We start from the raw sequence: 72,089 nt of genomic DNA on the forward strand, positions 1-72,089 counted from the left end.
AAGGGACACCTTTCACAGGTCTTGAGCATCCCCCTACTCCCTTGGTCATTGCTAAGGATCTCCATCTCAAGACCTTTGATGTCTCCAAGAATCTTGTCACCAAGGCTCACATCCGAGGGTTCACTTCGAAGTATCTACTTGAGAAAGCCAATCTCAAAACCACTTGTCAGGATACTCTTGAAGCTATTCTTGCACTACTCATCTATGGGCTCATCCTCTTTCCAAATCTTGATAACTTCATGGATATGAATGCTATTATGATCTACCGCTCCAAGAATCCGGTTCCTACTTTGCTGGCTGACACATACCATGCTATTCACGATCGATCTGACAAGGGTCGTAGGTACATTCTTTGCTGTGTACCTCTCCTATATAGGTGGTTTATTTCGCACCTTCCGAAGTCTTTTCATGATAATCCAGAGAATTGGACTATTTCACAGCGGATTATGGCTCTCACCCCTAACGAAGTGGTTTGTCTCACTCCCGCCGCTAGGGTCAAAGAAATTATCTTCGGTGGTGGGAAGTTTCTTAATGTACCGTTTCTTGGTACTCGGGGTGGAATCAACTATAACCCGGAGCTCGCCTTGCGACAATTTGGTTTCCCAATGAAAGAGAAGCCCATCTATCTTGCTACATCTCCTTATTTCTTCCATTACTTTAATGCTCCTACAGGGATAAGAGAAGATTTCATAGAGGCTTGGTCCAAGATTCGGAAGAAAGACGTGAAGCATATGGGTGTGAGATCTGGTATTGCTCATGAGGCATATACTCAATGGGTAATAAACCAGGCTGAGAAGATTGGCATGCCTTACCCCGCCATGAGATATGTGTTCGCATCTATTCCAACCATGCCTTTGCCTCTACCTCTACCTACTCAGGAGATGTATCAGGAGCATCTAGCTATGGAGAGCCGAGAGAAGCATCAGTGGAAGACTAGATACTATGAGGCTGAGAATCTGATCATGACTTTGGATGGAAAAGATGAGCAGAAGACTCATGAGGTTTTGACGTTGAAGAGGGAGTTGGCTAAGGCTAGAAGAGAAATTGAAGAAAAAGATAAGTTGCTTATGAGGGATTCCAAGAGGGCTAGGGGTGCCCGTGACTTCTATGCCCAATATTGCAACTACGAGTCTGAGTCTGAGTCTGAGGATGATCCTTCCACTTCCTATGCTTGAGGATTTCTGTTTCCTGTTGTTGTTTCCACTTGTTGTTCATGTTGTTTTACATTTCAAAGTCTATCCCTTGGCTTAGCATTTCAAAGGGAATTATCTTGTAAGACCTTGTGATGGTTGAATGCTTCGTCTGGTTATGATGATTTAGTTGTTTAGTAATGTTTACAAATTTCTAATTTGTCTAAAACCCTTCGATAACACAAAAAGAGTCTTTTTTGCATATGCATTTACACATCTCATGCATCATATGCATTCATTGGTCACAAAAAACTTCCCTTGTGCTCATTACCTCCTGGTTCTTCTGCCGCAGTCTGAAAGGTGGCTCGTGCTCGTAAGGTTTACCAACCAGCTAGAATTCATCAGACAAGATTGTACAAGAGAAGAAACATGGCTAACTTTGAAGAAGAAATGCTCAGCTCCGTGCCAAATTGGCTGCTATGAAGAAAGACTTGGCCAAGGCTCATGACGCTATGTCTACTCTGATGGCTGCACAAGAACAACCGACCATGTCTGTCCCGGCTACTACTGAAATGATTCCATCCAACCCGTTGTCCACAGTGGCTTCTGACGCTCGGTTTGTTATGCCCAATGGATGCCCTTATGGACTCTCAGCTTTCTATGATCCTAACATTGCGGCTGGTATTTCTGGTATTGCTAATCAAGGACAGATCATGCAACAACTTTTACTCCTACAAATACCTCTATGCCTCAAGTGACTACTGTTGTTACCAATCCTGTTGTACACATTGTGCAACAGGTAATCGATGTTGACACTCCGCGTGGACAGGAGGCTATGAGAGAACAGTTAAGAGAGCTAGCTGGAGAGCTCCAAGAGGTCAAAGCTAGTCGTGGGAACGGTGTTTCTGCTTAGGCTCGTGATCTATGCTTGGTATCCCGATTTGAGGTTCCTAAGAAGTTCAAAGTGCCAGATTTTGACAAGTACAATGGATCTTCTTGTCCACATAGCCATGTCATTCGGTACGTCCGGAAGATGGCCAACTACGCAGATAATGATGCACTAATGATCCACTGCTTCCAGGACAGCCTGACAGAAGATGCGGCAGACTGGTACACTAGCTTGAGTAAAGACAATATCCATACTTTTGAGGAACTCGCTGCTGCTTTTGAAAATCATTATGAGTTTAACACCCGCTTGAAGCCGAACAGGGATTCTCTTAAGTCTTTGTCTCAGAAGTCAGACGAAACTTTCCGTGAATATGCTCAGAGATGGAGAGGGGCAGCTGCCCGTATTTCTCCTCGGCTTGATGAGGAAGAACTGACACAGACATTCCTGAAAACTTTGAAGAAGGAATATGTTGAAAGAATGATAGTCTCTGTACCAAATAACTTCTCTGACATGGTTACCATGGGAACTCGTCTAGAGGATGCTGTCAGAGAAGGCATCATTATTCTTGAAAAAAGTGAGTCCTCAGCTAGTGCGCCAAAGAAGTATGGTAACAGCCACCATAAGAAGAAGGAATCTGAAGTAGGGATGGTGTCCGGTAACCAGTCTACAGCTGCTGTCGCTCCTATTAATGCTGCTCAGTTACCTCTGCCCTACCAATATATGCAGTACTCCCAACATCCTTTCTTCCCACCGTTCTACCAGCAATATCCTCTGCCCCCGGGTCAACCACCAGCGCCCGTTAATGCCATTGCTCAGCAGGTACAACAACAGCCTCCTGCTCAACAGCAACAGCCGCAACAACAGGGCCCCCGGCCCAGGCCTTATTTTCCACCAATACCAATGCGGTATGCTGACCTGCTCCCAACCCTACTTGCTAAAGGGCATTGCGTCACCAGACCAGGCAAGCCTCCGCCTACGCCATTGCCTCACAGGTTCCGACAGGATCTCAGATGTGAATTCGATCAGGGCGCTCAAGGCCACGATGTTGAAGGTTGCTATGCTCTGAAGTACGTTGTAAAAGATCTAATAGACAGGGGACAGTTGACTTTCAAAAATAGTGTTCCGCATGTTCTTGACAATCCACTTCCAAACCATGCGGCTGTTAACATGATTGAGGCTTTCGAAGGAGTCTGTGCTCTTGATAAGATTGAAGCATCTCGAATTCCTCGAGAGGCTCCCACTTTAGATGTCCGTAATGTTGCTACTCCTTTGGTGCCGCTACATGTCAAGCTTTGCCAAGCTTCCTTGTTTAATCACGATCATGCTTCCTGTTCAGAGTGTCTTCAGAATCCTATGGGATGTTGTGCCGTGCAGGGTGATATACAGAGTCTAATGGACAACAAGCACTTGGTTGCCAGTGACGTTTATGTGATTGTGCCAGTGTTTCATGATTTCCCTGCCAAAAGTATACCTCAGACAAGGGAAGTAGAACCTTTGGTGATCAGGCTACCTGGCCCAGTATCTTATGCCTTTACTAAGGCAATCCCTTACAAGTATGATGCGACTATGATTGAAAATGGGGTAGAAGTGCCTCTGGTATCCCCAACTGCGGTTAGTAACATTGCTGGAGAAACTACAACTCTGAGAAGTGGAAGGGTCCGTCCACCCTTGTCCCAAAAAAGGGTTGTTACACCTGCTGCCACAGTAACTCCACCAGTTACTCCTCCTGTTGATAAGAACGCCAGCCCATCGGGCCAGTCTATTGAAGAGTCCAATCTGGACGAAATTTTGAGGCTCATCAAAAAGAGCGATTATAAGATTGTAGACCAGCTGCTGCAAACTCCGTCAAAAATATCCATCTTGTCTTTGCTCCTGAGCTCAGAAGCCCACAGGAAAGTGTTGATGAAATTGCTGGAACAGGCCTATGTTGATCATGAAGTCTCCGTGGATCAGTTCGACGGAATAGTGGGTAACATTACTGCTTGTAATAATTTGTGGTTTGGTGACGATGAACTCCCCGAGGCAGGGAAATACCACAACTTAGCTTTGCACATCTCAATGCACTGTAAGTCTGACATGATATCCAATGTGTTGGTGGACACTGGATCGTCCTTGAATGTAATGCCTGAGTCTACACTGAGACAGTTGAGTCATCACAGAATTTCTCTGAGGGGGAGCAGTTATTTGGTTAAGGCTTTTGACGGATCTCGTAAGGATGTTCTTGGGGAGGTAGATCTGCCAATTACCATTGGTCCGGAGATGTTCCAAGTCACTTTCCAAATCATGGACATCAACGCCTCTTACAATTGCCTCCTCGGAAGACCGTGGATTCACGATGCTGGGGCAGTAACTTCCACTCTGCATCAAAAGCTCAAGTTTGTGAGGAATGGTAAGCTTGTCACTGTACATGGTGAAGAAGCGTATCTGGTTAGCCAAGTGTCATCTTTCTCTTGTGTTGAAGCAGGGTCCGCTGAAGGGACGTCATTTCAAGGCTTGACTGTTGAAGGTGCGGAACCCCGGAGAGCTAGTGCTACTATGGCTTCATTGAAAGACGCCCAGAAAGCTATTCAAGATGGGCAAGTTGCAGGCTGGGGCAAAGTGATACAGATTTTGGAGAATAAGCGCAGAGAGGGCTTGGCTTCTCCCCGACCTCGGGCGTTTCAACAGACTTTCTATAGTGCTGGGTTTATCAACGCTATTGCCGAAGATGCTGCTGAGAGTAGTTACGTGCCTGTGTTTGTTGTACTAGGAGGCACCGTGAGAAATTGGGAGGCCGTTGATATTCCTTTAGTCATGCATACCTCCATGTAATGTGTCTTGTTGCTTATGTTTTTCTTTGTTTTCAAAATAACAATCCTTTCGCTCTGCCCAAGGCGAAAGTGGTGTCTTTGTAAGGGTATGTTTGTTTTGGCATTGCCGTTATCAATAAAAGTTGTCGTCTTTTCCGCGACTCTTTGTTTTTCTACGTTTAGTACTTTTTTCTTGGAAATAATGGTAATGCCAGGAAAAACCAAAACGTCTTTATTTTCTTATTAATTTCAAAAATCTGCATGAAAAAACCTTTTTCTAAAACCATCCCAATCATATTATGCAGATTGAACTATAATAAACCCGTTGAACACAGTGACCCTACGGTTCCTCCAAATTTTAAATTCACGGTATATGAAGCCGAAGATGAGGAAGGTGACGAAGAGATACCATATGAGATTACTCGACTGCTTGAGCAAGAAAGAAGAATCATTCAACCTCACCAGGAAGAGATTGAGCTTGTCAACCTGGGTACTGAAGAGAACAAGCAAGATATCAAAATTGGTGCTGCACTTGAGCCAGAAGTGAAAAAGAAGATCATCCAGCTTCTCCATTATTATCCAGATGTCTTTGCATGGTCCTATGAAGATATGCTGGGTCTGGATCCCAAGATTGTGGAGCATCGGATACCGACAAGACCTGAATGCCCTCCTGTTAAACAGAAATTGAGAAGGTCTCGTCCAGACATGGCTCTTAAGATTAAGGCTGAGGTGCAAAAGCAAATTGATGCGGGTTTCCTCATGACAGCTGAATATCCTGAGTGGATCGCCAACATTGTACCACTGCCAAAGAAAGATGGGAAAGTTCGGATGTGTGTTGATTACAGAGATTTGAATAAAGCCAGTCCAAAAGATAACTTCTCATTGCCTCATATTGATGTCCTCGTTGACAGTACTGCTCAATCCAAAGTGTTCTCCTTTATGGATGGTTTTTCGGGCAATAATCAGATACGGATGTCGCCTGAAGATAGGGAAAAGACGTCCTTCATCACTCCATGGGGAACATTCTATTATAAAGTGATGCCTTTCGGCTTGATAAATGCTGGTGCTAGCTATCAAAGGGGTATGACTACTCTGTTTCATGATATGATTCACAAAGAGATTGAAGTATATGTAGATGACATGATTGTGAAATCAAGTGATGAAGAGCAGCATGTTGCATACTTGAAAAAGATGTTTGAAAGATTGAGGAAGTACAAGTTGCGGCTGAATCCCAACAAATGTACATTCGGTGTAAGATCTGGAAAGTTGCTAGGCTTCATTATCAGCCAAAGAGGCATTGAAGTTGATCCTGACAAGGTCCGAGCTATCAGAGAGATGCCGGTCCCTCAAACTGAAAAGCAAGTCAGAGGTTTCCTCGGACGCCTGAATTACATATCTAGATTCATATCTCACATGACTGCTACTTGTGGACCAATTTTCAAATTGCTCAGAAAGAATCAGCCTGTTGTATGGAATGATGAATGCAAGGAAGCTTTTGATAGAATTAAAGAATACATGTTGGAACCATCTATCCTTGTCCCGCCAGTGGAAGGAAGGCCTTTAATTATGTATCTGACAGTGTTAGATGGATCCATGGGTTGTGTTCTCGGTCAACAAGACGAGACTGGAAAGAAAGAACATGCTATCTACTATCTGAGCAAGAAATTCACCGACTGTGAGACTCGGTATACAATGCTTGAAAAGACTTGTTGTGCTTTAGCTTGGGCTGTCAAACGCCTGCGTCATTATATGGTAAATCATACAACTTGGTTGATATCCCGAATGGATCCAATCAAGTACATCTTTGAAAAGCCTGCTGTTACTGGAAAGATTGCACATTGGCAAATGTTGTTGTCTGAATATGACATTGTGTATAAAGCTCAAAAGGCAATCAAAGGAAGTATCTTTGCTGAGCATCTTGCTTGTCAACCTCTTGACGATTACCAACCGATTAAGTTTGAATTCCCTGATGAAGAGATTATGTATCTAAAAGCAAAAGACTGTGAAGAACCACTGATCAATGAAGGGCCAGATCCCAATAGCAAGTGGGGGTTAATCTTTGATGGTGCTGTCAATGCTTATGGTAAAGGAATTGGGGCAGTCATCGTAGCTCTGCAGGGGCACCACATTCCTTTCACTGCCCGAATAACTTTTGAATGTACAAACAACGTGGTTGAATATGAAGCATGCATCTTGGGTATTGAAGAAGCAATTGACATGAGAATCAAGCACCTTGACATTTATGGTGATTCTGCGCTTGTTATTAACCAGATAAAAGGTGAATGGGAGACTCATCATGAGAAGTTGATTCCCTACCGTGACCATGCAAGACGCCTGTTGACATACTTTACAAAGGTTGAGCTACACCATATCCCTCGGGATGAAAACCAGATGGCTGATGCTCTTGCTACCTTATCTTCCATGTTTTGTGTGAACCACTGGAATGACGTGCCCATAATTAAAGTGCAGCGTCTTGATAGACCCGCTCATGTGTTTACTATTGAAAAAGTACCTAGTCAGACTGATGAAGACGTGAATGATGGAAAGCCTTGGTATTATGACATCAAACAGTTCTTGCAGAATCATGAATATCCACCTGGTGCTTCCAACAGGGATAAAAAGACCCTGAGGAGATTGGCTAGCAAATTCCTTCTGGACGGAGAAATCCTATACAAGAGGAACTATAACATGGTCTTGTTGAGATGTGTAGATGAACAAGAAGCTGAGAAATTGATGCATGACGTACATGATGGTACCTTCGGAACCCATGCTACGGGTCACGCTTTGTCAAGAAAACTGTTAAGAGCCAGCTATTACTGGATAACAATGGAGCACGACTGCTACAAACATGCTAAGAGATGCCATAAGTGTCAAATCTATGCCAACAAGATTCATGTGCCTCCACATGCCCTCAATGTTATCTCTTCCCCATGGCCTTTCTCTATGTGGGGCATTGACATGATCGGAAGAATCGAGCCAAAGGCTTCTAATGGACATCGGTTCGTTCTAGTGGCAATTGACTACTTCACCAAATGGGTTGAGGCTGCTTCCTATGCTAATGTGACCAAGCAAGTGGTAGTGAAGTTTATCAAGAATAACATCATCTGCCGATACGGTGTTTCCAGCAAGATCATCACTGACAATGGTTCCAATCTGAACAATACCTTGATGCAAGCTTTATGTGAAGAATTCAAGATTGAACATCACAACTCTTCTCCTTATAGACCTCAGACGAATGGTGCAGTTGAGGCCGCTAACAAGAACATCAAGAAGATTGTTCAAAAGATGGTCACTACTTACAAAGACTGGCATGAGATGCTACCTTTTGCCTTGCATGGTTACCGTACTACGGTGCGCAGTTCAACCGGGGCAACTCCTTTCTCTCTTGTATATGGCATGGAAGCAGTTCTCCCTCTGGAAGTGGAGATTCCATCTCTTCGAGTGGTCATGGAAGCAAAATTAACTAAGGTTGAATGGTGTCAAAGTCGGTATAATCAGTTGAATTTGATTGAAGAGAAACGCATGGATGCTATGGCTCATGGACAGTTGTATCAAGTACGAATGAAGAATGCTTTTGACAAGAAAGTCCGACCTCGGGAATTCAAGGAAGGAAAACTTGTATTGAAAAGAAGGATAAGCAAGCAACCCGACCCAAGGGGCAAATGGACACCTAACTATGAAGGTCCTTATGTTGTCAAGAAGGATTTCTCTGGTGGTGCTTTGATTCTTACACACATGGATGGTATTGAACTTCTGAATCCTGTAAATGCCGATATAGTCAAGAAATACTTTGTCTAAAAATGAAAAGAACATCATGGTAGGTCGAAAACCCGAAAGGGCGGCCTAGGCAAAAATGCACTTCCCGGTGGATCGAAAACCCGAAAGGGCGATCCAGGCAAAAGTTGGGGACAAAAAAAAATGGATATGAAAAAGCTCGCTGAGATTGTACGCAACTCAGGCAAGAATGAGCGTCTCGATGAGCCGAAAACCCGAAAGGGCGGTTCATGCAAAAATGAGATTGATAATGAAAGACAAGTAATTATATCTGGCAAATCACCATCACCCCTTGGGGCATCTGCAGCTGTCAGTGATCGTCTTCATCAAAAGTTTCTGTACTTGTGAATTCAAAATTTCTATGAAATGTAGTGGTCATCGTGTTCAATGTACCACCAACCAATAAAATTACCATTTTCCAAGCTTTGTAAATCCTTGGAGTTATGCCTTTGGCTAACTTTCACTCCTCTACATCAATTTGAGCCTGTGCTTTTGTTTGAAACTCTATTTTCTTTCTATTTTCAATATTATATACAAAATACTTTCTTTCTATTTGATAATGTCAATGTTTGAAACAAACATCTTTGAAAATTAAAAAACCTTTTTCTGTCTATTTTGAAAGCAAACTTGAGCAATAGGGTACATTCCAGTGAAACATGCATGAATAAATGTGTGTCAATGTCCATTTCAATACATGTTATAAGCAGGTTGTTCCCCAGGATGATCTGTGGTCAATGGCAAAATTGAAAAAATAGAATGAAAAATGAAAAATGAAAATGAAAAAGCTCGCTAAGTCGAAAACCCGAAAGGACGGCTTAGGCAAAAATGAGCACCGCACTGATTGACAACCTGTGAAGGCAATTCAGGCAAAAATGGGGCAATGAAAAGAATGTATTCCCGGTGGATCGAAAACCCGAAAGGGCGGTTCAGGCAAAAATGGGATTGAAAAATATGAAAAGCATTGACCACAGATGCGAACATCCAATGTTTACCCAGCACTGACACGCCTAGCAATGACAACCTGTATCAAAGAACCTTCCAAGGTTCCCTCTTCTGCAAGTTTTGTCTATGTGATGTGATATATTGCCCTCAGCCATGGTTTCGATACGTCTCAACGACGGTCTCTCCAGGGAGGATCTCCATGTGTATATGTTATAGCACGAGCCACTATGTGCCCAATCTTCCAATGTTTTGTCTGTCTCTGTGAAACTTCTCTGCCAAATTGTAAACCAATCATGCATTTCCAAGCATTCATACATGCATAATCATGCATTCTATGTGCTCATGCATTTGTAAAATTGTTATACCATACATACATGTTGCATTTTCTATCTCAATTTTCAATTCAATTCAATGCCTATGTTTCTTTCAATCTCAATTTTCAATTCAATGTCTCTGTTAATGCCTCTGTTAATGTCTCTGTTAAAGTCTCTGTTTATGTCTATGTGGAAACTCCTATGAAATTTCTGTGAGCCAACGTAACTTGGCCATGTTTCTACCTGTAAATTTGGTGTCTATGTTAAAATCTCTGTGAAAGTTCCTTCTGGGCCAACGATAATGGTCATGTCTATCATCAAGTCAAGTCAATGTCGATCTACTCTCAAATTTGTATCTTGCTAAATCAAGTTTCCCATGTATCTTGCTATATGTTTTATTATTGGTCAAGTGGCTAGTTCGATCCAAAGAACAGCTTGTTGTTATACCCTAATTTTGGGCCTAAAAATACTGACTCAATTCTTTTTCTTGCATGTTAAAACCATCCAAAGGGTTTTTCTTGCATTTTAAGTCATTTGATTTGTCTCTGATCAATTGCATCTTTCTCTGCATCTTATTTCAATATTATTTACAAAATTCATGAAAAAGGGTATTTTAGTCATTTTCCCATTCAAACTCATTTTTGTCTTTAAGAATTGATTGTGTCTTTCCAATTGGTTTGTATGAGTCCTTGTTTCAATCCCATGTAAAAGTCCATTTCAAAAATTACATTTGAGTCATGTTGAGTCAGTTTAGTCCTCAAGGGCATTTTAGTCATTTCCAGTGTTAAAACTCTGTTTAATCTCTAAAAAATTGTCTCTGAGTCTTTTAGTTTGCTTGTATAAACTCTTGCTTTAATTCCCTGTTAAAAAACCATTTTAAAAATTGCAGTTGAGTCATTTCGAGTCATTTTAGTCCCTAGGGGCATTTTGGTCATTTCACACAAAATTTTGACAGAGAGAGGTTACTTTGAAGTACCTCATTTATGGAGTTGGTTCATTTTAGTCCTTTTTGTGTTTTTTATTGGTTTCACTTTACGTTTATTTCAAATTACCAAATTTTAATCAAATTTTATTTTTATTTTCATTTAAGTCCCTATTTTTCTAGTATTTTCATTTTAGTCCCCCAAGTGGTTAAAATTACATTTCAGTCCTTTTTTAATTTTACAGTCCAGTCCAATATTTTTTGGTAATTGCAGGGAAGTCCCCAAGTCCAATTTCAGTCTTTTTGTCCAAGTCATCAGCCCAAGCCCACGTGTCAGCATCTCATTGGGTCAAAAGGCCACATGGCAGCCTATAAAAGGCGCATTCACTGCACAAGTGCCAACAATCACCATTCACACAGTGCCAACTCATAAACACTTTCACATTTCTCTCTCCCGAATCAAAGAATCAAAACCCAGAAAGATCTCAAGAACACAATGAAGGTTTGAAGAATCTTCAAACCCTAACCGTTTCCAGAACCTTAAATTCACATCGAATCTTCACCAATTCAACACTAAAACTACCAATTCACAACTATTTCCATCTCAATTCATCGCAAAACAACGAAAACAACAACAAATTCACAGAATTTCACGAAAGTCGCGAAGAAGAAGAAGAAGAGTGAAAAGATCGAATTATTTTCGGTCTTTGAAGCTACGAATTCACCAGAAGCAAGGAACGAAGCTCTATTCCAAGCTTCTCTGTTCGAATCTGCAAATTTACGACGAGGTAATACCCCAATCTCCTCCTCTTTTTGTAATCTTTCCTGCATGTGTGTTCGTCTTTACAAACCGACGTAGATCCAGGCTTTTTAAAAAAGTTTCAATTCAAGTTTTGATCGAAAAAGTTTTGAAAGATTGAAAACCGAGAAGATCAAAGCTAGATCTACGCCGTTTTGCAGGGTTCTTGTGGATTTTGTTTGTGAATTCGTGTTTAGAGTTAAAAAACGAGCAATATAGGCTTTAGATCGGAGCGTTTTGAGGATTCCAGTGCTAGCATCTTCACCGGCAGCGGTGAAACCCGCCGGAGAAGACGACGGAGAAGGAGAGAGAGTGGAGAGCTTCTCTCTCTAAAGGTAACCCTAGAGAGAGAGACGAGTGAGGGAAATGAATGTTAGACCGGTCCTCATGCTTTTATAGGAGGGTGAACCGAACCGGTTCGTCTGAACCAATCTGGTTCACCTCCAAACCCTTTCCTTATCCCTTTTCCACCGTCAGATCAATTCTGTGATGATATGTACGCTTGAGATTGCTTGTTTAGGTGTACCTGAACCTAGTTACCATGCGCCATGCACTCTCAGCCTTTAGATCTAGGGTTTTGATGGACTTGGATCAATCCAACGCCTCTGAGGCATTTGGATAGTCCAAGATCCATCTGTAACTTTGGGCTTGGGCCTAGTTTCCTTGCCGTGTTCGTTTTTTGTATTTTTTTACTATTTCCACACCGTTTCTTATTAATTACACCTCTGTTACATTCAAAATTCATAATAAAATCCTTACAAATATTTCTATATATTCTTGCCAATTTTCTTGATATTTTTGTGATGTTGTTACATATTAAAACCTGAAAAAATATATGTGTGATATTTCTTGTTATTGTTAAGACTTTTGTGAAATCTTGTTATATTTTGGTCATGATACTTTGCTATGTGACATGGATACTTGACATATGATTGCTTGATGTTCTTGCCTCTGAATGTGTGCTTGTTTCCATTGTGTTGTGGGTCTAAATGTTAGTTTCTTGTTTTGCAAGTTATGTGAATATTCTAGTGTGAAAATAAGTGTAAAAATATGCCTATGAATATGTCATAACTCTTGGCTTGATATTTCTTTGTGATTCTCATGTTATGGCTGAAATAACACCTTTGAAAATTGTCATGATATGGGGGGCTATAAGTCATATACTTGTTTGGATATTATGATAAATTTTAGGTATATTTTGCTACTTTTACGTTAAGAGTTTTGTTACTTTCTTGTCACTTTTTTTTAGTGTTTCTTTTGCTCATAATCTCTATTCTATTATGCCTCATGCTACTAACCCTTTCATTTCATGTTTCACACATTCCATAAGCATCTCATCCTCCATCTTATATTCTTAGTCTTCATTTTCTTACACTTTAAAATTCATGCAAAAGTTAGAATGTAAAGCCTAGGGATTTTGTACTTTACCTTATGCTTTTAATTTCTTACAAGACCATAGAATGTAAACTAGGGCATATGTAAAGGACAATGGACTCTAATGATGTACACCGACACAAGCACCGACACATGCACACACATCACATGGATACTTTAGATGAATGTTTAGGGAATGTATGCTTTAGATGTATGCTTAGGAATCGCGATACTTAGAAAAATTCTCTTTTCAAAAAAAAATATATATGAACAACATAACTCAAATCATTTTCTAAATAAACTTTGGGATCAAAATCCCATTGATCTTCCCTTTATTTTCTTGAACAAAAAATTTAATGAATTTTAATCATACTTAGATTTCATTTTGCAAAATAACTAATTCAACCCCATATTTTCACAATCTTATGCCCTTGAGGCCTCTCTATCTTATTCTTCAAAATTCCATTTTTCAAACTTAAAATCAATCAACAAAAACAAAAACCTTTTTTGGAAGAGAACTACGGTGGATTTGATCCCTTAAAAGGGTACGTAGGCAAGGAACCAATATTCCTTCAATTCAAATAAAATAAAAAGTCAAACACATTCTTCTCCCTCCAATTCTTCACTTAGTAAACCTTTAGGTGCAAATAACACTTTCAAAATAGCATTTAAAAATAAAGCGCGCGCGTAGAAAGTAAAACGGTTCCTATAGGATACTATAGTCGTTATGGGTGCCTAACACCTTCCCGTAGCGAAAACAACTCCCGGACCTCGATTCTCAAGGGTGTTTTCTTATTTTTTTCCCTTCCCAAGAAAAAATGAGATATCAAAGGTTAAAAAGGTTCAAACTTAATCAATGATTGTCACCCGAAAACCAAGATAAAACAGCTGGCGACTTCACTGGGGTGATTCGAGAGTTACGCCTAGTCTTTATTTCCTATGTGAATAAATGTTTATATTCTTGCAAACGTGTGGGGGTGGGAATATCAAAAGTCCTACACCCGGGCCGAGTGAACTTAAGATTTAGGGGGGATATAATCGACAATTCATTCTGAGGGTTGCCTCGTGTATTGGATTATGCGATCAATCCCACATAGCTGAGGCATTTTGGGGGTGATGTTGTTGGCGCGTGTTGTCGCGTTTAGGCACTTTACTTCTAATTGTTCTATGACGCTATGAACCGTAGATAACCGAACCCATCCATGGCTATTTTCTAGGTTGTAGTGCGGAGGCTAAACCGAGTGTTGTCTCGAGTTTTAGTCGTCATGCGATACTACACTCAAGTTAGACCTTCTTACGTATAATCATGGAGCGAGTGTTTGTCTCGTGACACCATGATATACGTCGGAGAGGTTGCGACTTGGGAACCTTTTTAGAACCCTGTTACTATTATCCAAAGCCCTAGATTCACCGGACACCGTGTCCACCCATGACTCCTTGACTTTAAATTTCAACCCACCATGTTTTCTCCGTACTTGAATGTGATCATGCATATATGCATACATGCATAAACTTTTTCCATGCATTTACCGAAGGGCTTAAACAAATTGAATTTGTAAACATTGTAGGAATGGGGAAGACTAAATCCTACAAGTTCAAGGAAGTGGATTTGGCTAGTTTGAGAGATTTGGCACTCAAGATTGAGGATCCGACTGGTTTCCGACATCGTTACCGGGACTTACTTACCCTTCTTCGGACTAATGTGGATGAGAAGCTTGTGCACACTCTAGTGCAGTTTTATGATCGGGAGTATCGGTGCTTCACTTTTCCCGACTTTCAGTTGGTGCCTACTCTAGAAGCTTATTCTTGCTTAATGGGTCTATCTATTACTAAGGGGGTACCTTTCACGGGGCTTGAGCATCCTTCTACTCCTTCGGTTATTGCCCGTGATCTTCATCTCAAGACCACCGATGTCTCCAAGAATCTTGTCACTTAGGCTCACATCCGAGGGTTCACTTTGGAGTATCTACTTGAGAAAGCCAACCTCAAAACCACTTGTCAGGATACTCTTGAGGCTATTCTTGCACTACTCATCTATGGGCTTATTCTCTTTCCGAACCTTGATGGCTTCGTGGACATGAATGCTATTATGATCTTCCACTCCAAGAATTCGGTTCCTACTTTGCTAGCTGACACATACCATGCTATTCACGATCGGTCCGGCAAGGGCCGTGGATACATTCTTTGTTGTGTACCTCTCCTTTATAGGTGGTTTATTTCGCACCTTCCGAAGTCTTTCCACGATAATCCAGAGAATTGGACTATTTCACAGAGGATCATGGCTCTCACCCCTAATGAAGTGGTTTGGCTCACTCCCGCTGCTAGAGTCAAGGAAATCATCTTCGGTGGTGGGAAGTTTCTTAATGTACCTCTTCTTGGTACCCGGGGTGGAATCAAGTATAATCCGGAGCTCGCCTTGCGACAATTTGGTTTCCCAATGAAAGAGAAGCCTATCCATCTTGCCACATCTCCTTACTTCTTCCATTACTCCAATGCACCCACATGAATAAGAGAAGATTTCATAGAGGCTTGGTCTAAACTTCGGAAGAAAGAGGTGAAGCATATGGGTGTGAGGTCCGGCATTGCTCATGAGGCCTATACTCAGTGGGTGATAAACCAAGCTGAGAAGATTGGCATGCCTTACCCCGCCATGAGATATGTGTCTGCATCTATTCCAACCATGCCTTTGCCTCTACTACCACCTACTCAGGAGATGTATCAGGAGCATCTAGCTATGGAGAGTCGGGAGAAGCATCAGTGGAGGACTAGATACTATGAGGCTGAGAACTTGATCATGACTTTGGATGGAAAGGATGAACAGAAGACTCATGATGTTTCGACACTGAAGAAAGAGTTGGCTAAAGCTAGGAAAGAAATTGAGGAAAAGGATAAGTTGCTTATGAGGGATTCCAAGAGGGCTAGAGGTGCCGGTAACTTCTATGCCCGATACTGCAGCTATGAGCCTGAGTCTGAGGATCATGCTTCCACTTCCTATGCTTGAAGATTTATGTTTCTGTTGTTATGTTCAGTTGTAATTGTTTTACATTTCAAAACCTATCCCTTGGCTTAGTATTTCAAAGGGAGTTATCTTGTGAGACCTTGTGATGTTTGAATGTTTCAGTTTGTTTAGTAATGTTTACAAATTTCTAACTTGTCTAAAACCCTTCGATAACACAAAAAAGAGTCTTTTTGCATTTGCATAAACACATCTCATGCATCATATGCATTCATTGGTCACAAAAGACTTCTCTCGTGCTCATTGCCTCCTGGTTCTTCTGCCGCAGTCTGAAAAGTGGCTCGTGCTCGTAAGGTTTACCAACCAGATAGAGTTCATCAAACAAGATTGTATAAGAGAAGAAATATGGCTAACTTTGAAGAATAAAATGCTCAGCTCCGTGCCGAATTGGCTGCTATGAAAGAAGACTTGGCTAAGGCTCATGACGCTATGTCCACTATGATGGCTGCACAAGAACAACCAGCCACATCTGTCCCAGCCTCTACTGAAATGATTCCATCTATCCCACTGTCTACTGGGATGTCTGATGCTCGGTTTGTTATGCCCAATGGACGCCCTTATGGACTCTCATCTTTCTATGCTCCTAATACTACGGCTGGTATTTCTGGTATTGGCAATCAAGGACAGATTCCTGTTACAACTTTTACTCCCACGTCTACCTCTATGCCTCAAGTGACTACTGTTGTTACCGATCCTATTGTACACACTGTGCAACAGGTAATCGATGTTGATACTCCACATGGACAAGACCCTATAATGGAGGATATGAGAAAACAGTTAAGAGAGTTAGCTGGAGAACTCCGTGAGGTCAAAGCTAGCCGTGGGAACGGTGTTTCTGCTAAGGCTCGTGATCTATGCCTGGTATCCCGATTTGAGGTTCCTAAGAAGTTCAAAGTGCCAGATTTTGACAAATACAATGGATCTTCTTGTCCACATAGCCATGTCATTCGGTGCGTCTGAAAGATGGCCAACTATGCAGATAATGATGCACTAATGATCCACTGCTTCCAGGATAGTTTGATGGAAGATGCGGCAGACTGGTACACTGGTTTAAGCAAAGACAATATCCATACTTTTGAGGCTGCTGCTTTTGAAAATCACTATGAGTTTAACACCCGCTTGAAGCCAAATAGGGATTCTCTTAAGTCTTTGTCTCATAAGTCAGATGAAACCTTCCGTCAATATGCTCAGAGATGGAGAGGGGCAGCTGCCCGTGTTTCTCCTCGGCTTGATGAGGAAGAACTAACACAGACATTCCTGAAAACTTTGAAGAAGGAATACGTTGAAAGGATGATAGTCTCTGCTCCAAAAAATTTCTCCGATATGGTTACTATAGGAACTCGTCTAGAGGAGGCTGTCAGAGAAGGTATCATTGTTCTTGAAAAGGGGGAATCTTCAGCTAGTGCGCCTAAGAAGTATGGTAATGGCCACCATAAGAAGAAAGAATCCGAAGTAGGGATGGTATCTGGTAACCAGTCTACAGCTGCTGCTCAGTTACCTCTGCCCTACCAATATATGCAGTACTCTCAACATCCTTTCTTCCCACCGTTCTACCAGCAATATCCTCTGCCACCGGGTCAACCACCGGTGCCCGTTAATGCCATTGCTCAGCAAGTACAACAGCAACCTCCTGCACAACAGCATCAGCAGCAACAACAGGGTCCTCGGCCCAGGACTTATTTTCCACCAATACCAATGCGGTATGCTGATCTGCTCCCAACTCTACTCGCTAAAGGCCACTGCGTCACCAGACCAGGCAAGCCTCCGCCTACGCCATTGCCTCCCAGGTTCCGACAGAACCTTACATGTGAATTCCATCAAGGCGCTCAAGGCCACGATGTTGAGGGTTGCTATGCTCTGAAATACGTTGTAAAGGATCTGATAGACAGAGGACGGTTGACTTTTGAAAATAGTGTTCCTCATGTTCTTGACAATCCACTTCCAAACCATGCTGCCATTAACATGATCGAGGCTTTCGAAGGAGTGCGTGTTCCTAGAGAGGCTCCCACTTTAGATGTCCACAATGTTGCTACTCCTTTGGTGCCACTACATGTCAAACTTTGCCAAGTTTCTTTGTTTAATCACGATCATGCTTCTTGTTCAGACTGTCTTCAAAATCCCATGGGTTGTTGTGTGGTGCAAGATGATATACAAAGCCTAATGGATGATAAACACTTGATTGCCAGTGATGTTTGTGTGATTGTGCCAGTGTTTCATGATTCTCCTGTTGGAAGGGTACCTCAGACAAGGGATGTTGAACCCTTAGTAATCAGGTTACCTGGCCCAGTATCTTATGCCTCTACTAAGGCAATCCCTTACAAGTATGATGCAACTATGATTGAGAATGGGGTGGAAGTGCCTTTGGTATCCCCAGCTACGGTTGATAACATTGCTGAAGAAATTACAGCTCTGAGAAGTGGAAAGATCCGTCCACCTTTGTTCCAAAAGAAGGTAGTTACACCTGTTGCTACAATAACTCCACCAGTTGCTCCTCCTGTTGACAAGAACGCCGGCCCATCAGGCCAGTCCATTGAAGAGTCTAATCTGGACGAAATTCTGAGGCTTATCAAAAAGAGCGATTATAAGATTGTAGACCAGCTGCTGCAAACTCCATCAAAAATATCCATCTTGTCTCTGTTCTTGAGCTCAGAAGCTCACAGGAAAGTGTTAATGAACGTACTGGAACAGGCCTATGTTGATCATGAAGTTTCCGTGGATCAGTTCGATGGGATAGGGTAACATTACTGCTTGCAATAACTTGGGGTTTGGTGACGATGAGCTCCCCGAAGCAGGGAAATACCACAACTTAGCTCTGCACATCTCAGTGCACTGTAAGTCTGACATGATATCCAATGTGCTGGTAGACACGGGATCATCCTTAAATGTAATGCCTGAGTCTACACTGAGATAGTTGAGTCATCAAAGACTCTCTCTAAGGGGAAGTAGTTATTTGGTTAAAGCTTTCGACGGATCTCGCAAGGATGTTCTTGGGGAGGTAGATCTACCAATTACCATTGGTCCTGAGACATTCCAGATCACTTTTCAGGTCATGGACATCAATGCTTCTTACAGTTGTCTCCTCGGAAGACCGTGGATTCATGACGTTGGGGCAGTAACTTCTACTCTGCACCAGAAGCTCAAGTTTGTGAAGAATGGTAAGCTTGTCACTGTACATGGTGAAGAAGCGTATCTGGTTAGCCAAGTATCATCTTTCTCTTGTGTTGAAGCAGGGTCCGCTGAAGGGATGTCATTTCAAGGCTTGACTGTTGAAGGTGCAGAACCCCGGAGAGCTAGTGCTAATATGGCTTCATTGAAAGACGCCCAGAAAGCTGTTCAAGAAGGGCAAGCTGCTGGCTGGGGCAAAGTGATACAGATTTTGGAGAACAAGCGTAAAGAGGGCCTTGGGTTCTCCCCGACCTCGGGCGTTTCAAACAGGGACCTTCTATAGTGTTGGGTTTATCAATGTTATTACTGAAGTTGCTGCTGAAAGTAGTTATATGCCCACATTTGTTGTACCAGGAGGCACCGTGAGAAATTGGGAGGCCATTGATATTCCTTTAGTCATGCATGCTTCCATGTAATGTGTCTTGTTGCTCATGTTTTTCTTTGTTTTCAAAATAACACTCCTTTCGCTCTGCCCAAGGCGAAAGTGATATCCTTGTAAGGGCATGTTTGTTTCGGCATTGCCGTTATCAATAAAAGTTGTCGTCTTTTCCGCGACTCTTTGTTTTTGTACTTTTTAATGCCTTTTTCTTGGAAATAATGGTAATGCCAGAAAAAACCAAAACATCTGTATTTTCTTATTAATTTCAAAAAATCTGCATGAAAAACATTTTTTTTCTAAAATCATCCCAATCATATTATGCAGATTGAACCATAATAAACCCGTTGAACACAGTGACCCTATGGTTCCTCCAAATTTTGAATTCCCTGTATATGAAGCTGAAGATGAGGAAGGTGATGAAGAGATACCGTATGAGATCACTCGACGGCTTGAGTAAGAAAGAAGAGCCATTCAGCCTCACCAGGAAGAGATTGAGCTTATCAACCTGGGTACTGAAGAGAACAAGCGAGAGATCAAGGTTGGTGCTGCACTTAAGCCAGAAGTGAAAAAGAAGATTACTCAGCTTCTCCGTGATTATCCAGATGTCTTTGCATGGTCCTATGAAGATATGTCGGGTCTAGATCCTAAGATTGTGGAACATCGGATACCGACAAGACCTGAATGTCCTCCTGTCAAACAGAAATTGAGAAGATCTCGTCCAGACATGGCTCTTAAGATCAAGGCTGAGGTGCAGAGGCAAATTGATGCGGGTTTCCTCATGACAGCTGAATATCCTGAGTGGATTGCCAACATTGTACCAGTACCAAAGAAAGATGGGAAAGTTCGAATGTGTGTTGATTACAGAGATTTGAATAAAGCTAGTCCAAAAGATAACTTCCCATTGCCTCATATTGATGTGCTCGTTGACAGTACTGCTCAATCCAAAGTGTTCTTCTTTATGGATGGTTTCTCTGGCTATAACCAGATACGGATGTCACCTGAAGATAGAGAAAAGACGTCCTTCATCACTCCGTGGGGAACATTTTGTTATAAAGTGATGTCGTTTGGCTTGATAAATGCTGGTGCTACCTATCAAAGGGGTATGACTACTTTGTTTCATGATATGATTCACAAAGAGATTGAAGTATATGTTGACAACATGATTGTGAAGTCAAGTGACGAAGAGCAACATGTTGTGTATTTGAAGAAGATGTTTGAAAGATTGAGAAAGTACAAGCTGCGGTTGAATCCTAACAAATGTACATTCGGTGTAAGATCTGGAAAGTTGCTAGGCTTCATTGTCAGCCAAAGAGGCATTGAAGTTGATCCTGATAAAGTCCGAGCAATCAGAGAGATGCCGGCTCCTCAAACTGAAAAGCAAGTCAGAGGTTTCCTCGGACGCCTGAATTATATTTCAAGATTTATATCTCACATGACCACTACCTGTGGACCAATTTTCAAATTGCTCAGAAAGAATCAGCCTGTTGTATGGAATGACGAAGGCCAAGAAGCTTTTGATAGCATTAAAGAATACTTGTTGGAACCACCTATCCTTGTCCCACCAGTGGAAGGAAGGCCTTTGATTATGTATCTGTCAGTATTAGAGGATTCAGTAGGTTGTGTTCTCGGTCAACAAGACGAGACTGGAAAGAAAGAACATGATATCTACCATCTGAGCAAGAAATTCACTGACTGTGAGACCCGGTATACAATGCTTGAAAAGACTTGTTGTGCTTTAGCTTGGGCTGCCAAACGCCTGCGTCATTATATGGTGAATCATACAACTTGGTTGATATCCCAAATGGATCCAATCAAGTACATCTTCGAGAAGCCTGCTGTTACTGGAAAGATTGCACATTGGCAAATGTTGTTGTCTGAATATGATATTGTGTACAAAGCTCAGAAAGCAATCAAAGGAAGTATCCTTGCTGAGCATCTTGCTTGTCAACCTCTTGATGATTACCAGTCAATCAAGTTTGATTTCCCTGATGAAGAGATTATGTATCTGAAAGCAAAAGACTGTGAAGAACCACTGATCAATGAGGGGCCGAATCACAATAGCAAATGGGGATTGATATTTGATGGTGCTGTCAATGCTTATGGAAAAGGGATTGGGGCCATTATTGTAACTCCGCAGGGGCACCACATTCCCTTTACTGCTCGAATAACTTTTGAATGCACGAACAACGTGGCTGAATATGAAGCATGCATCTTGGGCATTGAAGAAGCCATTGATATGAGAATTAAGCACCTTGACATCTATGGAGATTCTGCACTCGTCATTAATCAGATAAAGGGTGAATGGGAGACTCATCACGAGAAGTTGATCCCTTACCGTGACTATGCAAGACGTCTGTTGACATACTTCACAAAGGTTGAGCTGCACCATATCTCTCGGGATGAAAACCAGATGGCTGATGCTCTTGCTACTCTGTCTTCTATGTTTCCTGTGAACCATTGGAACGATGTGCCCGTAATCAAGGTGCAGCGTCTTGATAGACCCTCTCATGTGTTTACTATTGAAAATATGCCAGATCAGGCTGATGAAGATGTGAATAATGGAAAACCTTGGTATTATAATATCAAACAGTTCTTGCAGAATCATGAATATCCACCTGGTGCTTCCAACAGGGATAAAAAGACCTTGAGAAGATGGGCTAGTAAATTCCTTTTGGACGGAGAAATCCTATACAAGAGGAACTATGACATGGTCTTGTTGAGATGTGTTGATAAACAAGAAGCTGAGAAATTGATGCATGATGTACATGATGGTACTTTTGGGACCCATGCTACGGGTCACACTATGTCAAGAAAACTGTTAAGAGCCGGCCATTACTGGATAACTATGGAGCGTGACTGCCACAGACATGCCAAGAGATGCCACAAATGTCAAATTTATGCTGACAAGATTCATGTGCCTCCGCATGCCCTCAATGGTATCTCTTCCCCACGGCCTTTCTCTATGTGGGGCATTGACATGATCGGAAGAATTGAACCAAAGGCTTCCAATGGACATCGTTTCATTCTAGTGGCAATTGACTACTTCACCAAGTGGGTTGAGGCTGCTTCTTATGCAAATGTAACCAAGCAAGTGGTAGTAAAGTTTATCAAGAATAACATCATCTGTCGATATGGTGTTCCCAACAAGATCATCACTGACAATGGTTCCAATCTGAACAATAGCATGATGCAAGCTTTATGTGAGGAATTCAAGATCGAACATCACAACTCTTCTCCTTATAGACCTCAGATGAATGGTGCAGTTGAGGCCGCTAACAAGAATATCAAGAAAATTGTTCAGAAGATGGTCACTACTTACAAAGACTGGCACGAGATGCTACCGTTTGCCTTGCATGGTTACCGTACTACAGTGCGCGGTTCAACCGGGGCAACCCCTTTTTCTTTGGTATATGGCATGGAAGCAGTTCTCCCTCTGGAAGTGGAGATTCCATCTCTTCGAGTGATCATGGAAGCAAAACTAACTGAGGCTGAATGGTGTCAAGGTCGGTATGACCAGTTGAATTTGATCGAAGAGAAACGTATGGATGCTATAGCTCATGGACAGTTGTATCAAGTACGAATGAAGAATGCTTTTGACAAGAAAGTCCGGCCTCGAGAATTCAAGGAAGGCGAACTTGTATTGAAAAGAAGAATAAGCCAGCAACCCGACCCAAGGGGCAAGTGGACACCTAACTATGAAGGTCCTTATGTTGTCAAGAAGGCTTTCTCTGGTGGTGCTTTGATCCTTACGCACATGGATGGTGTTGAACTTCCGAATCCTGTAAATGCCAATATAGTCAAGATATACTTTGTCTAAAAAAGAAAAGAACAGCGTGGTAGGTCGGAAACCCGAAAGGGCGACCTAGGCAAAAATGCGCTTCCCGATGGATCGAAAACCCGAAAGGGAGGTCCAGGCAAAAGTTAGGGACAAAAAAAATGAATATGAAAAAGCTAGCTGAGATTGTACGCAACTCAGGCAAGAATGAGCGTCTCGATGAGCCGAAAACCCGAAAGGGCGGTTCATGCAAAAATGAGATTGATAATAAAAGACAAGTAACTATATCCGGCAAACCACCATCACCCCTTGGGGCATCTGCAACTGTCAATGATCGTCTTCATCAGAAGCTTCTGTACTTGTGAATTCAAAATTTCTATGAAATATAGCGGTCATCGTGTTCAATGTACCACCAACCAATAAAATTACCATTTTCCGAGCTTTGTAAATCCGTGAAGTCATGCCTTTGGCTGACTCTCACTCTTCTACATCAATTTGAGCCTATGCTATTGTTTGAAACTCTATTTTCTTTCTACTTTCAAGGCTAATATACAAAATATTTTCTTTCCATTTTGATAATGTCAATATCTGAAACAAACATCTTTGAAAATTAAAAAACCTCTTTTTGTCTATTTTGAAAGCAAGCATGAGCAATAGGGTGCGTTTCAGTGAAACATGCATGAATAAATGAGTGTCAATGTCTATTCCAATACGTGTTACAAGTAGGTTGTTCCCCAGGATGATCTGTGGTCAATGGCAAGAATGAAAAAACAGAATGAAAATTTGAAAAAAATGCAAATGAAAAGCTCGCTAAGTTGAAAACCCGAAAGGGCGGCTTAGGCAAAAATGAGCACCCCGCTGATTGACAACCTATGAAGGCAATTCAGGCAAAAATGGGGCAATGAAAAGAATTTATCCCCGGTGAATCGAAAACCCGAAAGGGCGGTTCAGGTAAAAATGGGTTTGAAAAATGAAAGATGCAAGAATGAAAAGCATTGACCACAGATGCGAACATCCGATGTTTACCCAGCACTGACACGCCTAACAATGGCGACCTGTATCAAAGAATCTTTCGAGGCCCCTCCTCTACTAGTTTTTATTGCCCTCAGCCGTGGTTCTGATACGTCTTTTCAACGACGGTCTCTCCAAAGAGGATTTTCATGTGAATATGTTATAGCACGAGCCACTACGTGCCCAATCTTCCAATGTTTTGTCTGTCTCTGCGAAATTACCCTGCCAAACTACAAACCAATCATGCATTTCAAGCATTCATACATGCATAATCATGCATTCTATGTGCCCATACATTTGACAATGTTGTTATACCATACATACATGTTGCATTTCCACTTTCAATTTAACTCAACTCCATCTCAACTTCCATTACAATTCAATTCCAACTCTCAATTCAACGTCTATGTCTATGTCTATGTCTATGTCTCTGTTAAACTCTCAATTCAATTCCATGTCTATGTCTATGCTTGTGCCTCTGATTATTTCCAACCTTCAATGTCTATTTCAATGTCAACTTTCAATTTAAATCAATGTCAATTCACTCTCAATTTGCTTTTGGGCCAACAATAATGGCCATGTCTATCTTTCAAGTCAATGTCAACTTACCCTATATTTGTATCTTTTCAAATCAAACTTCCAATTTGTATCTTGCTATATGTCTTGTTATGGGTCAAGTGGCTAGTTCGATCCGAAGAACAGCTTGTACCTGCTTATACGCCTGTGTTTTCGGTCAAACGGTAGGTTCGATCCAAAGAACAGTTTGTACCCTGCTTATGTTTTGTTATCGGTCAAACGACAAGTTCGATCCAAAGAACAGTTTGCACCAATCTACATGTTGTGATATTGATCAGGCAGCAAGTTCGATCCAAAGAACAGCTTGTATCAGCCTTCTGTCTATGTCTCCAGGTCAGACGGCAAGTTCGATCCAAAGAACAGTTTGTACCTGCCTATCTGTTTATGTTTTCAATCAAGCGACAAGTTCGATCCAAATAACAGCTTCTATCTTTCTATATGTCTATGTTTCCGGTCAAGTGCCAAGTTCGATCCAAAGAACAGCTTGTACCTGCCTTGTATTTCTATTCCCAGTCAAGCAGCAAGTTCGATCCAAAGAACAGCTTGTACCCATCCCTTGTTTGTATTACATGGTCAAGTGGCTAGTTCGATCCAAAGAACAGCTTGTACCTATCTTTCGTTCCCTGGTTTGCCTACCCTGTCAATGTCTACCTGAATCCCCAGTGATATGACATGCTCTGTAGACTCCAGTTGTTTGTCTTGCACTCATAATCGAAATGTTGCATGGCATTCATATTTTGAAAGTGTGAGAAGCGTATTTTTATGCCCAAAAACAGTGCAAATGTTAATATTTAAGTATCTTCGTCTCGTCAAATCAAAGACTTTGTCTCTTGACTCTCCGGACAAAGAAACTTAAATAGGGGCAGCTGTTATACCCTAATTTTGGGCCTAAAAATACTGACTCAATTCTTTTTCTTGCATGTTAAAACCATCCAAAGGGTTTTTCTTGTATTTCAAGTCATTTGATTTGTCTCTAATCAATTGCATATTTCTCTGCATCTTATTTCAATATTATTTACAAAATTCATGAAAAAGGGTATTTCAGCCATTTTCCCATTCAAACTCATTTTTGTCTTTAAGAATTGATTGTGTCTTTTCAATTGGTTTGTATGAGTCCTTGTTTCAATCCCATGTAAAAGTCCATTTCAAAAATTACATTTGAGTCATGTTGAGTCAGTTTAGTCCTCAAGGGCATTTTAGTCATTTCCAGTGTTAAAACTCTGTTTAATCTCTAAAAAAATTGTCTCTGAGTCTTTTAGTTTGCTTGTATAAACTCTTGCTTTAATTCCCTGTTAAAAAACCATTTTAAAAATTGCAGTTGAGTCATTTCGGGTCATTTTAGTCCCTAGGGGCATTTTGGTCATTTCACACAAAATTTTGACAGAGAGAGGTTACTTTGAAGTACCTCATTTATGCAGTTGGTTCATTTTAGTCCTTTTTGTGTTTTTTATTGGTTTCACTTTACGTTTATTTCAAATTACCAAATTTTAATCAAATTTTATTTTTATTTTCATTTAAGTCCCTATTTTTCTAGTATTTTCATTTTAGTCCCCCAAGTGGTTAAAATTACAATTCAGTCCTTTTTTAATTTTACAGTCCAGTCCACTATTTTTTGGTAATTGCAGGGAAGTCCCCAAGTCCAATTTCAGTCTTTTTGTCCAAGTCATCAGCCCAAGCCCACGTGTCAGCATCTCATTGGGTCAAAAGGCCACATGGCAGCCTATAAAAGGCGCATTCACTGCACAAGTGCCAACAATCAACATTCACACAGTGCCAACTCATAAACACTTTCACATTTCTCTTTCCCAAATCAAAGAATCAAAACCCAGAAAGATCTCAAGAACACAATGAAGGTTTGAAGTATCTTCAAACCCTAACCGTTTCCAGAACCTCAAATTCACATCGAATCTTCACCAATTCAACACTAAAACTACCAATTCACAACTATTTCCATCTCAATTCATCGCAAAACAACAAAAACAACAACAAATTCACAGAATTTCACGAAAGTCGCGAAGAAGAAGAAGAGTGAAAAGATCGATTTATTTTCGGTCTTTGAAGCTACGAATTCACCAGAAGCAAGGAACGAAGCTCTATTCCAAGCTTCTCTGTTCGAATCTGCAAATTTACGACGAGGTAATACCCCAATCTCCTCCTCTTTTCGTAATCTTTCCTGCATGTGTGTTCGTCTTTGCAAACCGACGTAGATCCAGGCTTTTTAAAAAGTTTCAATTCAAGTTTTGTTCGAAAATGTTTTGAAAGATTGAAAACCGAGAAGATCGAAGCTAGATCTACGCCGTTTTGCAAGGTTCTTGTGGATTTTGTTTGTGAATTCGTGTTTAGGGTTAAAAAATGAGCAATATAGGCTTTAGATCGGAGCGTTTTGAGGATTCCAGTGCCGGCATCTTCACCGGCGGCGGTGAAATCCGCCGGAGAAGACGACGGAGAAGGAGAGAGTGGAGAGTTTCTCTCTCTAAAGGTAACCCTAGAGAGAGAGACGAGTGAGGGAAATGAATGTTAGACCGGTCCTCATGCTTTTATAGGAGAGTGAACCGAACCGGTTCGTCTGAACCAGTCTGGTTCACCTCCAAACCCTTTCCTTATCCCTTTTCCACCGTCAGATCAATTCTGTGATGATATGTACGCTTGAGATTGCTTGTTTAGGTGTACCTGAACCTAGTTACCATGCGCCATGCACTCTCAGCCTTTAGATCTAGGGTTTTGATGGACTTGGATCAATCCAACGCCTCTGAGGCATTTGGATAGTCCAAGATCCATCTGTAACTTTGGGCTTGGGCCTAGTTTCCTTGCTGTGTTCGTTTTTTTGTGTTTTTTTACTATTTCCACACCGTTTCTTATTAATTACACCTCTGTTACATTCAAAATTCATAATAAAATCCTTAAAAATATTTCTATATATTCTTGCCAATTTTCTTGATATTTTTGTGATGTTGTTACATATTAAAACCTGAAAAAATATATGTGTGATATTTCTTGTTATTGTTAAAACTTTTGTGAAATCTTGCTATATTTTGGTCATGATACTTTGCTATGTGACATGGATACTTGACATATGATTGCTTGATGTTCTTGCCTCTGAATGTGTGCTTGTTTCCATTGTGTTGTGGGTCTAAATGTTAGTTTCTTATTTTGCAAGTTATGTGAATATTCTAGTGTGAAAATAAGTGTAAAAATATGCCTATGAATATGTCATAACTCTTGGCTTGATATTTCTTTGTGATTCTCATGTTATGGCTGAAATAACACCTTTGAAAATTGTCATGATATGGGGGGCTATAAGTCATATACTTGTTTGGATATTATGATAAATTTTAGGTATATTTTGCTACTTTTACGTTAAGAGTTTTGTTACTTTCTTGTCACTTTTTTTTTAGTGTTTCTTTTGCTCATAATCTCTATTCTATTATGCCTCATGCTACTAACCCTTTCATTTCATGTTTCACACATTCCATAAGCATCTCATCCTCCATCTTATATTCTTAGTCTTCATTTTCTTACACTTTAAAATTCATGCAAAAGTTAGAATGTAAAGCCTAGGGATTTTGTACTTTACCTTATGCTTTTAATTTCTTACAAGACCATAGAATGTAAACTAGGGCATATGTAAAGGACAATGGACTCTAATGATGTACACCGACACAAGCACCGACACATGCACACACATCACATGGATACTTTAGATGAATGTTTAGGGAATGTATGCTTTAGATGTATGCTTAGGAATCGCGATACTTAGAAAAATTCTCTTTTCAAAAAAAAATATATATGAACAACATAACTCAAATCATTTTCTAAATAAACTTTGGGATCAAAATCCCATTGATTTTCCCTTTATTTTCTTGAACAAAAAATTTAATGAATTTTAATCATACTTAGATTTCATTTTGCAAAATAACTAATTCAACCCCATATTTTCACAATCTTATGCCCTTGAGGCCTCTCTCTCTCTCTTATTCTTCAAAATTCCATTTTTCAAACTTAAAATCAATCAACAAAAACAAAAACCTTTTTTGGAAGAGAACTACGGTGGATTTGATCCCTTAAAAGGGTACGTAGGCAAGGAACCAATATTCCTTCAATTCAAATAAAATAAAAAGTCAAACACATTCTTCTCCCTCCAATTCTTCACTTAGTAAACCTTTAGGTGCAAATAACACTTTCAAAATAGCATTTAAAAATAAAGCGCGCGCGTAGAAAGTAAAGACGGTTCCTATAGGATACTATAGTCGTTATGGGTGCCTAACACCTTCCCGTAACGAAAACAACTCCCGGACCTCGATTCTCAAGGGTTTTTTCTTATTTTTTCCCTTCCCAAGAAAAAATGAGATATCAAAGGTTAAAAAGGTTCAAACTTAATCAATGTTTGTCACCCGAAAACCAAGATAAAACACTTGTACCTGCTGATATGCATGTGTTTCCGGTCAAACGACAAGTTCGATCCAAAGAACAGTTTGTACCCTGCTTATGTTTTGTTATCGGTCAAACAGCAAGTTCGATCCAAAGAACAGTTTGCACCTGCCTGCATGTTGTGTTATTGATCAAGTAGCAAGTTCGATCCAAAGAACAGCTTGTATCTGCCTATATGTCTATGTTTCCGGTCAAGTGACAAGTTCGATCCAAAGAACAGCTTGTACCTGTCTTGTACTTCCATCCCCAGTCAAGTAGCAAGTTCGATCCGAAGAACAGCTTGTACCTACCTGTTGTCCCCTGGTTTGTCTACCCTGTTAATGTCTACCTAGATCCCCAGTGATATGATGTGCTCTGTAGACTCCAGTTGTTTGTCTTGCATTCATAATCAAAATGTTGCATGGCATTCATGTTTTGCAAACGCGAGAGTGTATTTTTATGTCCAAAAACAGTGCAAATGTTAATATTTAAGTATCTTCGTCCCGTCAAATCAAAGACTTTGTCTCTTGACCCTCCGGACAAAGAAACTTAAATAGGGGCAGCTGTCATACCCTAATTTTGGACCTAAAAATACTTGTCCAAAATGTTTTTTCATCTCTGATATGGTCTTTGACCTTTAAAAGATTGCCAATTTGCTATTGTTTTACACTGATATTTTACCCTGCTTTGAAAATCTTTTCAATTGTGATTTTGTCTATGTTTTCTTGCATTTCAAGCCATCCAAAAGGTTTTTCTTGCATATCAAGTCATTTGAAATTGTCTCTGATCAATTGCATATTTCTCTGCATTTTATTTCAATGTTATTTGCAAAAATTCAAGAAAAAGGGTATTTTAGTCATTTCCTGCGTTCAAACTCATTTTAATCCCTGTAAAAGGTCTCTGAGTCTTTTCAATTTGTTTGTATAGATCCTTGTTTCAATTCCATGATAGAATCCATTTCAAAAATTGCATTTGAGTCATTCTGAGTCAATTTAGTCCCTAGGGGCATTTTGGTCATTTCACATAAAAATTTTGACAGAGAGAGGTTACTTTAAAGTACCTCATTTGGTAGTTGGTTCATTTTAGTCCTTTTGTTGATTTTATTTTTAGTTTCACTTTACGTTATTTTCAATTTACCAATTTTAACCAATTTTATTTTAAATTTCATTTCAGTCCTTTAAAGTTGTTTGAAGAACATTTCCAAACCCTAGAATTTCCAGAAACTAAAATCAAACCAAATTAAGTTGAATTCTTCACGATTCTCAGAGATTCAAACTTGAATCTTCATCATCGAACTGAAATCACTGCAATTCCAGCACAAATTCGTCACCAAAGCGACGAATTCGTACGATCACCGTTGAGAGAGTGAGAAGAGGAAAGATCGAAGCAAAGTTTTGAACCGGTGAAGAAGAAAAAGAAGAATCACCGATTTATTTTCGGTTCAAACCCTTACCAGAAGAATCTGAAGATTTCTTGAGGATCTTTTAGTTCGAATCTCCGATTAAAACCAGGTAATCACAAAGAACCTTCTCATATTCGAAAGAAGGGAGAGATCTACTTGTTCCTTCAAAAGACTTTGAAAAAGATTAAAAAATGTTAAAACTGAATCTTAAAATGTAGATCTACAATGTTTCACCGTTTATTTTGCAAATCAGAGTTCATATTCGTAATCAGGGTGAAAAATAGAGTAGTTTAGGGTTTAGGTTCATGTAGATCGGAGTTCAAGACTCGCCGAAATCTGGAATTCACGGCGGCGTTGATGAAGATTCCGATGAATCTTCATCTTCTCCGGCCGTTTCATTCCAGAAACCGGCAGGGAAGATGAACGGAGAAGAAGAGAGAAGGGAGAGTCTCTCTCTCTAAGTTTAAACTTAGAGAGATAATGGAAAGAAAGAAATGAAGTGAACCGGTGTCACTCCTGCTTTATAAGAATTTTTGAACCGGTCGGTCCACCCAAACCATACCGGTTCACTTGGTTCATCTCCTTCCTTTCAATCTTGACCGTTCATTTTGCCTGATGGTGACGTGTATGCTTGTGATCTATTGTTTCCATGTACCTGCTGTGCCTTATCATGTGTCCTACGTTTTCAACCACTGGATCTAGGGTTTTGGAGGGTTTGGATCAATCCAACGCCTCTGAGGTGTTTGGATGATCCAAGTCCAGCATTAACTTTGGGCTTGGGCCTGTGTTTGCTGTGGATTTCGTTTTTGCTTATATTTTTGCTATTTTGACACTGTTTCTTGATAATTAAACCACTGTTTGCCTAAAAACTTTGATAAAAATTCCTAAAAAAATTTGTTCAATGTTTTCTTGTTATTTTCAATAAATTTTGATGTGTTTTACATGTTAATCTTGATAAAAAATACATGAAAATAATTTGTTCTTTGTTAATTCAATTCTTTTTCATTTTTTGTTAAAAATCTTGTAAAAAAATTTCTAAAAATTTTGTGAACTTTCTTGCAATTATTTTTGACACTTGAAACTTGTTTCTTATGATATTTTGGTATATTGAAAATTGATAAAAATAAATGTGGAATTTTCTTGTGATTTTGTGTTACTTTTTGTTAATTTTTTTGTGAAATCTTGCATGTTCTTGACCTTAAATCTTGATACATGATGTTGAAATTTAATGTGTGGATTTGGTGATGAATATGCCTCTGAAATTGTGGTTTTGTTACTGTTTGTGATGTGATTTGTTAATACCTTGTTTTACAAGTTATGTGAGCTTTTGTTTGTGAATAATAAGTGCAAAATATGCTTAAGAATGCACCATAGTTTCTTGGCTTGATACTTTCTTCTAATTCCCATGTTAAGACTGAAATAAAACCTTTGAGAAATTGTCATGATGTGAGGATTAGAGGTCATGTATTTGCCTTATTGTTGTGATGAGTTCTTAGGTATATTTTACCACTTTTTTTAGTCTTGCTACTTCTTTTGTGGTTAATTTTGGTTATTTTGCTATGCAATTTTTACTTGCTTATATTTCATTCCTTATGCCTTATTCTACTAACAATCTCATCTATTTTGTTTCATACATTCCATAAGCATCTCATCCTCCATCTTATATTCTTAGCCTTTATTTCTTGCACTTTAAATTTTGCCAAGACTTAGCATGTAAAGACTTAGGGATTTTGTAATGTTCTTTATGCTTTTAATTTCTTGCAAGAAGTAGTATGTAAACTAGGACCCGATGTAAAGGACAATGGACTCTAAAGATGTACACCGACACTCACCGGCACATGCACACACATCACATGTATTATGCTTTAGATGTATGTTTAGGGAATGTATGCTTTAGATGTATGCTTAGGAATCACGATACTTAGAAAAATTCTCTTTTCCAAAAATGTGAACAACTTCACTCAAATAATTTTCCAAAGAAACCTTGGGATCAAAATCCCATTGAATTTTCCCTTTTATTTTCTTAACAAATAATAAAACCATTACTAAATACTTTGACAACAATTTTGTAAATAAATTGACCAACCTCACTCTTTTCCAATCTTATGCCCTTGAGGCCTCTCTCTCATTCTTCAACTTCCATTTTTCAACTTAAAATCAACCAACAAAATTAAAAACACCCTTTTTGGAAGAGAACTACATGGATTTTGATCCCTTAAGAGGGTATGTAGGCAAGAAGTCAAAACTTCTCCAATTCCAATAAAACAAAAATTCAAACACATTCTTCTTCCTCCAATTCTTAACCTAGCAAATCCTTAGGTGTAAATAACATTTTCAAATAGCATTTAAAAATAAAGCGCGTGTATAGAAAGTAAAGACGGTTCCTATAGGATACTATAGTCGTTATGGGTGCCTAACACCTTCCCATAACGAAAACAACTCCCGAACCTCGATTCTCAAGGGTTTCTCTTATTTTTCCCTTCCCAAAAAAAAATGAGATATCAAAGGTTAAAAAGGTACAAACTTAATCAATGTTTGACACCCGAAAAACCAAGATAAACCATAACCCGTTCCAACAACAACTCTTACCGAAACCTTCGACCATGCTTAGATATATATATATATATCCAACTTCTTCACTTACGGGTACACGAAGTATCAATAACATCTTACCCAACATTGTCGGAACATTCCTTCTTAACATTGCCTTACATTCCCGGAGGATTCACACTTCCATTTGCTTAGTTCACCGGCCACCTTTTGGCACAATCAAACTTCTTACTTATACTCGTTCCGAGTTTACTTCTGGGTTCACACTTCTAAGTGTATCTTCATCACATGCTTCGTTCCTCCAGGTCCTATTCAGCTCTCAGGCATCCGTTCTAATCGTCGAATGTTAATTTGAGTTGATCAGGCTCAACTAACAACAACAACTAGAACATTTACCCGGAACCCAATGGTCCCACTACCTTAGTTGTAACTTAATAACCCAAGGCACGGTTTAAATCGACCTGCTCTGATACCAAATGTAACATCCATACCAGACGTATCTAGAAAGTCTAGCACGTGCGTTAAGTTTAGTACTGGATACATTAAAATATACAACAATAAAATCTTCAAATGAATATATTATACAACAAAACGCGTTCTTACATTATCAATACAACAATTCTTGTCCATGATAAGGTAAATGCATCCTTGTAATCCGTAATCACCATGCTGCGAGTACGAACGAGCTCTTGCTGAAATATCCATCCGGCTGTTACCTTGACGTCCAACCTGTTTATCTGAAACAAATAAGGATTGGGATGAGACATAATGTCTCAGTGAGTTCCCCTAAATCCTAGGCTATTGATAGACGTTTGGCAAGTGCACCAAATACTATCGAAGTAGTAAAAATATCGTTCCCACGAGGACTGTTTTTAACTTCAATAATTCAATTGCGTTATAAAAGTAGGATGTATAAAAGTTTATTTTGTTTTGCCACTAGGCAGTAGATTTGGTTTGATTTTAAGAAATCAAATAAAAAGGTAAAGATTTGATTAAGAAAATAGGAGAGAGATGAGATCAGGTCTTCGAATCCTCTATGTTTCCCTTAATTGGTTACTGCACCTATTATTACTAATGATTCTCTAGTTTCACGATAGTTAACAAATTAGCCCTAATCAATCCCTTGAGTTAGGACCCTCTTTTTAAACTACAGCCCCTAATTCCTTAGGTGGTCTAATAATCATCAAAGGTTTAAGCACGTTAACCTAATATCACTAACAAACGATTATCCATTCCTAGACTAACCATGTTTATTAGAACAATTCAATTAGGTCTAAGTCGAAAGCTATGGTCAGTAGTCATTCGATCTCACAAAATCATGTTTATATTTGATCAGGATATAAAAAGCAGTAAGAACAATTGAATTGAATGAAAACTAGAATATCATTAATAAATAATAGAGTTTCACAGCAACATATGATCAATTAGGGTTACATAGGTTCATCTCCGACCTAATCTCTAAGAGATTTAGCTACTCATAATTGAGTTTACAAATAGCATAATCAATGAAAGAATTAAAACATACATAAACTGGGTTAGAGATGATGAAATCCTCTCCGCTGCAGCCTTCTGGGTGTTAAAATCGCACTTTCGTTCTCCAAAATCGTAACCCTTGTTCTTCAGATTGAGTGCAGTATTTATAGAAGTCATGGGCCTGACCCGTCAAAATCGCGTCGCGCCATGTATATAGGCGTGCCGCGATTTCCCTCAAACAGGGAGTATGTAATTTTGCTTCAAAAATCGCAGCACGGCTTGAAATTGACGTGGCGCGATTTCCTTCGAACAGACTTCAACATTTAAGCTTTTTGCACTCCAGAACAGTAGAAATTGCATAAGAACTCTATCAAAATGTCACAATAAGTCCCTAATATTACGTAATGACAGAATGTCATCAGCTATAGGTAACCTCAGGGGAAACCTACGGTCACCACGTGTCTACAATACAACCTGACGGTTGATTATACGTATGTGGTCATGCTTTCCTAGACGGTAGTGCATGCTAAACCCGTCATAGGTTCATCTTACTTGTTATAGGCTTCACTTCTTATACGTGTCATGGCGGCCGAGGGGAAATCTAGGACCGCATTGCCAAGAATACGCTTTACGTATCGAGGCCTAAACATAACATAATCATGACATGAACCTAAACCGGACGATTAGGGGAAACCTAAGATCGTCATCGGTATCATATTCTTTACTTGTCCTATACATGTCTTGTACTTGTCTTATAGCATCTAGTGCTCTTGTTCTTAAACATAATCTTACATGAAAACATTCTTGAATAATCACAATCATATTCATAACATGCATGGTTGTACATAAGTTCATTCATTAGGTTAGCGTTGAACAAACAATCATAATCTTGATTCATTTTACGGAGAGCCCCGGGTGGAGTAACCCTGAGAAAAAATCCCATCATGACCGATGTACGTACATCAGACTCCCTCGGTGTCATGCGGGTCCCTTACGGCTTGAACCGTTCCCCTTGAGTCGAGAACCTCCCGTATCCCCCTGATGTGGATAACAAGAGACACGAACAGCTACGTCTTGTTTACTCGGTGACATGCGGGTCCCTTACGGCTTGAATCATTCTCATTATGAGAACCCCATGTATCCTCCCTGGCGTGGATAACAAGAGACATGCCACCTACATTACATTAATCATGGTCTTGTCGTTCATAAAAGTTAAACTTGTTCATGCTTACATGTTTACCTCGGAACCTTGATCGATCCGATTAGCGGTAAATTCTTACTTGTTCATTCTTAATCATAGTGGAAAGATTAACTAATCAATCCACGGCTTAACATGCTTGCTATAACATATTACTTGTCATCTTATCCTCATATGTCATGCCTCTCTAATCTATCGTAATTCTTGCTTCCCAATTTCTCATAAATTGGCTTGAAACATTGACAAGGAACCATTGGAATGGAGGGATTTATATTTAAATATAATCCTTGAAAATGAAACAGAATTTTGCCGCTGTTTGCTCGGAACAACACAATTTTCAAGTCACTTTCTGTATTTGTCGCCGTGGCGACACATTTCCCGCCGTGGCGACAGAAAGGCAGAAAGTCATGCTTTCTGTTTTTCAGCTTGTCGCCGTGGCGACACATTTCCCGCCGTGGCGACAGAAAGCTTGTCGCCATGGCGACAAATGGCGTGCCCGATAGGCCATGACAGATCAGAACGTGTAAAACAGCCATTTTCTTCAAAAACCTCCAATTTCAATGACCCAATGCATATTTCAACTTTAAAAATCACATAGACACTTAAAATAACATTAAGATGGCAAGGATTAACAAGATTAGTGGACATGGCATGAGGAAGGGGAGAAATCATAAACTACAATCTCATGTTTTCTTTCATGGATAAACACATAGTCCCAAGGGTGGGAAAACTATCTATAGAACTCACCTAATCAAGTTCTTGTGACAACTCCAAGTTCCAAGCTCAACAAGCCAAAACTCTAGCTTTTGTCCCACTTGCAATCCTTTGATCAAAACATACCATCTTGTTATCCTTTCTTGCAAACTAAGATACCTTATTCCATATCCATGAAGAAATCATCTGTTGAACCATCTTTGAATTTACAACATGCAACCCTAACTCTTGCTTTCAAAGTAAACTCATAGTTGATTCTTGCTTGCTTCATCAATCCCATGCACCATATTCATCAAGAGCTCCCAAAACAATAACCCAAAGCCCTAGCTTCTTGATCAAAACCAAACCCTAGATTTTTGAATCACTTCTTGAGAGGAGAAGTAGAGGAAATCAAACATAATACAAACTTCCCTTAGTTTAAAGTTCAAGAAGAAACATAATCTTAAGGCTTGCCATGATGGGAAGAAGTTTTGGAAAGGATTTGTAGAGAAAAGAGTGGAAGAGGGCGAGAGAGGTAGAGAGAAGGAGGAGGAATGTCTTTGCCAACATAGAGAGAGAAAGGATAAGGCAAAATGTGATATTTTCCACCCAAAAAACATATAAATATCTTTTTCCATGAAATTACAATTATACCCTTGCCTCAAGCGTGTTTAGTTCAACACCGATACTTTTTCCGTATTAAGCTGATATCTCAAGTAAATATTTTCTGTTACGCTTACTTTCCTTAAATTTTAATCCTCTGACACGATCGACTAGTAATATTCTGATACTAACAGGCGGGATGTTACAGAGAAGTTAGATTCAGAAGTTTCTAAGATTAAATTGTTATGAATAATTTTTAATTTATTTCAAACTAGCTCAGTATATGACATTTCTTTTAGATTAACTCATTAAATTATATTTCCATTTCTTATTTCACAATTTGCAGATGTAATAACTGGTTTTGGATCTGCTTCAGTACAGGTGCTCATGATTAAGTTGTATATAGATGAATTTATTATCTTATTAATTTATTAATATTTTATAGATGAATTTTATAGATAGGAGGAGAATATCCGATTTCATTCAAGGGGTTCCTAAATTCGGCATAAGTTATGGTGCATGATAGACGTTTGGCAAGTGCACCAAATACTATCGAAGTAGTAAAATTATCGATCCCACGAGGACTGTTTTTAACTTCAATAATTCAATTGCGTTATAGAAATAGGATGTATAAAATTTATGTTGTTTTGCCACTAGGCAGTAGATTTGGTTTGATTTTAATTAAATCAAGAAACAGAAAATAAAGATTTGTTAAGAAAATATGAGAGAAAGATGATATCAGATCCTTCGAATCCTCTAAGTTCCCCTAATTGGTCTACTGCACCTATTTGTTATGAATCCTCTTCTAATTTACGATGATTAACAAAATAGCCCTAATCAATCCCTTGAGTTAGGACCCTCTTCTTAAACTACAGCCCCTAATTCCTTAGGTGGTCTAATAATTCTTGAAGGTTTTACCGAACGTTAACCTATTATCACTAACAAACGATTATCTATTCCTAGACTAACCCTGTTTATTAGAACAATTCAATTAGGTCTAAGTCGAAAGCCATGGTCAGTGGTCATTCATTCTCACGAAATCAAGTTATATGTGATCAAGATATAAAAAGCATTAAGAACAATTGAATTAAATAAACTAGAATTGAATTCATAAACAAAATAGAGTTTCACAACAACATGTGTCAATTAGGGTTACAAAGATTCATCTCGGATCTAATCTCTAAGAGATTTAGCTACTCATAATCGAGTTTACAAATAGCATAATCAATGAAATAATTAAAACATACATGAATTGGTAAAAGGTTGAAGAAATCGCCCTTCTAGCCGTCTCCGATGTCTCAAAATCGCACTTTGCTATCCAAAATCGTAACCCTTGTTCTTCAGGATTAGTGAAGTATTTATAGAGTTTTGGGCCTGAAGTTGCAAAATCGTGCCGCGCCGTGTTAATAATCGCGCCGCGATTTCCTTCAAACAGAGATGTTGAAATTTTGCTTCTTAAATCGCGGCAAGGCTGGAAATTGACGTGGCGCGATTTGCTTCAAACAGACTTCAATATTTCAGCTTTTTGCACTCCAGAACAGTATAATTTGCATGAGAACTCTACCAAAATGTCACAATAAGTCCTAAAAATTACGTAATGACAGCATGTCATCAGTGCATAAGCCATTTCCTTATGCACCATGCATAAGAACTTCATAACCATCAGATTTGTTTAATGGATCATGATTTGCTAGTGTATCTTAAAAAGGAAGAGAGGAGCACACATGATTAAAACGTTAACTTATGCCCATCATTTTTAAGTTTCTCTTTCTTTAGAGAACTCTCTTCTCCCTTTCCATTTCATTTCTTCACTAAACAATATTCTCTTCTCTCACTAAACAATATTCATCTTCTTCACTTCAATGTTCATACGTTTCCAGATTCCAGCGCGGTGGCCGGTGGTGGCGTCGCCGCGCCGGAATTTAAAAATTCTCCCAAACTTGAAAACAAACACATATTCAGATATCCTTTTTTATCCTTGTTACAAATCCAGACTTAGATTTTGAAAATAATGAACACAGAAGCCTAGATCTACAACTCAAGAACACGAAAATCCTTTTTCATACGTTTCCAGATTGGCATTCATACGCAGTTTAGAAGAACAAGACAACAACAACAACAAGGAATCAAGATCACACCGTTAGTTACTTCCATATTGGAATAATAACGACAAGAAAGCACAAAATCTTACGCCACTCCTTTCTATAGTCTAGCCTTGCCCCGTCTTTAATATATTTTTTCTTATTTTCACTACTGTCATTGAAATTGATAGAGAAAAAAGGGAAATGAAGGCAATAGTCAATTGCTAAGGGCCTAGCTAGAGTTCTATTAAGAGATGAATGGTTAATAACATAAACCTTGTTGAGTGTGTACAAGTTTGCATATAAGTAATACAGGTAATAACGAGTATGCTGGATTGAATTCATTTGTCCACTGAGACCTTATATTGAGAAGTGATTTGGATCAATTTTGTAAGGCATTTGACGTAACTATTTTTGTATTGTAAAATTGTTAATTGCATATCTGAGGGCATTAAACACTTATCAAAACCATCAAGTACATTTAATGGTTTTGGAGTACAACTCACAAAAACCATTTCCACAATAAAATGGTTTTGGCATAGATTGAGATTTGATTCGTAACATTAAACCATATTAAAACCATTAAACCATACTTATGGTTTCAGTAATAATTTCAGTGTATAAGATCTTAATCATTATTAAAATCATGTACCAATATAATTTAATTAAAAACCATTACACAATTATTTTGTTTTCACGTACAAGACTATCAAAACCATTAAACCATACTTATGGTTTCAGTAATCCATACCCTGAAGTTAGTGAATAATGGTTTAAATGTTTATTACACTAGACTCTTGACCCGTGCTACCGCACGGGTCATACCACGTAGAAGTTAATTGAATCAATAGCAATAATGTAAACATATGTAGTTGATAGAAGTTTTATATCAGTTTTAAAAATATGTTCACTTCTAAGACAACAATAGCAACAAAATAAAATGGTAGCATACATAACAAAAAGGTTTGAACATTAACCATCAAGATACATTACGAAAGACTTCGTGATAAAAGGAAGACTAACCAATGATAAAAATATTAATTGGCTTAAAGAAGAGAATAGTTGTATTCTCACAACTGAGTGGTATTTAAATAGGTAATTGGCAAGTCTTCTTTGAAAGTTTACTAATTTACCATCTATTCATGACCTGAAATAACGATTAGCAATAATGAGAGTTTCTTTTATTCACAATGAAATATCATTAATCAATTTAATAAATATCTAAAATTTGACTTGTTACATGGAGGACAGTCAAATTTCTAATTTGATTTTTACGATAAGTACGTGCTAATCTTTCTTTCCTCTTCATGAAATGTCATTAAGTTCCAAAAATGTCATTACTTTTTTTTTTATTCGATTAGCATTACTAACCTCTTTCATTTCGTATGAGCACTAAGTTTATTTTATTCAAAATGATGTTAACGATTACCAATAATGAGCAATAAGTTTCTATTATTCACAATCAAATATCATTAATCAATTTCATAAATATTTGAAATTTGACTTGTTACATGGAGGACAGTTAACTCTCATAAACGATTTTTGCAATAACTACGTGGTAATCTTTCTTTTCCTTTTCATGAAATGAAATGTCATTAAGTTCCATAAATATCATTACTTTTTTCTCTTATTCGATTAGCACTACTAACCTTGTAAATAAAAGCAATTCTCAAACATTTCGTGGATTACTGCATAGTGCATAAAAGCAATTAAACGCAATTACTAAATAAATGTTGGAGAGTCTTATGTTAATATCATTATTGCAGTCATAATTGCTTTTAATAGGTAGTAATTGATAGAGCACTTAGTGCATACTGCATAAAGCAATTAAAAGCAATTTCTATACGAAAATATGCACCTAAAACGGTTCTGTAATCAAGTCCTATACGAAATGCAATTAACATCAATTAGTTATAGCAATTAAAAGCAATTCCTATACAAAAAGCAATTAAAAGCAATTAGTGCATACTGCATAAAAGCAATTCCTATACGAAAATATGCGCCTAAAACGGTTCTGCAATCAAGTCCTATACGAAAAGCAATTAAAAGTAATTAGTTATAGCAATTAAAAGCAATTCCTATACGAAAAGCAATAAAAGCAATTAGTGCATACTGAATTAAAGCAATTAACCTTGATACGTATTAATTTTTGAAATAAGTACGTGCTAATCTTTCTTTTCCTCTTCATGAAATGAAACGTCATTAAGTTTCATAAATATCATTACTTTTTTCTTTTATTCGATTAGCACTACTAACCTTTTCCATTTCGTATGAGCAATAAGTTTCTTTTATTCACAATGATGTTAACGATTAGCAATAATGAGCAATAAGTTTCTATTATTCACAATCAAATATCATTAATCAATTTCAAAAATTTTTGAAATTTGAATTGTTACATGGATTACAGTCAAATTAGTAATTCGATTTCTGTAATAGCTATGTGCTAATCTCTCTTTCACTCTTCCTGAAATGTCATTAAGTTCCATAAATATCATTACTGTTTTCTTTTATTCGATTAGCAATAGCTACATGGTAATTTTCATTTTATACTTGCACGTAAATGTGAGTATCAAAATAAAATTGACTACTTGTTAACAGAATTGCACATAGTCATGCATTGCTTGATCTTAAATCACATCATAAAGACAAACGGAGAGCATCAAAAAAGTACAATTTCCGTAAATAATGGAAACAGAAAATTTAACAAAAAATATACTGCATCAATTTTTTGTCGCCCATAGAAGATTTTTCGTGATATCTATACAATATTTTTTTCTATATTGAACTCGCAATCTGTTAACAAACTTGTCCAAATCCGTTATAGGATTTGGATCTAATGGAGCTGAAAAGATCAAAAATTCAAAAAAATTAGCACAAGCTGAAAAATATAAACGAAACAACACATAAGAGATCAAGAAAGAAGATGAAACATTGTACCCTTCAAGCAGTGCAATGCTAAGAGAGTTAGTGCATCACTTTCCATTGTTAAGTCTAAACTGTTTTGATGTAAAAATGATGGTAGGAGGGGATAATTGGTATGCAATCGTTAATATTGAAAGTTTCTCAAGTTAACATGAGGAGAGGATGTGGTTTAAAAGTTTGTAGGGGGTTGTTAATCGAATTGGCATTAACTACGTTTTCAATTGCCATTAAAAGTGTGTTATTCGTTTTCAATTGCATTAAAAGTGTGTTATTCGTTTTCAATTAGCATTAACTAAGTTATATGATTGAAAATGAGGAGTTTGAGAATAGAGATCGAATCAACGGGTGAGATTAGATTAGCATGTTTAGGAGGGAAAAATGCTAGGGATTAGGGCAAATTAGGGCAACATGTTTGCTAACCAAGTCTACCTTTTATAATAAAGGATTTGGTCTTTTGTTTTATTACAAAACCATTATACAATTATTTTGGTTTCACATAGAAGACTATCAAAACCATTAAACCATAATTATGGTTTCAGTAATAATTAGAGAGAAAATAGAATATGTGTGGCTTCTAAGATAAGTAATAAATTATAACATTTGGTACAAATTAAAAATAAATTCACATCACAAAGACTGCAATACGCATTGCAACAGCTGCAATGTCTGCAATCACAGTGACTAATATCATAGAGATAGTAACATAATTATGGTACTTGTAACAAGATGCAACATAATTTCCTTTATAGAGATAGTACAAACTATAATGCTTCATAGCAGGATTCATATAGCCATTTTTGATTAAAAAAAAACATAGGATAGACCTGATATATATTTGGTAGCACAATGCTCTCAAACAGGCCATATTGCCTTTCCAATTCTAGTGGTGAGTACTTAACATTTTTCCCCCTTCATAGTTACAAAATTCACCAATTACATTTTGCATGCCTTCACTAAATTCATATATATCTCTATAAGGTCTTTACTTTGGAGAACATGGAGCAAAAAATAAACACACAAATTAAAATAATCAAGGAGAATATTCAAACAAAGAAAATAACAATAATAAAAAAAACAATAAAAGATTAAAGTGATTTTAAGAAGAAAAATAGAAAAAAAAAATTAAGGGAAAGGGGGTGCAGTGTGTGAACAGTGAGGGTGTAAAAAACAAATAAAGCAAACAGGCCTATAGAGGAGAGGTATTGAGCTTGCAGTTGATTAATGGGCTGGGATTTATGTATGGTGCATAAGGATTTCCTTATGCACCATAACTACTCCCCCTAAATTCTTCAAGTATTCCTAAGCGTGCATCTTTTCCATCTGATTTTATCTTTGGTGTCGGATCTTTTGCCATGCAGGTACACGTTCATAGTTCTTAGGTTAATACCTTTAAATATTTTAAGCTATTTCTTTATTTAAATTTTTAAATAATGAAATTAATGATAAAGAAAACAAAATTCTTTAATTGTCTTAACGGTAAATTTAGTGATGGATTTAGAGATGTATTTCACAATTCCCGCCTCTTAATTTTTCTCATTAATTTTTTAGTATCGTAATTTTAATTAAATGTAGTGAACAATTTATTATTTATAACCAGCTGTAGTTTCTGAATTTAGATTGAAGGAGCTGCTCATGAAGGAGGTAGAGGATTAGGAGTGTGGGATGATAATGTTGAGCGACACAAAGGTTTATTAATTGATTTTACTCTCATATATATATATATATATATATATATATATATATATATATATATATATATATATATATATATATATATATATATATATATATATATATATATATATATATATGCAATTGGTGTCTTGAAACAATGTTACTTTAGTTTCTTTTCAAGTGCAATTTAAGTCTTTGTATACAAACAAATGATATGAGTGGTTTTTTGGGTGTTTAATGATAGTTATTTGTCTTTTTTGTAGTTTTTATTATTCCATCATATATTAACACTATTTTTATTAAATTACCGATCAAGACTACTTTTTACAAAGAAATAATTGTGATATTGATCTTTCAAAAGGACAAAAAATATAGATTTTTTTTTGTCAAAATAGTCAGACACTTAGAGAGAAATAGATAATAAAAAAAAATACCTCATATAGTAATCAATTTTATGTCTTCCCCATTATTATTTATTTATTTATTTATTTTGCTTCATTCATTAACAACTTGCAGCAACGTTTGTGGATGGTGATAAGTTTTCTACATTAATTGAACATTACAAGCGATACAAGGTGAATATGCCTTTTGATTTTTCTTTTACGGATGATAGTCTAGTATATCTACCAAATGTCATGTTTTAATTTTGGTTTTTTTTGTTTTTTTTTATATTTATTTTGTAGGAGGATGTACAACATTTGAAGCATCTTGGAGTGGATTCTTACCGAATGTCTATCTCATGGAGTAGAGTTATGCCAGGTAGTTTTTTTTATTTTTAAATAAAGTAATATAGTTAGTATAAGATAAATGCTTATAAATGGGCCAATAATTTTTAATAAAGAGATCAGTTCCATTTTAATAAAGAGACCAACTACAAAATAAATGTCCCTTACTTTATTGCCTAGTTGTACCTTGGTGTATAAGAAATTTTTGATTTTGTTTAGGTTTAGCGAAAAAATTCGTAAATTACTTTTGTTTTTATGGAAGTAAATGGCATTACTTTCCCCACCTTATGAGTTTATCTCGCGCCCTATTCAGATTCTAAAATTTAAAATGTTTTAACGTGTTTTTGAGGTTTTTATATGAAGTTTATGGCGTTCAAATTCTATGATTAAAACAGCTCAATATTGTTTTACTCGATACATATTTTTTAAAATTTACTGTTGGATTGTAAGTTCATATCATATAGATCATTCATGTAATTTTTTACGAAAATTGAAAATCGTTTGATATGTTATCGAGATACATAGATAGTAACGATTTATGCTCTTTTATGGAACACCGATAATCTTGGTGTATCTCAATAACATATATAACGATTTTAAATTTTCGTAAAAATTTACATGAATTATCTATATGATATAAACTTACAATCCAATGGTCAAATTTAAAAAAATATGTATCAAATAAAATGATATTGAGCAGTGTAACATTGATATAACATTACACTGGTGTAATTTTGTAACACCCATACTAGAAATTACCTAGGATATCTAGTATGCTCGTTAAACTTGGCATTGGATACATTAAAATTACAATAATAAAATTTCTTCTGAACATATTATAAAACAACTTGTCTATACATTTCAAATAGTACCACTGACGTGTACAACATACATGCAATGACAAGTAAACATAATTGTCCAGCTTCTTTTGCTACTTCATCACGAACAGCCATGCTTGCGAACCACCTGTGTATCTGAAATAAAATAAAAGGGATTGGGATGAGGCGGGATGTCTCAGTGAGTTCCACCTATCCTAGGTTGTAGGCAATCTCAGGGAACTAGGATTGTCATCTATCTCTAAACTCAACCCATTTCGGGTTTATACAGTTGTGTCATGCATAACTGAGCGATCGAGGGATAACTAGGATCGCTGTCTGAAATACTAATATAATTCTGATACTAATACTAAAATCTTAGCCATAATTATAATCTTAATGTCTGTCATATTATGTTAGAAATGTTAGCGTTGAACAAACAATATTATCTGAGTTGATTTTACAGAATAAACCCAGGTGGAGTAACCACGGAATTTATTCTACTCTGACCGGTAATAATTTCCAACTGGCGGGAACCCAACTGACGGGGATACCGGACTCCTCTGATTATCGTGGGGTCATCCTCACGGATAGTGTCCGTTCCAACTGACGGGAACCTTTCGTATCCAACTGGCGGGATAGCGAAAGCCATGGCTTAAACATGTTTTAATACTATAAACTGACTGATCTCTGATAACTGAAATAACCCTCAACTCCACTACTAACGGGGAGTTAGAGAGACATTTTATCTTAATTGATTTCCTTATAATAATATTTCTAAATATGTTAATAAAGAAATAGTAATTCCGTCTTTATCCTGAAATAATAATAGGTTGCTCATAGCTATGTCATAATAAATTTTCTCGGGTTTGTGACCTACCCATCACTGATATTCATGGCTAATTTATTCTAAACATTTTCTTGCTTTCTCAAACATAGGCATTATGGTAGGATATAAATTGGAGAATTCCAAAACATGTTCGGCTACATATCCGGAGAAATGAGAATTTAAATCCTTAGCCGAACAATGACCATTCATTTTCTTAAAAGTTTCATTTACATTATCAAAGGATTGAATTAAAGTCATAAAAATCCAATAATCTCAACTTCCGGAATTTTAGCCGAAATCATGTATTTATTCACAAATGCATTAAAACTAGTCTAACAATCTTTCCTCCAATTCCTACACTACCATAAGCATGTTTATTAATATAAGAGCTATTTCAGAATACACTAGCATAGGTATTTAATTTAAGTCATAATGTCACTAATTATGTTCTAATGCACAATATCATAAACCATCATTTTAGTGGCATAATATAACTACCCAAAGGGAAGTTTTTCTATCTAAAGGAACTCACCTCATCCTATTCTGAATCCTTGAACAAATAAGCATCAGCCATTTCTCTTCACTTCTGCCTTTATTTCAATTCTCCAAAGAAAAACCAAAGTTACACTAGCTTAAACATCAACAACTTAATCTTTGGTTCAGCACAAGTCCTACATCAGTCCCCATACTTCAAAGTAGTCTCTAGACTTCAATAATGGGTCAAAATTCGTGAAACTGGTACCGAAACGTCGGAAATTTTGTTATCTATCCATAGCATTAAAAATCACTTGATTCCAAGTTATAGAGAGAAAGTTATTACAATTTTAGTGGAGCCCTGTCCCAAAACCCGTAGCAATTTTCCAGCAGAAATTCACAACTTCAAACGCACTTTCTGAGTTCGTCATTAATCCAAATCACACGAAATTTATATCCGATTTGAAGGGAAATAAGTGTAGAATCCGAAACTTCAACAATATGATGAATATACTACCAATATGCCATACAAATTTTTACCCAATTTTCATAAGGTTCAAGTACAATCACCTTTAACAACAATACACCATTTTGATCACCAACTCATCTTTCTTACATCAACAACAAACAATCAACAATGATCTTCAACAACAATTCTCTAATTATCTCATTTCATGAACCAAGCTACTATACCATGAAAATTTATCATAGAAATTCAAACTTTCTCACACAATTCACATACCCATTAAACTTAATCAACAATTCAATCTATAACAATTCAAATTCAAGTTTTAATTTAAGATTCTCACCTTGTATCAACTTTTGCATCAAACCCCTAACTCCTTTATTCTTGTCTCTTGCTCCTAACCATCTTCATAACCCACCATGAGTACACACCAAGTCCAAAATTAGAATCAAATTCCCAAAAGCTTGATTTTGGAACACTTTTCAAAAGAGAGATGGAGGGAAGGTTTTGATTAAGATGGAGAAGGGAAATTTTTGGTGCTTATAAGCTAACCAAAGTGGTCTAAGGATCCCATGCTTGTAATTTGTGTGTTGATTACATGAAGAAATTGAAGAAAAGGGGAGATAAGCATGAAGAGAGGTGAGGGGCGGTTGGGAGAAGAAAGAGAAGGGTGGAAAAAATCTGATTTTGGTAGGAAGAGAAATGAGTGGAGAAAATGAAGAAATTTTGTATGGTTGTCCTCTGTGAAGCCCGGATACGAGATACGATACGGATACGATACTGCACCGATACGCCGATACGGAAAAATTTCAAAAATCAAGATACGATACGGCTGGGATACGTTAATAAAAAAAAATTATATAATTAAATGTACAATATAATTATAACCATTTTTTTAATATGCAAATATATTAACAAACACAAGAAACCAGGCTCGTAGCACATTAACATAAATATAAATAATATTGACGATTAAGAGAGTGATCATTAGTCAATTACATACGCAATATATACCAAATTCGTCCGATACCAAGACTTCGACGGTGGCCAAAGTGGACGGCGACCACTTTGGAAGAAAAAGTTGAAACCCTAATTTCTTAGAAAGGGAAAGATGCAATTGTTTATGTGGTGTGGTGTGGGTCGTACTGGCACCAAATAAAGATAAAGGAAATGTATATATATTATAGTAATATAATGTTTTTATTCTTATTTTTTACAAAAAAAAAAAAAAGAAATCAAAATAATATAAAAAACACAAGTATCCGTGTGTATCGGGACGTATCGGAAAGTATCGGATAATTAATTTTTTAAAAATTAAAATTTAATATTTGGATACTCTTGGATACGTATCGGGAAGTATCGGGAAGGTATCGGTGCAGGATACGCAGGGGATACGGTACGTCATCCATTTTGAAGTATCGGGGCTTCACAGGTTGTCCTTTAATAGCCCTTAGATTGTAATGACCAAAATACCCTTTTCTACACTCTTCCTCAACTAAAATATCCGATAAAATGTCGTGAAAGTTTTAAGCGGAATATTACATTCACCGTGATCCGTTGGAATAATTTGATTCGGTCCAGAAAGTCTTATGCGAAATTACCATTTTGCCCTTCTCTAAAAAAAACAAAGTTCAAATAATTGATACTGAATTTTTATATGCGGGGTATTACAAATTTGATCCCTCATATATATATATATATATATATATATATATATATATATATATGGATTTGCTACAATATATATATGACCTCTTTTTCATATTTAACAATTAGACTTATCTTTGTCTTCATTTTGAACAACTAAACACAGATGGAACCTTGAGAGGGGGGATAAACAAAGAAGGTATCAACTTCTACAACAATTTGATCAATGAATTACTTGAAAATGGTATAGATTAAACCGACCACATTCCTTTGTATAATTTATAATTTTTAAAAGTTTTGGTTAAAGTACATGTTCATAATAATTTTATTTTTTAATTTACTTTGTAGGTATTGAGCCTTTTGTCACTATCATGCATTTTGACTACCCGCTTGCCCTTCAACAAAAGTTTGGTGGCTTCTTAAATCGCAGCATTGTGTAATTAATCTCATCTCATCTTGAAAATTAGTCTACACGAGACACTATAGAGTTTCATCATGCACATTTTATTTCATCATGCACATTTTATTTATTTACATTAAAATAAATTGCAGGCATCATTACAAGGATTATTGTGAACTACTTTTCAAAACATATGGAGATAGAGTGAAGCATTGGACAACATTCAATGAACCAACCGCTACACCTATCCTTCACATGCATGGCATTGATAATGACGCTGCTGAACGATGCCAAGATACAGGAAAGTGTTCAGAAGCTTATACTTCACAACTATCTTATTTGCCATGCTGCAGCAGTAAAGTTATACAGACAAAAATTCCAAGTATGTTTTATTTTATATATCATGTGTTACAAATATAATTTAATGATAAAATGTCTCAAAATAATGATATAGTTTAATTTTTAGATTTTACATAATATATATGTCGTGTTATGTTAAGCCATAAGTATTGTGATTAGAAATGTTGAAAGAATAATGCAACGGAGGTTCAAAATTTGATTTATGTTGGTAATAAATTCTCTTTCGCCCTAACAAAACCACTATCATTTTCCTATAAAAAAAGTCATCGATAGTTGCAATATACTCCCTCCGTTTCAAAATACATGTCCAATTTTTGCAATGTGCACTATTCACTTGACTTACTTTGACCATACTTTTTTACTAATGTATAAATACAAATATTAGCATGTAAGATGTTGTTTGATTTGTCTCGACAAATATTTTCAAAATATTAAATTTTTATAATTTTTTACTTTAGATAATTAAAGATATTAACGGTCAAAATTGTGCATTGGCATATGTGAAGTGGTTGACTTGGACATGTATTTTGAAACGGAGGGAGTAACTTTTACTGTCATGTTTGACACACACGACTCGTAAGCTTGACTTTGAATATATTGAAGATTTAAAGAAAAAAAATTAGTAGGCGGTTGCACATTTTCAAGTGCAATAAATTGATTAATAATTTGATGTTGATTTCGATAAAAATTATACTACTAGTTTGTTTATATAAAATAAATTGGGTTTGTTAACCAGCGCCCTCAGGACAATGGTTAAGGAAACTAAAAGTAGTAGTTTTGTATTGAAATATTACAATTTTTTTACTTTTAAAAAGTTGAATTCAACACTTTTCACCATTTTTCAACAAATTATTTATATTTATATTCTCTTAACTAATGCCCCAAATACACTCTTTAGCATTTTCCAAATAAATTTAATCAGGTTATGTTATGAAAATTTAAATTTCATCAAACATTTGATGCAGGCAACACAAAGGGGAGAAATTGGACTTGTGTTACAAGCTCAAAATTTTGTTCCCTATAGTTCAAACGAAGAGGATGTGGATGCTGCTCAAAGACTAATGGATTTCACTTATGGATGGTTAGTGCAAATAACTTACCATATGATCATCACTTATTTCTTTTGTGTTAACTTTTACAAAAAAAAAAAAAAAAAAGGAAAGGGGTAAAATATGATTAAATAAAGTGTCGTTATTGATCATTTTACGATTGTTGATTTCAACTCCTTTTTGAGGTTACAAGACCAAACACTTGTGTTATATTAATTATTAGTTAGATGTTATACACCTTAGTTTATACATATAAACATACATAATAACATTAAGTTTTTCTAATTTTAATCAAACAGGGTTTTAGAGCCAATATACCATGGAGATTATCCACAAATAATGAGAAAGTTAGTAGGGAATAGGCTGCCTGAATTCACTAAAAAGGAGAAACATATGCTCAAAGGAAGTTTAGACTTTATCGGAGTCAATTATTATATGTCTATCTTTGCTAGACATGAATCAAATAGAAGCAATATGTACTATATTGACAATTATGATGCATTAGCTGCAACTACAGGTAAGTTAATATTTCTCGAACTACATTTTAATACTATGATATGAATAACAGGAAATTATACAATCATATTCACTAATTCTTGCTCATTTTTTCACAATTGTAGAATTTAATGCAGAAGGAAACACCCTTGGACCTATGGTGAGATATAAGTGAAAAGAAAAATGATGGTCATGATATTACTTCAATATTTTTGTCTTCTTAACTTATTGATCTATGTTGGTAATTTGTAGGAACAATATAGTAAATTTCATGTCTACTCCGAAGGATTATATGACATTTTAATATACATAAAGGAAAAGTACCAAAATTCCAAAATCTACATCACTGAAAATGGTTAGTTTTGTTTTCATATTTTTAACATTGTAATTTATATCTATAATTTTTTCCATAAAAAATATCAACCAATCTTTTTTCTTGTAATCATATTTATGTAGGTATTCCTTCTCCTAATATGACAAATCCATTGCAGGACGAAAATCGGATCGCTTACATTGCAACACATATAAATGCTACTAAAGCAGCAATTGAGTATGTGTAATTTATCCTTATCGATAAATCTGAGAGTATATGAAACATCTCATTATATGTATAATTAAAGGGTCTTGTTAACCGGTGCCCCTGGGGCACTGGTTAAGGAATCAAAAAATAGAATTTCTGTCTTGGAACTATAAACTGTTACTTTTCATCAAATAATAACTACTTTACTTTGTAGGAAAAACTTACTTCTTTTGGTGCTTAACCAATGCCTCTGGGGCACTCGTTAACATTCTCCATAATTAAAACTTTATCCTTTACTTATCAATATTAACTTTAATATGCAATTGCGATATCAGAAACTAATTTTGCTGTTTTTATTAACAGCAATGGTGTAAACGTTCGTGGTTACTTTGTCTGGCCAGCATTTGATACCTTTGAATTTCATGCAGGATATTCCGGACATTGGGGGCTTTATCATGTTGATTTTAATGATAATCTCAAGCGTGTACCAAAGGCTAGTGCTGAATGGTATAGAAATTTGTTGACATCGAATTGTTGACAATAAAACACTATTGAGCTTGAATTATACTAAAAAAGGAAGGAAATGGAACAAACATAGAGAAATAGAAAAGAAATTTTCATTAAAATTAATTGATTTAAATGAATCATTTCTTGTTCAAAATTATCAAATGCTTGCACATTTGTACTTTCAACTTTTCATTAATTTCAATTTGATTTTTGTAAGCCAAAGCTTAACAAGCATATACATATTTTAGTTCATATTTTTGCAAGATGTATATATAAATAAAGTTGCGTTGAAAAAACTATAAATGTTAAGGAAAAAATTAATCAAAGCAACCAAATAAATTGTAAGACAATATATAAGTATTTTTTTTTATTTTGATGTCACCCTTAAGCACATTAAGTAAAAGGTAGACGATTTTACACCTTGCAAAGTGCCTATGTACCTTTCTCATTTTTATGGATTATCTTATGATTCCTCAGTCATATCAACAATTTCAAAATTGTTCTCCCATACAACATTCAGCTCGATAAGTTTTTTAAGAGGATCATAATTTAGGGAAGAAAAAAAAAGTTTCCACTCTAAGACTTCTATGTAAATATTTAAGGTGAGAAAACACATAGGGGTTTTGAATTTTGTGAGCTTTTTGTGGATTTATTTTTCTTTGGTTGAATAGCCTAATCAAAATCTAAGATATACAGATTCTGATGCAGAGTCTGAGTGCAGCGGATTAAGTACAAAACACAAAGAAAGAAAGATAGATAGATAGATAGATAGATGGATGGATGGATGGATGGATGGATAGATAGATGGATGGGGAGAGAGAGAGAGAGAGAGAGAGAGAGAGAGAGAGAGAGAGAGAGAGAGAGAGAGATAGCAGACACACATCAAATTTATACTGGTTCCTCCTACAATCCAGGAGTAGTCCAGTCCCCTTGCACTTCCAAGGGATTTCACTGTAATCGCAATTGATTACAAATTGCTCAAGGACACCTGCAAGAGACTTCTCTATGCTCAAGCACAACTACAAAATACTGATAATTGCTTAAGCACAACCGCAAGAGTTTTATATGCTCTAGGACTCTCTACCTAAATACTCCTGCTTTAGGACTCTACCTAAAGACTTCCCTTTTCTTAAGCACAACTGCTTAAGACTTCCCTTTGCTCAATTCCCACTGGTTGAGACTCCTAAGTGCTCAAGGTTTCACCAAGAGACTTATATGCTCAAGCACGCAGGCGAGAGACTTCCTAAAATGTTTGCCCCAACTGCAAACAAATTAATTTGTTCTTACACTATTTCTAAACAGTATGTGTAAACTGAACAAATGAACAGACTCCTTAGGATTTCTAAGATTTAACATGAAATAAATCCTAAGTGTTTTTACGCTATTAAATTTGATAGAGTAATGACATAGTAAAATTGCAGAGTCTTGTTTCTTCTTCTGCTTCAAGTCTTTAGCTCCTTATATAGGCTGTGATTTGAGAGACGTTGGAGAAGAGTGACAGCGCAAATAGAGTCGTTGAGAAGCTTTGATCACAAATGTTGGCCCTTTGCCTGATATGGATAATCCCATCGGAAAGTACTTTGAATTTTCTTTACTGAAAGGATAATTATTCGTTGCTTTTCTCGTTCCTGATGTCCTTTGTTTGGTTGTACATGCACTACTACAATTTTGGCCTTTTATAGCACAAATTTAATAGCGCTTTCTATAAAACGCTATTAAAAAGACAACAAACTGATGTATTATAGCGTTTATAGGTCGAGCGCTATTACAGGCTTCCTAATGTTCGGGTTAGATAGCGCTTTTGACGAAACGCTATTATCTACCTACCCTTAAGTTAGCGTTTTCCCAGAAACGCTATTGTTACCTTTATAAAAAAAATATATATTACTTTGTGGGTCACTATGATACCAAAACATTATTCTCTCTCTAATCTATACTAACCTCACAAAAGCTCTCTTCTCTCTACAGTCGTTCACTCTCCAAACCACCACCGTCCTCTCCAAACTGGCCTCTTTCACTCACTCTTCTCTCTCCAAATTAACCCACTCACCCGCTTCTCTCCCTGTTTTCAATCCACCGCCATCCAATTCACCAACCTCCACTGTCATCTCTCCAGAACCTTCCTCCACCCACTCACTATCTTTCTCATTTGTTTTCACTCACTCACCACCGTCCTGCACTTCATCTCACTCACCCACCTCAATCGAACACACTCAATCGTTCTTACTCATCAATTGATGCCGGAACCAGTCGAACTCTTCAAATTGTCGATTGAACCATAAATCAATTGAAACCCTAAGATTTGATTTTGGTAAATCTCAATTTCATCTATTTCGATTTTGAATCTCATATTTGTTGTTATCTTTTGTTTTTCATATTTAATTTTTTGTTTGGATTTTGTGTTGTGGAAATGTAGGTGGCAAGCTTGTTTATAGGACTACTAAGAATAGAGCTAGTCGACCTCAAGGTAGCTTTCGTCTTTTATTATTGATTTTGTATTGTGGAAATATCTCCAATTTGTTTATCGTAGTTGGTTATCCTAGTTTGGGTATCTTAGTTTGTTCCAATTTGGTTTCTTTCTTGGTTTTGTTTTTGTTATATTTCTTTGTTAATTGTGAAAATAGGGCAGTAAAGAGATATGTCCTTCATTCTTCCAAACCCCATCATTCTTCAAATCAATTTTTTTGTTAAAATAAACTAGTACAAAAAAAATATTGCAATGAATTGAAGGAAAAAAACAACAATGACATTGATTTGTTTTAGTTTTTACTCACTGAACATTATAAAAGATTTAATGCATGACTAACTAGTTTGACATCGCTTATGAGCAATTCAAATCTCCTATGTCCGTTTCAGTAACGGGTGAGATATAGGCAACATAATTGTGTGTAGAAATCTTTCATGTTCACATTTTTTATTTTAGAAAATCTAAACCACTCATTAAATCTGATGGTGTATCGATAGTGGTGAACCGGTGAAGGACTTAATTGAGCCCCCACCTTAGAAGCCATCGTGTATATGTTACCTATAATAAGTTACATATTTGGCCCTTAATGATCTACAATATATAGTCCACTAGTTATTTTTTTTTTTGTCTCAAAGATGTCAATTCAACTTAAGATAAGCCAAATTCCCACCATATAAGCTACATCATGAATTTGATTAATTTATCTTATTTTTCTTATACCTACCAAAAATACTCCAAGTTCAAGAGCTATGTTCAAGGAAAGCTAGTCGTATTGGTTTGTATATATTAACATACCAAGATATAAACATTAGTTGCTTAGATACATTTGAACTTGATGAAATAGAAAACATGTTGCCTCTTTATCGTGAAGCAATAAGCATACCTTTCTCTAAAAGGATTAGTGAAGTTACAGGACCTAATATATTGGTTATAAGTAGTTTACTTCTACTAATTCTGTTATCTAACTACTTGCTTCACAACAATGTTTTTAATCTGTGTCCACTAACTCCAAACATCATCAATGAAGGAATGGATGGAGAATGTGCCATACTTCTATATAAACTATTTAATCTGTCTACTTTTTGTTAACACAGGCATTGACAAGTAACAATCTTTTGATACTTTATTTTTTCTTAGTGTCTTATAACACGGTTACCTCTCAAGTAGCAGAGACTAAATATAATGAATCACATTAATTTGCACATGTTTTACGCCATGTTGCCACATTTATTAAGCTAGAGGGAGAGTGATGGATTTTATACTTGTTATGAAGGAAAAAAAAATTTGGGGTTTAAGGCTTTGATTCGTTTAGTTTATGGAAAAAAATAATAATAATATTAAAAAAAAGGGGGTAAAAATTAAGTTAGTTTGATCCTTTTAAATTAGATGTAAGGTAGGCATAGTGAGGATAATATGATTTCTGCTATGAGTCATGTGTGTCTTGTACTTGTGTGTATCCTTCTTAGTTGTGTGATTGCTTTTATGTCCTATTTTTGTATTATAAGCCTATTGGGTTTGTACCTATACTTCTTAAATATCAGAGATTGTTATTTTTTTTAAATAAAAGAAATTATATTATTGGTGAAAGTCAAAATACAATTGGGATTGGATTTCAGGAGGGTTATCCTCTATCCAAATCGTATCACCTATGGAATGGGCCAAATGAGCTAAAATATGTGCTACCTTGTTATCCTCGGGTTATCCTCTATCCAAATCGTATTCCCTTTAAGTCTTCTGATATTATCAATGCATCTTTCCTGACTTTTATTACGAACACTGATAATGAGACATCCCTTTTATTATAGTTTCACAATCAGATTCAAACAGCACCCTTTTGAGACAGAGATCATGCACGATATTCACTGCATACCAGAGGGCGTAAGCTTCATCCAACGCTTCAGAGCCTCCAGGTATACGATGGGTAGCTGCTGCAATTGTGTTTATGGCATCTCTGATCTGGTATGTTCCAGTATGTTCCTATGTCTCTCTCTCTTTGATTATGGCATCTCTGATATGTGATACTTGTAAGCCTAGGATGATGTGAACATTGGTTTTGCATGTTCTGATTAAAGTGAGTATTATCTGTGACAATCTTAGTGTTGTTTATGGCTTTTTCCACAGTATCTTGTATCTTAGAGGTTTTGTTTTCATAAATTCTAAGATTTCTAGCTACCCAAATGGAATCAATAATAGCGAAAACCATGTCAATGTTATGCTTGTCTGTTGTCTCTAACATAGAAATAAGCATGTCCTTTACATTGATATCTGTTCAATAATTGAAATTGATCTAAAGAGGGGAGCTGAACCACACCCTCTTAACCCACTCGCAGTCCATGAAACAGTGGTCCAGAGTCTCCACCTTGGCTTGACAAGTTGGACACAAAATATTGCAACGAATAATATCATATTGCAACGAATAATATCTTTTAAATTCTCCAGATAAGAGTTTGAGTCCTAGGAATTCCTAGTATTCCAAATCTTCCCCCAATACCTGTTATTCGAGTGGATACCTGATTCCCCTGGACCATCATTCTGCTCCCAAGTCTGAATGCTGTGATATCCAGATTTCACACTATAAATCCCATCCTCGGTGTAGTGCCAACTCAGTTGATCTTCTTCATCCATGTTAACCAGTTGGATCTACTCTGTTTTGATTTCAATAAACCATGTTTTTTTATTATGATTGCCCTGATATTTTTTATTCAGTCCTGAGTATATGAATATTTGTAGAGTTGTTTGCTAATCTCTAGTTTAGCCCTATTTTACTTACAAGACTAACCGATGTCAATGTCATCACAGCAAGCATGAATTTTAAGTTGCTTATTTTGCCTCTACTTTACTCTTTATATGATTCAAAGAAAAAGAAGAGAAAAAGTTCCAAGCCTCTATATTCATTAGAATGTCACTGTACACAATTCAAAGAAGAAGAAAAAAGGTTATATCCTTTATATTCTTTAGACTAGTATGTATAACTTTTGTATATAACTTTTGAATTACTTAATTTGGTTATCAATTATAATTTTTTCTAGTCCATTTGATCGATAAAATTATTAACAAAAAAGAATTTGAGAATTTGTTTGAAATTTTGAAAAAGGTTATCAAATATAGATTTTTCTAGTCAATTTGGTTCTCTATTTTCTGAGAAGTATTTATTAAATATCAATACAATCTATGATGCATGCCTTATTAGTTTGAATACATTGGCCCCATATAAGGAATAGAGTTGGCTTTGTTCATGCCACTGTACTTATTTTTTAGATTTCGTGATAGTGAGAATGTCTGCAATCTGTATAGAAACATTGACACTGATTGTTTGATTACTATGGCCACATAAAGAATATGTATTCTTTATGGTATTTGTTTACTATGGCATGTACCTTATGGAGAGTTTTTGGATTTGTTGATGCATTGCTGAATTCATTTTGTATACCATGCAATCTTACTCCAGGTTCGTTAGAATGCTCGAAGTCAACCAGTTGGGGAAGAAAACCAAGGTTTTGTTAGTTACTTTAGGTTTGTCATCGTTCACATATACGTATTGTGCATGGACTTTGCATTTTTATCTAAGTGTACATTAGATGTCATTTGTAATTGAGGTTCTTATCAACACATTATTGTTTATTTCTATTAATGGATGACTAGTGTTTCTGATAAGTATATATTTTTTGTCTTATCAGTATTTTTATTATGATGCTTTTAGTTGTGGATATAATTTTTAAAATAAAAAAAAATAAGGACTTTTATTAGCGCTTTTCTGAAAGCACTATTAAAGAGGGATAATTAAGATAGCGCTTTTTCAGGAAACGCTAAGAAATATCTGCTTAAAAATAGCACAGAAATAAGGCTATATTAGCGCTTTTCTGAAAGCGCTATTGAAACATTGCTATTTAATAGCGTTTTAAAAGCGCTATTATAGGGTTTTGGCCTATTATAGCGGGGGCTTTCTTAGCGCTTTATAAGCGCTATTAAACGCAAAAATGAATGCTATTAAAGGGGGTATTTTGTGGTAGTGATGCAAATGGAAGAAGAAGAAAAAAACTACTATACCAGATGCTATGATAGAGATAGCTCACAGAATAAGATAAAAACTTACATGGATTATGGGTCCCTCAAATCCAAGTAGCCTGTCAAACTCTGTATCTGATGTCCTTCACAGAATTTGTGGAGATCACTCCCTAGCTTTTATGAGACTTCCATCTACTAAAGACGTTGTCTTCTGGTTGACCTTCCAGTAGATCTTCAACCATAGTCTTCTAAGTTTTCCAATCCCTTTCCGATGCTCTTCATATTTTCCTTTTTCATAATAAGGATATCTTGCACAACATATGTTAGTATATCAATTATTCTTCAATACTTTGCATCAAAACCCAAGAGAACTTGTATGAACCATTCTTGTTCTAACAATCTCTCCTTTTTTAATGATGACAAACACAAGTATTTTGAACAATTGTTGTTAATTTAATTAACTGTTAGACTTCAGGGTCTATGGTTTGCAAGCTCCCCCTGAGTTTGTGATAGTCCATTAAGGTCAGGTTTACAAGCTCCCCTTAAGTCCTATTCCCGGTTAATTAAATTCATTTCAGAATATTTGATCACACAGAGATTTGCAAGCTTTGATTAAGACCAATCTAATATCTTATCAGAGTCTGATAAGATTAATCAATTAAGCTCATATTTTTTGTTTTTATAATTAATAAATGCATAAAAATAACGCAAAATAAGTTAGAATATGTTAGGCTCACCATTCAAATACTATATCCATCTCCCCCTTTTGTTATCAACAACAAAAATATAACTCAACCATAAATGAAAGATATAATCTTAGAAAAACATGCATAAAGTGATAAATAATGGGTTGCAAAGTTAATATTACAAAACAAGGACGAAATAAAGAGTTTAAAAGCAACAAAACAAATGCATAAGATCTCCTATTGCTTTCTTAGTTTAGATATCCACTCAAACAGCGGCTTGATGCTGTTGTTGGCTTCCTCTGATCTAGTATCCACCCGCTATTGAGCTTGAGACAGTTCTTTCACTTATGTAATCAATTCATGGTGTATCTTCTTCAGGAATGTCACCTTAGCTCGTACCTTCTGTTCACTTTCCTCAAATCTTGCTAGTCTATCATGATCAGTCACACTGCTTCTTTCCTCAGCTTCTTGTAGTTCCAAAACTTACTCCTCATTCTGTGTTAGTTGCAAAATCTCCTCATTTTGAGATGGTTGTATAATATGTTCTGGTTCTAGATCTGAAGCTTTTTGTTGATTTTAAACAAGTACGATATCAAGCTCTGGTTTTTATTCTTCATGTTTATCCTCCAACTGTCTACTGATATCTCTTCCTAGCTCCACTACTTCCATTTCTCTTCTAACCACTTCCAGACATTTCCTCTTTACTCTTGTCATATTAACTACCATCTGGTACTTGATCAACGCAAGAATTTGGTTCACAATATCATGCAAGCAGTCCCACTGACAGTTGATTCTTCCAGAATAAATTGTTAAGCTTCTGGAGAAAATTTGTCCTACCCTAGCACATAATTTGTTACCTACTTCTTCATTGTGTTCAGTGATTAGGATGGCAACTTGATCACCTTTTGAGGCTTTAGGTAGGGCATCTGTCTGAGTTTGAGATAGTATGACGTTTAGGTTAGGTTCATTGATTTCAATAAGAATAATGATGGATTCAGTTGGTAAGATATGAGCATCTTCAACAGAGTTGGTGATCCTTAACATGTATGCAACCCAAGGGTGAAGGTAAGAAAGTCGATGGCTAGATTTCTGCTTTGGTGATGGTGCAAGTGGTGGCAGGGTTTTAAGAATTTCTTGAAGAGATAGTGGTACGAGATTATCATAAGAAATTTCTAGGGAGTTTTGTGTTGTGATTTTTCAGTTTGGAGTGCGAATAGAATATGAGAGTTGAAGAGATCACCATTTATTACTGATTAGACTATTTAGAAAATCTGAATTAGTGTCTTGATAAAAGGTTTGACAGGATGGTGATGATGCTGATAGGGGAAGGATGATAGAGGGCATTGAAGAAGTATTCATAGATTTTGTAGAAGCAAGATCAGTACCTTTCACATTTTGATGATTCTTCTGCTTTGTCTGATGAGGTTGGCTCTGTGGCAATTGTAACGCCCTATTTCTATTAAAGCGATAAAACACGTGAATATAACAAATATTCAAGAAATAGACGCTACATCTCAACAAAATCCGACAATCATGCATATATAACAATATCTCAACAGTCGCAACGGATATAAATCACACATCTCCAAAAATTTATACATGCCATGATCAATACACGTCATCATAAAATCCTCTAAACATGAATAAATCCAAAATAGATAATCTATAACAACATAAACAAACGCCTAAATCAGAGCCTATCCTAGACTCTAAGACACGACAGCGGAGAAAGCTCCCGCTATCCAAGCAACCACCAAGCAACTCACCAAAGCGACTACTCCTGCACAACGTCTACCCATCCATACAGATAGGTAGGCGGTCAAAACCACTGGAGGTTAGTTTTACATCAATCATAATCAATATAAATAACTTGATATAGACAAAGCAGTTCAATTCTCATCTAATCATCATGAACATTTAACCTCCACATACACATTCATATAACAGCTTCCATCATTGCACGTATGTAATCATTTAGCACACTCATCATCAACATTCATCATTCAATGCAACAATCAAGACTCATGCAATGTGATATACGCCTAAACTCGAAACATACATGCATGTGGTACCAAATCTCCTCAAGGTCGTCACCCATGATGCAACAAAAACATCATTATCAACGGCTATAGTCAACGGCAATATGGATATAACATCCGACACGACATATGATGCATGAACATATGACTCAATTCACCATGCATATGTTCACAACAATTCAACGGCTATAATCGACCGCTATAAATCAACGGCTATAAGTCAACGGCTATAATCATCAATCAACTATATCATATAGTTCCATATTTCCACACAATTCCTTACAATCCAAATAAAGAAGCAAATACAACATATGATCACAAACGTCATATTCATCAGCTAACAACCATTCATACATCTTCTTACAATCATAAAAAACTATTCATAAAGGATTTATAAAACAATCGGTCCATAAAACCATTTTCATCAAAATTCGTCTCTCATTCCACCATTTTCAAAATATTGAAGCTATTGAACCAAAACCAAGTAAACAAGTTTCAATGCCTCAACTAATCATACCTCTAAGTCACATATAAGTGCAATAGGGCATACAGTTACATCTCACCGGCCAAATGCGACGAAATCATGAAAATCACAAAGTTCGTCTCTCTTTATCTCTTTTCAAGAAAATTTCCATTTTCAAAGAAAAACATGTTAAAACTTGATGAAACCAATCACAACCATTTTTAGAAATCATATAAACATTACACAACCTTAACCCTACCTCGATTCCATGAGAAGAACGAGTTTTCAAAAAATTGACGCTTTGGACCATTTTTCAAAAGTTAAGTGAAATTTCACAAAATCAAGTCCAATTCAACTCATACAATGTTCCAGTAGGTTTAAGTGTATAAACAAAGGTTAAACAAGTCAAAAGAAACATTTCAGAAAACTCGGATTGGTCCCCAAGTGCACGAAATGAAAAATCAAAAGTGGCTAAACTGGGTGTTGCATGCTTAAGCGTCCTCTGCACGCTTAAGCGTCCAACTTCCAGTAGCTCCTGGAACAGCTCGCTTGGAGCACTCTTCTGGCACACTGGTTAGCTCGCTTAAGCGTGGTAAGCACGCTTAAGCGTCCTACACCAGAAGTTCAAAAAACCAGTTACGGTTTCCACCCCTTTTCACCCCAAAATCCTCATTTTGATTCTCCCAAACCCCAAAACTTAATCCCAAAGATGTTTATAGGTCATATATGCTATAGAACACTCAAACATACACAAGTTTTGAGATTACAACATCTATCCATCTATAATTCACCAATTCACCAAACTTTCACAACTTTGAACAACAACAACAATTCTCATCACCAATTCATGATACCCAATGCATCAATTCATCACAATTCATTTAACAACAACAACAACAACATCTAATCATGAATTCATCCTCAATCTAACAACTACAACATCATTCATCATCAATTTCACATAAAAACACATTATGTCCATATATACCCATTTTGACATACAAATTCAACAACAACAACAACAACAACACAATTATCATTCAATTCATGCATATAATCATATCATCACAATTAAGCACGAATTCTACATCAAAAATCAAATTAACCACTTAAGCAAAGATTTAGGGATAAACTACAACTATTGATTATGCTTGAATTCTAACCCCCTTACCTTAATTCTTCACAATCACCAACTAGGGCTTCACTTTAGCTCCCAAAGCTTGAATCTCTAGCCTTCTCTAGCTCTCTCTAGATCCTTCTCTTCAAACCCTTATCTTCTCTTGTTCTTTCTCTCTCTACCTCTTCTCTCCAAATGAAAAATGAAAATGATGGTGTAAACCCTATTTTCTTCAATGAATAGAGTTTATATAGGCTCTATCTAATTGGGCTCAACTCACAATGCCTTAATGGCCCTAACCCATCACTTAATCTAATTCAAAATGTATCTACCCACTTAACGGTAAAATGTAATAATAACGGTCACCTACCGGTTATAAAATAATTACTACACTCTCTAGCATTTAGTAAAATAATAACTCTCACTAAGCACTAAAAATAATCCTCAACAAAATTACTAAATTACCCCTACTCTTAAAATGACCAAAATACCCTTCTAACACCGAATTCTACGAATCCCTACCAAAATACACACAGAGGCAATTAATTCCATAAGAGCACATATAACACACATAAATAAATAATAAAATAAATCTAACGAAAAATCGGGTTGTTACAGCAGTTGCTTTAGTGACTATTGTGCTGACTTCTTCTACCTGCACATGTTGCTTCCTTCTATTCTCACACTCATCTACATCAATTAAAGTCACATGCCCCAGATATTCCTTAGCAGGTTCATTCTTTGTCCTTTCATGTGAGGGAATGAGTGTGAGAACACTTCCAGAGGTTCTTGTGAACATAGAAAAATCGGTTTTGTAGACAGATTACAAGGTCATATCGTCTTAATCCGTCGATGAATCAGCTCTAGATTACTTCATATTTTTGGGTGATTAAGAGACTTTCTCATCACCTTTCCTTTTAACCTCAGCTTTCTTCAACTTCTTTGTGGGAGGAGTTAATGTGACTTTGGATGATTTCCTTTTCGTTTTCTTGTTAACTAAAGTTTCTGAGTTATCAGGAATTTCATCCAGATTGACCTCAGTCAGTAGATCTTCAAAGGCTTGTGACACAAAGTCTGCTAGATGTTTACCACAGACTCGATGATTCCCATCTTTATCAGAAGTTATGTTGTCATCACTTGTGCCACTTGCAATCCTAGGTAATGAAAACCCACACCTTCCAATTTTTGAACTATTAAACTCTGATGAAATAGTTCTGTAAAGGGCAAAAACGTCACAAAATTACGACTTTTTCTGCAAGGCAGCATGCTCGGGGCGCATAGACCATCTCCGAGGCGCTTGTGCCTTACAACTAAACCGCCATTAGGCACCTGGAGCACCATTTCATGCATCTGGCGTATAGGCCTAGTTGCTCCATACTCCAGGCACATGGTTTCGTCCCCGGGGTGCATGTGCCTGACTTCCGGATGGCGAAACGCATGTTTCTTTGCTTTTTTAGGTGTTAGCTTTTATGTAAGTTGTCTTTGAACTTGGGAACATAATTCCTCCCTTTGTAAAGTCTTTTGAGGCTTCTTGAATCTTCATTCTTTATCTTCTCGAAGACCACATAAATCTTCAGATTTTTTGCTTGCCAATTTGCATGATTTCTTCAGGAATTACATCAAAAACACCCTAAAATTGCTATGTTTAGGAAGAACAGAATTGCAGACTCAAATATAGGAAACACAACAAATGTCCCAAAATCATAGGCAATTGTTCGAATACTCCTCTGTTTTGCTGGTAAAACCTATTGAAAACGACCGAAAAGCATGCTAAGAATTACTTAAGATGACCTGTCATCACAATCCCAATTTTAAAATGTTGTTTTTCCTCAAGTAACGAAAGAAAAACATAAATTATTCTTTGCATTTTTTTAGGAAAAGGATACCTTTCTGAGAGTTGTGCTCAGAACATCATTCATCACATCTACGTCATTGACTAACTTACCTCGTTACACTCAAGCGGGACAAACATATAGAAAATAGCTCATATACTCAACCACACTCTTTTCCATGATATACATATGTATCTCCTAAAGCCAGTAGGGCTAGTCACAACATTTTCCCACTCCAATCGTCACATGAATATACCTTGCTATAAATTTGAGACAATTCTAAACATACAATCAAGATTAAATTATATACACACTTTGAGGTCTTTTAGGGTTATAACATGACTTAGGTTAAATTTGGATATATTTGAGAAAGTAAGCTAACAAAAGAACTTGGAGTTAGATTATCAACCTAAAGATTCCTACTAAACAAGAATCAACTACCAACCTCCCTTCCTTGAATCAAACAAAATGGGTACTACAGTATAACTATTTACTTTTTCTTTTGACATAAATAAATATTTTTTTAAGAGACCAAAATTTTTTATGTTTTTAGCTCTTGATTTTTTTTCTTTTTTCTATATTTTTTTTGTGTGTAGACCCATGGAAATCTACATTTTTTTTTCATTTGGATAAATAAATTCTACTGGTACCCCACCCCAAACTTAAAATGTTGTTAATTCCAAATAGCAACCACAAACTTAGCTTCAAACCATAATTACTTATCTAACTCCAAGAGAAATAAAACAGGTTGCACTTAAGGTCCAAGACTGTGGCATGATTTGTCACTTAGTAACAAAAAAGATAATTGCATCTGGATGCTAAAAGTGGTTTCACAAAGGATAATAAGAGTATAAAAGGGTGGCTTGAAAGGCAAGGTACCATAGAAAAAATTCCCTCGTGTGTTTATAACTTAAATGATCATCCATAAGGAACGACCTCAAATTCTAGCAAAAATAGCATTCATATGGAACACTCATGATAGAAAGAATTATAGTAACATAATGGATTGGAAAGATGGCATTCATATGAGTACCTTCAGTAGTAAGCCCCAATAGTTATCGTGCTCTTGAATGTAAGAGTAATCTAGCCTCCTCTGTAAATGTTCCGAAATGACTATCTAAAACTTAAACATGTAAAGCATAAAATGAAAGGTTGTAAAAGTAAATGCAAATAAATAAAATTTTATAAGATTAAACATGAGGATTAGTAACAGAAGAAGAAATGAAATTGATTAGAAAGGAAATCTCGGCTTAACTTATTGAAAACCAAACATGCAGGAAAATAAATTAATGGGTTGCCTCCCTTTCAGCGCGTGTTTAATGTCTCCATCACCATAATTAATAGGTTGCCTCCTATTCAACGCGTGTTTTACGTCTCAATCCTAACGGATATGTCTAACTTGCTCCTAGGAGCCCCTGACCTTCAGGCTTCTTGTCTTCCTCCTGATCCGCAACCTTCAGGTTAGCTTCTTCCTTCGACATACCTTTCTGCCTTAGGTAACAGTATTGTCCGGATACTTTGTAGGTAATATAGTTTTCTCATGATCTGATGATAATTTCCCCTTGATCCACATTTATTATAGCCCGGGCAGTGGCGAGCAAATATTTCCATAAGATCATTTTAACTCTATCAAGTCCCTTCATTTCCAGAACTACTACCTCGATAGAGAAAGTGAATCCATCAATAATAATATCCACAATCTCTATATCACATTCAACATTTTTGAAAGAACCATCAGCAAGTCCTATTCTTAATTCGCAAGGTTTCTGCTCCATTCCTCCAATCTTGTTGAAAAGTGATAGTGAGATCATATTTGCGCTAGATCCGAGGTCACACATCACTTCTCCAACATAGAATCCTTTGATGGTAACTGGAATGCTAAAACATCTTAGGTCTTCCTTTTTCTTTGGAGAGTCGTCTTCATAGTTATTGCGATCTTCTTTGGTAACAGCGACCAAATTGTCAGAAATTGGTTTTCCGGTTGGTTTACCGCTATTAGTGTGTGTGTTTGTCCAAAATTTTATACGCATAAATCCAAGTTTGTTAATAGGAATCACTATTTGTTGGGACATAGGCTTCAAGATGCTTATATGCTTTTCAGACTCCTTTCATTGTTGATCAATTAGTGGCTCACTCTTCGAGGTTTAATTAATATTCCAATCTCTTGGAACTAATTTGAAGTTATTTGAAAAAGCAATGAGATATCTTCATCCACCATATCATCAGAGAAGAAAATTCTTGTGTGGATATTCTTACCAAATTAGGAGCTAATCATTCAGGATGTTTTGTGGTGATACATGAATCTTAACCTTGTCTTTGTTGAGCGTTGCTAGCTGATGCAGTAGAGGTGTTCTTTAATAGGACGTAATTATTTTTCCCATTATTTTTCTTCTCTTGTTGTCTCATGTAAAAAACGAAACAAACAAGCTTTTTAGTTCTAATTTCTAATATAGTTTTTAAAAGCAGGACTACCAACCAAATTTAATTTTATTCTTGTTCATAAATAACAGATTTTATTTTATAATCATCTAAAAAAGTTCTTTTTTTTATCTTTGAAGGAAATCTAAAAAAGATCTAAAAAATATATTTGATAACTTTTTGTGTTAATCCTCCGATTCTATGAAGAAACGGGTCTTGATAATCCGACGATGTTCAACCGAAAAGTAAGTAAAGTTTGATCAAAATTTGTTCCACCCAAAAAATCGAAATCAACCAAACAGAAAATAGTTCTCAGATGGAAGTAAAGCCATATTAATAGTGTTAAAAAACAGAAAAAGTACTACTGGAAAGGAGAGAGAGAGAGAGAGAGAGAGAGAGAGAGAGAGAGAGAGAGAGAGAGAACACAACCAAACAACCCTCTTAATCCTTGATTTTTCTTAAATAAAAAAAAAAACCTTAATCCTTTATTTGTATTTGTTGAGTGGTAATTACTAGGGGTGTAAGTGGTTCGGACAAAACCGATGAAACCGAAAATTCTAAACCGAAAAATTATCCGACATTGTTTGGTTCAGTTCAAAACCGAACCGAACCAACTTAAACAGATCTAGTTTGGTTCGGTTCTTGGTTTTTAATTTTGTGATCCAATGAACCGATGAACCAAACCGATGCTAACTTCACTCTCCATTTTATATTATCCCTCCTCACATACAATTATGATTAAGCTCAAAATTAAAGTCCAACGTAAAATACTCTTTAACTCATTCACTTTCTCTCATCATCATTTCTTCTCATCACTCACCCTCTATTTCGTTTCTACTAAAAAAGAACACTAACCTCCCGTTACATCTAACATTTTCCCTCATCGTCGCTGGGATCGTCCATCTCTTGTTAGTTTTTTCATGTTAGTTATACAAAATAGTTTGAAAAGCAGAGAACATGGAAAACAAAGTTCTATGAAATATTTGAGTATGGTGTATGCATGAAATACAAATTTGTGAAAATATGAGTTTTTTCAATTGTATTTTCAAACAAACCGATCAACCGAACCGATCCAACCCGACTAGTTTGGTTTGGTTTGTTTTTTTAAAAAACTGTAACAATCGAACCAAACCGAACGGATGAAGATTTCATTGGTTTGGACATTTTTTGACCAAAAACCGATCCAAACCGAACCATTACACCCCAAATAATTACCAGGTAAAGAGTCTGTTTGTTACAGATTAAAATAAAAGTGATTTTAACATAAAATAATTTAGAGATTATTTATTTAGAGATTTTATTAAAAATCAGAATCTATTTTGCGTTTGTTTATCCTCATAAAAATCATATTATTTTTTTAAGAAAGTCATTTAGTTTGTTTGGATACAAATATATAAAAATGATTTTTCGTTACAAAATTAGATCAATCATTTGATACATATTTTCTCTCTCCTCTAAAAGAAATATATTTTTTGAGAAGCTGCCTTAACAGCTTCTCATTCGAATATGTTTTTAGATTGATTTTTAGATTCTCATTTTTTTAAAAAAAAAAAAAAAACTATAACAAACACGGATGCAATACTTTTAAATATGATAATTTTTTTTAGAAAGTGATTTTTTCTTAAAAAAGTTATAGCAAACGGGCTCAAAGTCTTTTTGTTTAGAATAATAATTATGGAATTATTTATTGTAAATTAAAATTTTACAATTTTAAATCTAGTTTTGATTGTTTACTTTATAACAAAATAATGTTGGACATTGCATTTTATATGCATAGAGAGGGTTTCCAACACAGGACATTGAATTTCTGGTCACTAAATTAATTGAGGAAAAAAAATTGAATATCTTTTAGGGTGTGTTTGGTTTAGAAGAGAAATTTTTAAGAGAGAAATAGGAGAGAGAGAGAGAGAAGTTAGTAAGAGAGAAATAGGTAAAAAATAGAGTAGATTTGATGTATGATTTGGTATAAGAGAAAGAGAGAAGAAATAGAGAGAAGTGTTGGTTATTTTTAAAAGTACTAAAATACCCCTGATTTTCTAAATCCCAAATCACATTAAAATATTAATACAGAAAATTCATCAAATGCATGCACTGTTCAACCTCCCACTTTAACAGCATCTACACCAATTCTTATTCAATCCCTAATTATCCTTTCCTTTCTCCATCTATATATATATATATATATATATATATATATATATATATATATATGGGTTATGTTACAAGACACCTTCATAAAAAGTAGTGTGGTGTCTTTTATCAAGTCACACCTCAAGGTGTGATTTTCACTTTTTTAGTTATAACTTTGATAAAAGACACCTTCATAAAAAGTAGTTGGTGTCTTTTAACAAATGCTCATAGAGTAACTTGATAAAAGACACCTTCACAAAAGGTGTCTTCTATCATAACCCTATATATATATATATATATATATATATATATATATATATATATATATATATATATAATTAAAAATCAAATGAATGATAACCAGCAGCTCAGTAAGCTCACTATACTACATAGGCTTCCCCTGCTACAAAAGTTCAACTCACTCTTTGATACATAGATCTGATTATGATACTTTCCATGTATCAAAGAAAAGGAAATGGATAATGGATCTGATTATGTAGCAAATGTCACCTACTTACCAACTAGCGCACAACACAGGAACAAGTTGCAGACTAATTTGATTTTGTCATCCATAGTTAAGGTAGAAGGTAAGGGTAAAAAAGGAAAAATAATGAAAAGTAGAACTTCTCTCCTCTTTCCTCGCAGGTTTGCGGAGAAGAGCAAAAGTGTGGGACCCACGTCAAATTAGCATCTCTCACCTATTTCTTCTGTCTTCCAAACAAGGGAAGTTGGCATTCTCTCTTCAATTTCTCTCTCACCAACTTCTCTCTTCTCTTTTTCACCTCAACCAAACACAGGCTTAAGGTGGATTCTAGGGTGAGGGTCAAATTATGTCCGTCACCGGTGGACCACTTAAAAATTACTATTGGATTTAATCAATGGGTTAGATCTTTTGAAAATAAAGATGAGAACATCAATACATATACACACACTATATCGTCCTCTCTTCCTCGTCATTTTTTTTTGTTTGAGTGATTCCCAATTTTTTTTTTTAGAAACATATTTCTTCCCCAGTTCCCCTATCCCCATCGTACCAAAATTTTGCAGAAGATACTTCTAGCAAATGAAAAACTTGTCACAAAATAATATCTGTGTTCTCTCAATTGATGTTAATTAGGGTAAATAATTAAATAATATTGATAACACCATCATACTGTTAGATTGTTCTCTCAATAATTAAATAATAATGAAGGAAATGGAACCCCATCTTTGTTCTCTGCAATTGCTTTTTTGCTCTAGACCAGATGTTTAAATTGAATCATTGCTTAAATTAAATTTCCACTACCGCTCAAACACAAACAAAACTAAAAGGGCCAAATGAAATGAATTTCAATTGTTTGGCCTCTTCTCAAGTCAACCGTTTGCAAAAATCTTCAGAAAACATCAACATATTTTTGGTGGGGTGGAGAAGATGGAAGAGATATAGGTAGAATTGTGTGCGCAAATGTATTCATGTTCTCATTTTAATTATCAACAAATCTAAACCGTTGGTTAAATCTAACAGTAGTTCTTAGATGGTCCACCGTTGAGGGACTTAATTGAACCCTCATCCTAGAATCCACCATCTTTTAATAAATGCTTTTTCAATAAAAAAATAAAACCCTTTGGATAAAAAAAAAAGCTTTCTCAAAAGAAAACCCTGATTCTAAAACTATTTATTTCCGTTCAGTGAATCAGTTGGTTAGTTAGGGCTCCATCCATCGGAAACTGGAGGAAAAGTAGGTCGAGAGAATGGATGTGAATTTGACACAAGGGGCGATAGTTAGAATGTTCAGTGATGATTTCTGTTTTGATAATGATTTTAAGCCTGTACTGCAAGTCACCGGTGGCTTTTCTCACATGGTTTATCTGTCTGATGGTTTGTATTCCACTGCTTTATTCCTCGACAAGAATTTGAAAGAGTTCGTCCATTCTAGAAGTCTGCAGAAAGGCTCCGTTGTTATACTCAATCACTTCGTCGTCAACATCGTTCAGAATTCCAAGTGAGTTTGTTTTGTCTTTCTTGTATTATTTTTATTTTAGTTAAATAAATCATCATGAATGGCTTACCATTTGATTGTCTGATTTGTTATAAACAAACAGGGCTGTTTTCATCAGTGACCTGAAAATTATACGACACAAATGTGAGTTGATCGGAAAGCCAGTATCGCTACCAAAATTTGTTCCTTCGCTGCCAAATATAGCTGGCCTTTCTATCAATTGATACTGCAAAAAATTTGATGATCAATTCCCCTACTATCCTTAAATTCATGGCAGGATGGGGTTTTTTTCTTTTCTTGTTTTGCAATTGCTAAATACTATTTTTCTTATGCTTAATGTATATGTGGAGTTTTCTTCGTCTGCGTTATGTGATTTTTACATTTGTTACATTATGTTGGCGAAAAGATTATATTTTATTTGCATTAGCCCCTTTCAAGGTATTCTGAAGGACTTACATAAACAGCTTAAGACTGGCTTATAAGCTTTTTTTAAGCCTATTTTCATGATCTCTCGTACGAGAGCTTATGAAAGTAGTTTATACCATCTTTCCAAAGTTCTCTCATTCCCCTCCTGTTAGAACTCACAAACAGAGCCTTGGCAAATTCCAGCTCCTGTCATATGAATATTCCTAGTCTCGGCTGTTAACTACCTCCTCCGTCCATCAGAATCAAGATGACGATGATTTTCATCCTACACACTCCAACCAGAAACGCTTCCCTCAAATGAAAACCATATAACACCCTCATCAAAATATTTCCTTTAGAAAAATATTGGGAAACCAATTTTTATTTTGGAATTCGAGACATG

At 36.4% G+C, this 72,089-nt stretch overlaps 2 long non-coding RNA genes and 1 pseudogene across 2 annotated transcripts; 2 read left to right on the top strand and 1 right to left on the bottom strand.

Annotated features, from left to right (window-relative positions):
- The first annotated feature begins 1,654 nt into the window (after nt 1-1,654).
- Nucleotides 1,655-52,217, top strand: LOC146905772 (beta-glucosidase 24-like; annotated as a pseudogene).
- Nucleotides 45,376-47,726, bottom strand: LOC146905773 (uncharacterized). Its single transcript, XR_015019619.1, has 3 exons — nt 47,048-47,726; nt 46,760-46,962; nt 45,376-45,557 (listed from the first exon to the last, which is right to left on the bottom strand). It is a non-coding gene; the product is annotated as an uncharacterized LOC146905773 (long non-coding RNA).
- Nucleotides 52,218-70,918: 18,701 nt separating the features above from the next.
- LOC146905774 (uncharacterized) lies at nt 70,919-71,704 on the top strand. Its single transcript, XR_015017526.1, has 2 exons — nt 70,919-71,284; nt 71,385-71,704. It is a non-coding gene; the product is annotated as an uncharacterized LOC146905774 (long non-coding RNA).
- The last annotated feature ends 385 nt before the right edge of the window (nt 71,705-72,089 follow it).

Source organism: Medicago sativa, chromosome 7, assembly GCF_051527215.1.
Source record: "Medicago sativa cultivar Bolivia chromosome 7, Bolivia_mono, whole genome shotgun sequence".
Classification (NCBI taxonomy): domain Eukaryota; kingdom Viridiplantae; phylum Streptophyta; class Magnoliopsida; order Fabales; family Fabaceae; genus Medicago; species Medicago sativa.